Source organism: Schistocerca nitens, chromosome 6 (genome assembly GCF_023898315.1).
Source record: "Schistocerca nitens isolate TAMUIC-IGC-003100 chromosome 6, iqSchNite1.1, whole genome shotgun sequence".
NCBI lineage: Eukaryota > Metazoa > Arthropoda > Insecta > Orthoptera > Acrididae > Schistocerca > Schistocerca nitens.
Window position 1 is genome coordinate 353,736,846 of NC_064619.1, and position 72,089 is coordinate 353,808,934.

General features: G+C 41.8%; 1 protein-coding gene across 2 annotated transcripts; it reads right to left on the minus strand.

The window, feature by feature from the left end:
- Positions 1–9,720: 9,720 nt before the first annotated feature.
- LOC126262955 (zinc finger protein 628-like) lies at positions 9,721–43,677 on the minus strand. Of its 2 annotated transcripts, none has more exons than XM_049959903.1 (6): positions 43,599–43,677; positions 33,192–33,365; positions 24,375–25,115; positions 22,562–23,164; positions 18,149–18,535; positions 9,721–11,682 (listed from the first exon to the last, which is right to left on the minus strand). In XM_049959903.1, the coding sequence occupies exons 2-6, from the start codon at positions 33,363–33,365 to the stop codon at positions 11,266–11,268; spliced, it is 2,322 nt and encodes a 773-aa protein (XP_049815860.1). In that variant the 5' UTR covers positions 43,599–43,677; the 3' UTR covers positions 9,721–11,265. The 2 variants fall into 2 exon arrangements, with proteins under 2 accessions (XP_049815860.1, XP_049815859.1); XM_049959902.1 differs by having other exon boundaries at positions 43,478–43,599.
- Between the last annotated feature and the right edge of the window lie 28,412 nt (positions 43,678–72,089).

A 72,089-nucleotide genomic window follows, 5' to 3' on the forward strand; every position in this document is an offset into this window, starting at 1 on the left:
CATACATCGTTCTGCCACTGCGCCAACGTCCAATGCAGATGGTTACGTGCCCATTCCACTCTTAGTTGCCGGTGTGATGGTGTTAACATTGGGACATGCACTGGTCGTCCGCTGCGGCGGCCGTTCATTAGGAGTGTTTGGTGCACTGCTCTATTTTACCAGTCCGCCCAGCCTACGACGCCCTACATCTTTAATGACGTGTGGCTGTCCAAGCCCCCGGCGTCTGGACGTGGTTTCACCTTGGTTTTGCTACTTGCTGAAGACATTCGCCACAGCACTCCTCGAACACCCGACAAGTCGTACGGTTTCCGAAACGCTCGCGGCGAGCTTCTGGGCCATCACAATCTGTCCTCTGTCAGACTCAGATAGATCGCCCGCATTCCCCATTCTACATATGGACAGCACACACAGTGATATTACGTGCACCGTGCATGGGTCCGGCTACCAGTCATTCTTCGCCATGTGACGCTGATGTCGCCTGGACGGGTTTATATCGATAGTACGCCGGTCGTCATAATGTTCTGGCTGATCATTACGTACCTCAAGATATTTCATACAACTTTAAAAGGGTTTCTCGCTGTCTTGATATATGATAAATATTTTAGAATTCCTTCGTTTGACGGCATCTGCTTACTGGCGGTGGCAGCTAATCCAGTGAAATTATATAAGCACAAAAATCATATTTCGATACATGTAAGACTGAGTAATAATTGAGGAAAGTTACTACATCATATTTAAACAAAAGATTTTGTTTTCAACTGAGAAAGTCTTCGTGGTCTATACCGCTATTTTCCTTAATTTGTAACACAAAATCGATGGATAGCACCATATATGCGTTTTTAACGTTTAACTTATGCAATTCGATCACTAGCATGTTGTTCCAAGGATGAATAATTTGAAGATGTCACTGTGTTGCACGAATGTGTCGTTATACCGGCGGCATGTGTCTGCAGGGCCAGTTCTATAATTAGACAGGGGCCTGAGCCGAGGGTCTGCCGCCTTCCACGTCGCGTCAGCGTTTAGTGGAACAATATCGGCCCAGAATCTTTTCCGTTGAGATAGTAGTCACCGCCTGTACGTCGTCACCATGCTCCATGCTACTCAGTACAACCCAGATTTGGCTGGTTTTGCGTGCCTGCAACACGTGGCCTTTTGTAGTACGTATTCCAGTCTGCATCACTCTACAATCTTCCTCTGTACCAATACAGAACATTAAGATTTCTGGAGGACCTTCCCAACCTCTTCGTTTTATCTGTCATATTCCAAGGATCTTTTTAATTCGCCTGGTATATTACCTCCTTATTTCTGACGCAAGGAGACTACGCAACAATTGACTCGCTTGTTTGATAGAACTCCCCTTGTTCTACTACTGTCACTACTTGCACATTCCAGATATGAAATTATCCTGGTTTCAATTTACCTACAATTCAATTCAAAGCTAATAAATTTTATTTCTCCCTTGTCTCGATTTAGCCTTGCCATATTCGTCAAATTTTCCGCCAACGCTGCTACACTCCTGGAAATGGAAAAAAGAACACATTGACACCGGTGTGTCAGACCCACCATACTTGCTCCGGACACTGCGAGAGGGCTGTACAAGCAATGATCACACGCACGGCACAGCGGACACACCAGGAACCGCGGTGTTGGCCGTCGAATGGTGCTAGCTGCGCAGCATTTGTGCACCGCCGCCGTCAGTGTCAGCCAGTTTGCCGTGGCATACGGAGCTCCATCGCAGTCTTTAACACTGGTAGCATGCCGCGACAGCGTGGACGTGAACCGTACGTGCAGTTGACGGACTTTGAGCGAGGGCATATAGTGGGCATGCGGGAGGCCGGGTGGACGTACCGCCGAATTGCTCAACACGTGGGGCGTGAGGTCTCCACAGTACATCGGTGTTGTCGCCAGTGGTCGGCGGAAGGTGCACGTGCCCGTCGACCTGGGACCGGACCACAGCGACGCACGGATGCACGCCAAGACCGTAGGATCCTACGCAGTGCCGTAGGGGACCGCACCGCCACTTCCCAGCAAATTAGGGACACTGTTGCTCCTGGGGTATCGGCGAGGACCATTCGCAACCGTCTCCATGAAGCTGGGCTACGGTCCCGCACACCATTAGGCCGTCTTCCGCTCACGCCCCAACATCGTGCAGCCCGCCTCCAGTGGTGTCGCGACAGGCGTGAATGGAGGGACGAATGGAGACGTGTCGTCTTCAGCGATGAGAGTCGCTTCTGCCTTGGTGCCAATGATGGTCGTATGCGTGTTTGGCGCCGTGCAGGTGAGCGCCACAATCAGGACTGCATACGACCGAGGCACACACGGCCAACACCCGGCATCATGGTGTGGGGAGCGATCTCCTACACTGGCCGTACACCACTGGTGATCGTCGAGGGGACACTGAATAGTGCACGGTACATCCAAACCGTCATCGAACCCATCGTTCTACCATTCCTAGACCGGCAAGGGAACTTGCTGTTCCAACAGGACAATGCACGTCCGCATGTATCCCGTGCCACCCAACGTGCTCTAGAAGGTGTAAGTCAACTACCCTGGCCAGCAAGATCTCAGGATCTGTCCCCCATTGAGCATGTTTGGGACTGGCTGAAGCGTCGTCTCACGCGGTCTGCACGTCCAGCACGAACGCTGGTCCAACTGAGGCGCCAGGTGGAAATGGCATGGCAAGCCGTTCCACAGGACTACATCCAGCATCTCTACGATCGTCTCCATGGGAGAATAGCAGCCTGCATTGCTGCGAAAGGTGGATATACACTGTACTAGTGCCGACATTGTGCATGCTCTGTTGCCTGTGTCTATGTGCCTGTGGTTCTGTCAGTGTGATCATGTGATGTATCTGACCCCAGGAATGTGTCAATAAAGTTTCCCCTTCCTGGGACAATGAATTCACGGTGTTCTTATTTCAATTTCCAGGAGTGTATTATGTTCTCTGTGTTGATGGTAAAAAAATACCTATGAAATAATAGAAGTCTGAAATTTTCAGTTCATTTACACTTTTTTTCAAAGTTTATCCGATACCTCAGTAGTCATTAGGCATCGTGAGAGAGCAGAATGGGGCGCTCCGCGGAACTCACGCACTTCGAACGTGGTCAGGTGAGTGTGTGTCACTTGTGTCACATGTCTTTACACGAGACATCCACACTCCAAAACATCCCTAGGTCCACTGTTTCCGATGTAATAGTGAAGTGGAAACGTGAAAGGACACGTACAGCACAAATGTGTACAGGCCGACCTCGTCTGTTTACAGTTGAAGAGGGTAGTAATGTGTAATAGGCAGACATATATCCAGACCATCACACAGAAATTCCCAACTGCATCAGGATGCACTGCAAGATGGGAAAACTTGGATTTCATGGTCAAGCGGCTGCTCATAAGCCACACATCACGCCGGTAAATGCCAAAGACGCCTCGCTTGGTGTAAGGAGCGTAAATATTGGACGATTGCGCGGTATAAAATCATTGCGTGGAGGGGCGAATCACGGTACACAAAGTGGCGATCCCATGGCAGGGTGTGGGTATGGCGAATGCCCGGTGAACGTCATCTGCCAGCGTGTGTAGTGCCATCAGTAAAATTCGGAGACGTTGGTGTTATGGTGTGGTCATGTTTTTCAAGGAGGGGGCTTGCACCCCTTGTTGTTTTGCGTGAAACTATGAAATCACAGGCTTACATTCATGTTTTAAGCACCATCTTGCTTCCCACTGTTGAAGAGCAATTTGGGGATGACGGCTGCATCTTTCAACACGATCGAGCTCCTGTTGACAATGCACGGCCCGTGGCGGAGTGGTTACACGACAATAACATCCTTCAATGGCCTGACCTGCATAGAGTCCTGACCTGAATCCTGTAGAACATCTTTTTGACGTTTTGGAATGCGAATTCGTGCCAGGCCTCACCGGTGGACATAGATACCTCTCCTCAGTACAGCATGCCATTCCGCAAGAAACCTTCCAGCACCTGACTGAACATATGCCAGCGAGAGTGTAAACTGTCATCAAGGCTAAGGGTGGCCCAACACCACATTGAATTCCACCATTACCGATGGTGGGCACCACGAACTGGTAAGTCATTTTCAGCCAGTTGTCCGGATACTGAGAAACTTCAAGGGCGAATAGTCCTGGAAGGAAGGAAGTGAATTAGCCACAGGCTGGAGGATGTTTCCAGAATGACATTTTCCCTCTGCAGTGGAGTGTGCCCGACTGTGAATCGAACTTGGGACTTTTGTCTCTGGCTGCTCACAGCATTTATGTTGTTTATAGCTGTTACTTCATGTTGTCACCATAGTTAATACCCTGATGTCGCTCATGCGCGAGAAATAAAGTCAATCTTACTATCTTTACATTTCTCTACTTATTATTAGTTTAGTCCGACGGGCCAGAAGTGTCAGATAGTCACGTAACGGTAGCTTGGACATTTGGTCTTACGCCTGAGCTACAAGAGTTATTGGTGTTGGGTGTCGGTGTTATTTTTAAAGGGGGAGAACTCTATCAGAAATTGGACTTAGCAACGCTTGTGGCATAAACCACTATTAGTTGAATGGAAACCAGTGTTTCACAGAACGTGGGGAATTGTTGATACCATAGCACATATCTATCATTCCCTTGCAAATTGCAACAAGCAGCTGAGCTTTGTAGATCGAAGAATTGGTTGATGCAGCTCTCAACGTTAGGCTATCCAGTCCAAAGATACTCACCCCTGCATAACCACTACTACCTACATCGATTTGTATCCGCTTGTTGCTTTCAAGAAAATTAAGAGCGAAGTGCTCTGCTTAAAAAGGGTGTAAGGGTGGGATGTAGTCTTTCGCCCCTACTATTCAATCTGTATATCGAAGAAGCAATGAGAGAAATAAAAGAATCGTTCAAAAGAGGGATTAAGAAACGTTCAAGAGTGAGATTAAAATTCTGGGTGAAAGGACATCACCGACACGATTCGCTGATGACATTGCTATCCTGAGTGAAAATGATGCAGAATTACGTAATCTGCTGAAATGAACGAACAGTCCAATGAGTACAGAAAAATGAATTGAGAGTAAATCTGAGATAGACGAAAATAATGAGATCAGCGAGAAACTTGACATCAGAGCTGTGGATCAAAATGTAGAACAAGTAAAGGAATTCTGTTAAGAGGCAGCAAAGTAACTCATGACGGGTGCAGCAAGGAGGACATAAAAAACATATCAGCAATGGAAAAAATATCATACCTGGCCAAGAGAAGTGTGATAGTATCAAATGAGGAGCTACTCCGCACCATCGGCGAGGAAAGGAGCATATGGGAAACTCTGCCTAGAAGGAGGGAAAGGATGTGGAGCATCCGTTGCAACATCAGGAAATAACTTGCATGTTACTAGAGGGAACTGTAGAGGGGTAAAACTGTAGAGGAAGACAGAGATTGGAATACATCCAGTTTATAACTGAGGACATACATTAGAAGTGCTGTTCTGAGATGAAAAGACCGGCATAGGAGAGGAACTGGTGGCGGGCCACGTTATTAAAAAAAGTTCGAGCCTTTATTTTAAAAGCAGCGTTATTAGATATCTGAATATTAGCCGTTAATTCCTTGGTGAGTAGGACTTTCATCCTGTAACACGGACTTTCCACAGCTGCGAGCTTCATATTGAACAAATTCGTTGACTGTTTCCTAGTAACATTTTCTTTGCAAGAGGTGAGTAATCACAGGACTCAAGGCGGCGCGCAGGTAAGCTTCTAGGTGAAAAGTTTAACGAACTAAGATGGTGAACAGAACACATTTATTCAGAAAGTAAGCGTACTCCTGAACTTCAACATGAAACATATTTGATAATTTTGGCGTTACGGTTGTGTAAGGAAAAACTGAATTCATCATAATTATTCAATGGAGTTCGGGCTGCGTCAGGAGCGCCACATCGAAGCAGATACTCAGACATTGATAGAATTACCTATAATAATATTTACCATTTCAGAACCAAAGGTAAGACGTGAAAACTGGCTCCTGCCTCGCTGCGAAAAGGAAACACTACGCTAGTCGGGCTCACAATGCACGAAGTTATTCGCACCCTGGCAAAGTTCTGCACCCTTCGAATTTAATGAAATGATGCGAAGGTAACACTCGCGAGAAACGCATAACGCTCTTCACAAATGACTTTAAAGTTCAAAAAGTTCTTAACCTGAAAAACTTGAGCTATTTCCCGTCCAAAATCATCTTTTAAGATTGCGCCAGAGCAGCACCACGCGCTCTCAGCCCGCAGAGCGGCTCTGCTGTGACTATACTCGTCAGAGCCCTGGTAACTTCTGTTTGAAATTAAACCTGCCTTGCCTCCAAGTACTGGAAGCTTCCACTGTCTCAAAATCTGCCATTGGTCCAACGTCTGTTAGGAAAAGCGTCTCTGTCGTACGCAGCCACGAGGGCCTGCGGTACGCTAACGCTTGCAAATAGCGCTCCAACGCCTACCAGCCAAAGCCGTTCCCACGCTTCTGTCGCAACGCATTATAAAGAAAGTCGTTCTGAATTTACACAGCTCTCGTATTTGTAATTACACCAACATTTATGCTGTCCAGCGATCACTCATGGTTAGGACCTGTGGTTACAGATATATGGCGAGCTGAATGTATAATTTAACGAGAATGAAAATGGAAGGTATTCAGTTTTCGTTCCTCAGCGTGGAGGGAAATGGTGCTGAGAAAATAACTCTGCAAAATTTAATACATCCAAAATATCATATCAAAGATGTATTAAACCACATAATTATATGAAGTGTGGCTTCATTGTCACCCTTCAACCTCCGTCTATAATTTTCAGCCCCTACACTTTTCGCTCCAATACCAAGTTTGTCCATTGACGCCTACTAAACTTTACCGTCATTTAGACGTTTTGTACCATAAAGATCTTCCACAGCTTACTCGTTATTCGAAGCAGCTATCTAACCTTGTGTGGCACTACATTATTGTATTGCTTATTGTTAGTTTTTTCATTTCCATATATAGGTGCCCTGAAGATAAATACTTACACAAAAAGGTTTCTTGCTGCTACCAGTCTGTATTTACATCCTTCTGCTGCAGTCAGCATTTTTGGCGCCCAGAATGGCAAAACCGTTCAGCTACATTCACCATCTCATTTCCTGACTCCCTCAGAGTCCCATGATTTAATTCGACTACATTCTGTATCCGTTCTCCTATGTTTATTGATGTCCATCGCGCAAACTTTTTTCGAGACGCTGTCCGCTTCAGTCCACTCGAACTTTTAAGTATTTTGCCGTTAGTGACAGAAATACAAAGTCATAGGTTAACCCATTTTTCTTTTCTGTAAACCCTATCTCATTTCTAACTTTGCATATAGATTCATTTACCCGTGTGCAGATGGAATAAATGGCGGATAGTCTACAACTCAGTCTCACTTGCTTTTCTAAGGGGATCATCTGTAATGAATTTCTCCCCTATAGAAAGGAGCACTTCATACTGAATACAGAATTGTAAAGTTTATGGACATTTCTACTTTGCATTTGATCACAAATTTAGTTTGAACGTAATGTTTCACAGGTGTTATGGCCCCATGTCTTTTTAAAATGCTTCAGAATATGTGATGTATTCTTATTTTCCCTACTTTTTTCAGTAGACATGGGTTGAAAACCACGGATGTATTCTAGAAGATTCTAACTACCGGATCCTAAGTCGAGGTCTATCTAGAAGACCGTTTTTTAGCTCCACAGTAGGTCTCATGATATATTTGTTTACTTCTTCCTTTCGGAATTTGAGGTACATCTGTCTTATAGTTACTTGTATGTAGTTCTATTCCAGTCTATGTATTTTCTGCGTTACAACTGACGGAAATAAAATAATTTACTGCCGAAAGGAGCTTTCGAGGAGACCAGTTTAAAGCAACACCGAATAATATATATCATTTGCTTCAACCCTTACCTGCAGAAATTGGATGTATACTCACGTAATAAAATCACAACCATTCCTTTCTGTAATGGAGCCAATGAAGCCTAAATGTTGGGATCTGCCAAATACAGATCGTCTTAGGAGATATCTCCATGGTTTAACAGCTGCATAGTGTTTGATCTAAATTTTTTAATGTATTTCTTATTGAACGAACTGTATGAATTTATTGCCAATGTAAATGTAAGGGATATACGAAGATATTTGGAGTTAATGTTATTTGCTTTTATTCGATTTTCATGAAATACTCGTAATGTGTGCGCAACGGATGGCCTGAACGTCAATAAAAATTAAGTATTACAGTATATTAGCCGCCTCAAGAATGATGTTGTTTAATGCAAGAGATAGATGTAGGCAGCTGTAGTTTGGTAGTTCCCAGTAGCTTAGTTAACAAAGTTTAATTTAGAATGTCTCTTGGCTGATACTACGTCGTCAGGCTCCCTGGATTTCCGACAGTCTCCCTCGGATTGCCAGCGACTGCAGAGTTGCTAGAGGAATCTTATGACGTTGCTTCCAAAGATGAAAATGGCGTTGCAAGAACAGTAAGTAATATTAAGAAAGCGACTTCGAAGGGGAGGCAATAAGTTTTAAGGAGAAGCCCATTTCCTGTGCTATTGTAGCATGGTTGCTTATATCGTAGAAATGAAAACACGGTACTTTGTAGGAGGATATTAATGTTCTTTACTTAAGTTGTGTGATTAGCTAACTTTCACTTTGCGTAGGTTTTAACCACACGCTTTACATCAGCTATGTACATCACTTTATTCGTGTTTTTGGTATCGGATTCATCTTATACATATGTGGCCACACGACATTATCCATAAATACTTGTGGACAGAATCCACATGACAATGGTACACCATCTCATGTCATATAACAATAACTGTAACAACGAGTACTGCAGCCTGAGAACTCAAATGGTGTCACGCACGTGCCTGAAAATGATCCAACGTCAGAATTAGCAAATCGCACAAATTAAATAAAGAACATTAATGTACAGCCTAAAACGGGCTATATTTTCGTTAGTAAAATATTTAGAGGCTGTGGACCTCCACAGAAACAAAATCTATGTTGTAGAGTTTGTGGGTTCCTTGGAATGTTCTTTTGGTCTCTATACCTTCTATACCAACTTGCAAAAGGCTGCTATTAACTATAGTCTTGTTGATGCGAAGACTCAAGGTACCCGCCTGCTAGATTCTCTCGTTAGATAGGTCCCATTGCAGAACAAGAAATTGTGTATGACTATATAGTGGGTGTTGCACTGCCAGCATCAGCTTGTAAGATGACATTCCATGTGGGAACCAGTTCCCGTAAGAACTTGTGTGTCTGTGTGGGAGTGGAGGAGGTTTGCTGATCTCAAGATACTGTATGTGTGATGCGCCTTTTGATCTAAATTAAAATATCAAACATTTTTTGTCACAAATACTTTTAAACACGGACTCGTCCTTATTTAAATCCTTTCGCTGTGTTTGTTTACATAACAATTTAGCAAACTAGTACCTACCTGTATTGAAATTCAGTACCTTAGGAAGAAAAGTTTCCGAGTTTTCTTTTACCCCGCTGCTACGCAAGAAAATAAATAAAATTTGTAGCAACATGTAAAGACTAAGGCGAGGTGTTGCAGCAAATACCACTGAAGTTTTTTCTTATGTCATTGTTAAATTAAGTCTTAGAAGCTGTTGTTATTTATCTCGTCTTATTCACCAGGAATCACTTTTTAAAAGCAGATGAACTGAAAAACGTAAAGGTACGAAACTCAATACAATTTTATTTAATTTTTTCTTTGAAGCCTATGTACAACGACCATATGTGACATAATATATCGTTTTCTATTCTAATAGTGACGCAACAATAAGTTCAGTTTTTCATTGCAGGTACATTACACGATCCGTATTTCGCGAATTGTATTAAAATAACTTATTTTAATTTTTTCTTACATGATGTGGAGTTTATTGATCCCATCTCAGTCTTCATGTGATCAGAGATGTTGTTTATAACGTAATATAACAATCATCAGAAGAACTTCGCAGAAGTTAATATGTTTTAAGCTCTTTATGTGAAAATGATTTTCCAATTAAATGAGACTTTCAGCATATACACTCGTCCCAAAACATTATGAATTAATTTAAGTAGTTCATGTGATAACAAATGAAACTTATTTACGACAGTATCCTCAAATTCGAGTATCAAGAACGTGTGACAAAGCAATGAGACATATAATTCTGCTTGTTAACCGTACACTTTCAAATAACCAAGGAACTGCGACTGTGTCTATAACACCAACAAAGAATGGTACGATTTTCACTGTGGCCAACTTTAAAGATATTGTTTCACAGACCCAGATGAAGATACTGGGAATTGCGAAAAGTTTACGCTGTTTCATTGACATTACAAATAACGACGAAAAAGAAAATACACGAATACAGTAATATGAAACATACGATAATATAGCAATGTTTTATATATAAAGAAGAATATTACGTAGTGATGAAGTGAGGAATATATCCTGAACTGTTCGGCAACAACACTTGCTGCTGATTCCAGTGCGTTCTTTAGTCGGTGTGTGCTGATTGGTGTCCATCCACCATGTGTTGATAATTATTTTTGTTTTTCTTCCCCCTTCTTTCTAGTTATTTTCTGAGTTTCACTCCTCTGAGGTTTTGTGAATTCATATCTGATTTTCGTCGTTCCTATCGTTTTGTTAAACGACACGTAAGTTTTACCTATTAACTAGTGCATTTCAGTACCAGACGGTAACTAGTCACGTACTGCGACAAGGGGCAGTTGATCAGAGTTTATAATTAGCTTTCTTTTTTCCGTAACATCATAAGACGTTGTTGGTTGTCGTAGACGTTAAAGCTATTTATTGAGGTATGCGAAGAAGAGTCCATGTTATTCTTTTAGAGTTCAACATCTTGCTACCTAATATTTCCATATGTACCTGTAAATCTCCAAATCACTCCGCACTAACACAGTTTACAGTCATTCACAATATGCCTTTGCTGTTGTTCTCAGGAGAAGAAGATGGCAATGGTGAACTTTCTTTTCTAGCAAATTACCATGACACCAGTTGTTGGCTCAGTACGCTGCTGAGTACATGAATATTTTTTATGTTATATCTTAATATTCAAAATTTTTTGGGTCTTCAAGTCGGTTTTGTCGATTTTCACTACTAGCGTAGTCGTAGCATTGCGAGGTGAATGATTGATCCAGCGCCGTATTACGCATTACTGAATGTGTGCCTGAGAGGACAGTGAACAGAGTTCTCGACGAAATTTCTCTCGAGCATAGGTGACATCCGCCGTCAGATACAGAAGTACGGTCGCTCGGGCACGATTATGCGACGGCGAACTGTGATGCGCCGACGGCGACGTTTTGTGGTGGTAGCGAGATCGACAGAGGCGGTGGTGGCGCCAGCGGCGGCGGCGGGGGCGGCGGCTGCAGGGGTGGCGGTGGGAGTGGCGGTAGGGAGGTGACGGTGGTGGCAGGTACGACGGAGGGCGCCGTGCTGATGATAACGCTGGTGATGCGCGGCGGGCCGACGGCGCCGGGCGGCGGCGACGACTCGTCGGACAGGGTGAGCAGGCCTTCGTCGGCGGCGACGGCGCCCACGTGACAGGCGACGTGCGCGCGCAGGTGGTCCTTCTTGGAGAAACTGCAGCCGCAGTGCGCGCAGAGGTAAGGCCGCAGGCCCGAGTGCGACCTCGCGTGCAGCGCCATGTTGCTGCGGTCCGAGAACCGCTTGCCGCACACCTGCAAACACACACAGCATTCAAGGACAGGGCGCATAGGGCGTGTACCGCGTCACGGCATGTCCGACACCAGACCAAACGGCACTGCTATCCCCTCCCCGCCCATACGTTCCGTGCAGGGGCCTTGCCCTCCAGAACCTCCCGTGACCGAGGCATGCTGAATGCATAGTGCTTCTGGCACTCAATTTCTTTTTCTGTAACGTATAACAATAAGGGGGACATACCTACAACCAGCCACACTTTTGTTGAATTATCATAACCAACTTCAGGCCTAAGCCTTAAGACCACAGCACACATTTCTATGTCCAGTAAGTGCTTCCGACGAAATACAAGCTTAACAGCAAGCGACTCCTAACGGGTCAGCGATGTTGTTCAACTTTCGCAGTTTTGCAGAACATATTGAGATGTAATGAAAGCTGTTGTAATACGATGCACCTGTGAAATGGTTTCAAGAAATGACGGTTCTAAGTCTCATTAGCCCGTTAACCCAGTTTGCTACGGCGACAGTCTAGAAATTGGTAAGCACTTCGTAAGAGTCACGTGATCGGATTTTTTTTTCTCTTTCTAATCTTCTATCAAGTACTAGTATAGATTCAAGGATTCATGCTTCTTCGGAAATGAATAATAATATATTAATGGTGAGGCACAATGGACGTATGGAAAGCAATTGTAATGAAATGATCATTTCAGTTGCTACTGATTTCTCTGTCTTAAGGCTCTTGAATTTTCTGCCATCTACGCTGCTTTTTTCCGATATCTTCAAAAGTCTATTTTCGATGTACATTTTTGTCTCGATATCTTGGACTAACAAAATGACTTTTTTTCAAAACGTCACCATTTTCTGGGAACTTAATGTTTTTTAGTTATCTTATATACTCTGATAGAAAATATGTTAAAAATTACTTATACTAAATTATTTTGTCACGGGTGGAATAGGGGAACTTCATGAATCTCCGTAGATCACCAATGTTCCGGCTACTAGGGATCCATACATGTAGTGCAGTGGTTGCAGGGAGCGTCCGACGAGAACGAAAAAGTGGTGTAAACAATAAAAGTATATCAGATAAAACTGTATCATCAGGTTTAACACTACTTTCTACTTTACTAGAAAAAAAAATTAAGAAAATAATCTATTTTTCATGCTTCGAAAGAGGACTACCCCCTTAAACTTAATGCACTTTAAGGGTGTTTTCACCAGACTTTAATTAGAGTAATCCTAAGACGTAAAAACTCCATTGTCTGTCCTATATGGCCTATTTAATGTTGTTGAGTCGGCCATAGCGCCGCTTGTCCATCAGACTTACAATGGGGACGGTACGAAAATGCATACAGTTGTCCGTAACTAGCCACAATCAAAAATTAAAAAAGAAGATACTAATGCCATTTATGACGAGATACAACCATTTTATAACTCAAATAATTCTCGATCGTTGTCCGTGAGTGCGGATTAGCGACATGTTGATTTATAACATGTGTAGACAAAAATCCTGCTTTAAGATCGCACATTTTCTTTATTGATTGCTAGTTCCTGCTTTAAAGGCCTCTCTTGAAGTCGAATGTTTTAGTTCTAACATTATAACAATATGTGATTAGTGATTAACGTTATTTTATATAACCAACTACGATTTTTACTTTAGGTATGGTACTTCATATTACTCACCATATATATATATATATATATATATATATATATATATATATATATATATTATTGTGTCACGTTTAATATTTTGTATGTAAAACCCGGATCTGTGGTTATAACAATATGTAACTTTCAACTAGTCACTGCTTTTGTATGAGGCATAAATTCTAGAAGTAACTAACAGAGTATCGAATTTATGAAACACCTAGACTATAAGCTACATTTGTGTTATATACGTATTTTATGAATTTTAGATTTCTGTTTCCGAATGTGGTCAACCTCACCAACATTTTACACAATAAACTGCAATACTACGCAACAGTCATTGGCTTATCGTCTTTTGACATTTATTGTACATGTCAGAAATTCATATAGTGAAACAAATAGCTAAGCATAAGATCACGTTGATAAAATTCTTGTCTTTTGAGATTATATTCTCTCTTCTGTAACACTTAATAGTTCCATTCTACTATTGTTGGTTAGCCACACATATACTAGTTGGCTGTCATAGCCATTGATCGAGCTTGTTGCATTTATCACCTACACCTCGGGTTACGATGTTATTTCGTTCTAATATTCAATATAAAGTATTTGTGTATCCTGGTTAGTAATATTGTTTATTTTTTTGTATTTTTTTTCTGTCTCCAGTAGTAATTTCCTCGCATTCAGTACTTATTATTTTTTATTAATTAAAGCTCAGATAACACTTAGTGTTTATTCACTATAAATGTACTGATCTGAATATAATTTATCACATTTGTATGACATAAATTTATAAAACAACTTAAATTGTATTTATATTCTTTATCTTATTAGAGCCACGGCTATATTAAATTAATGGATGGTAGCGCTGTCTATCCGGCAAAGTTATCGTGTAGCCATGACGCCACCACACCTCAGCCAGCTGGCTGACGGCTGTCTCACAGACACTCCACTGTTTCTGGTATGAGTGTTAGAAATGATATCTTGTTTGCATCCACACTTGGGCGATACATCTCTAATTGCTGTCGATCGTTTGTATACATGAGTGGCAAAATGAGCCCTATAACATAATTTGATTAGTGATTAACGTTATTTTATATAACCAACTAAGATTTTTACTTTAGGTATGGTACTTCATATTACTCTCCATATATTTTTGCATTTTTATTGTGTCACGTTTTAGTATTTTCCAGTTATGCCTACAAGATTTTAGTTTTACCTTGGCAACATAGCTCTAACAAATACAAAGATGCGAAATGAATGTCACAAAGTGAACAACATTTTAGATTGGTATGTACCGCATAATGGGAATTCAACTATTGGATGTATTTTTAATGTTCACTTTCTACATGAAGTATTCTGAATTTTTATATCTGAAAAATGGCTCGGTAATGAGCCGGAACCGGTAATCCGTAAAGAAAATTAGTGATCTTGACCTAGGAGTTTTCTCGAATCACTTTTAAAATTCTCGATCATTTGAGTGTGGCCCGATCAGTTCTGACATAAATTTTTATTCTTTGCCCCTATACCTGTTATTTATTCAGATTTCACTGTGTCTGCTATCATTTATCGTTATGTGATAAGCTGTTGGTTTATGTTGGGTCATAGGTACAAAGTGATAGTTTTGCTTTTCTGTTCCTGTTTCCTATTACACTTATGCCAATGTTTCCTTTAAACTTTATACATGACGCTTGTGTTTTGGACACCATTGGCCTTCCCCTCTTGCCTGTATAGACTACAATTTGGTAGTCGCCTATCATTATTTGTGGGAATGATTGTGCGAACAGATCTCAAAAGATTTATCACAGATAGAACTCTGCAGGAATCCTTTGGTTAACAGCACGTCATTATGCCACTCTGCTCCCACAGGCGTCTAGAAGAACATGAAACACTGTAGGGAGAACCTAAAGTTTTCTGGTGCGGGTAAATGTTTCCGGTGATACACGTTACAGAAGGCGCAGCAGACGTTGATAGGAACTGCTACTTCTTATTCCCTACCTCATTGGCCTTGTTACTGATAGATTTTATGGTACTGGGTCCAGCTTAAAACGGGTTAGAGCTATGGAGTCGCCGACGAGACTGTCGTTGTGTATCTTATGAGGGTTATATCTACCATAGTGCGATCTGCTGTGATACAGGATATCCAACAGGGAGCGACACTGGCGGGGAGAATATTTCCCCTCCGGTGCGAGGCCTTTGTTTGCGTAGAAATATTGTGCAAATCCTTGTTAGGCGACGCAATTCAGTGTGTTTGAAGTGAAATGGCGAGATACAATTATTCTAAAAATATACTGATTTTCTGATGTTCAAGATAGTAAACAGAGTACGATTCATTGATCGATAGATAAATTTCGTGAAACGAGAAGTGTTCTTGAAAGGAAACTCTGGATAGGGTCGAGCATGCTCTGGGAAGGTCTCCTAGAAAATCAGTTCGACGACTTTCGCAGCAAATATGAATCTTCTACAGGTTTGTTCAAACGACTGGAATGTTACTGAAATAAAAAAAAAATACTGCACTGTAGAATTGGGTGTGTTAAGGAGAAATTGACCCTCATCTAAATTTCTTTTCGGACGAATCATGGTTCCACCTAAGTGGAAACGTTTATTAAGAAAATAACCTTCACTGCTGGTCTGAAAACCTTTACATAATACACGACGTACCTCAGAATGGACAAAAAAGTAGGTGTATGATGAGCTATTAGCTGTGAGAAAATAATGAGCTCCATATTTTACCCGGGGACACTTGACAGTAAGCGATTTGTGTAAAGTATTTGTCGACCTCTTCTTTTTCTTCAACCTTATTTTTTTGTTTTACGAGTTACTTGAGACAGAATGTGCCTTCGCGACTAGGAATATGCGAGAGCACAAACAGCTAACTTCTCATTACAGGAAATTCATGGAGTGTTCAAAATGGTTCAAATGGCTCTGAGCACTATGGGACTTAACTTCTTGGGTCATCAGTCTCCTAGAACTTAGAACTACTTAAACCTAACTAACCTAAGGACATCACACACATCCATGCCCGAGGCAGGATTCGAACCTGCGACCGTAGCGATCGCGCGGTTCCAGACTGTAGCGCCTAGAACCGCATGGCCACTGCGGCCGGCCTCATGGAGTGTTCCAAGATAGAATTACTACTAACAAGATACGGTTTCCTCATTACCCCGATTTAATTCCCCGCAATTTTTATCCCTTGGTGAGGGGAGGAGGCGAGACCCAGAATTAACATTCATCAAGAAATTGCTGCCATTCCACAGAGACAACTGTGGCGGGTAATGAGCAATTTCCTAAATTCGTGCCAGACGTACGTGAACAACGAAGGGAGACAGTTTTAGCAGCGCCTTGCTTAATATACGTAATTTATTTTTACTTTTTAAGTGTCAGAAATATGCGACAAACCGTAATATATTTACTGCCGGCTACCTGCCACCCGCGGCTCGGGCACTGTAGCCGGCCTCGCCAGCCGGCCGCGCTAAGCCAAAGCGGTTGCGTTAACGATTCATCACTCTGCGTAAGCAGCGATCAGAAGACTCCGCTCCAAGACCGCTCAGTCCAGCATCGGTAAGCCAATCAGGCAAAATAGCCGTGAGCAATCATTCCAACGAAAGACCACCTGTAAGACATCCGTTTACTAAACTGCCGCATCCTGGTGCGTGAAGAATCAACAACAATTTGGTGCACATCCTCGCCCGACAGGAAAGGGTACGAAGTCGTGATAATCCTGTGGGGAGAGATCATGGCTACAGGGCGGGGGATCGAGTGTCTCCCACATGAGTTGCCGTAACTTCTGCATTCCGACATTTGCGACATGGTGACGTGCACTGTTACGTATGCTATTAATAAATATCATGGCCCATCATTCCATAATGGTGGTTTGCGACAGAACTGCTGCCCAATACACTTTCTTCGTTCTCCGATGGGTGTCCACCCGTCGACAACCATGGAAATAATGACAGAATGATGGTCGTGTTTGTACGCATTTGGTAATAACGTCGCTGTAGTTCCCGTTTGCACTTACCACAAGCACGTCGGAAAGATGCGAATACAACACTAATCACTTGCCTACGTGTCGGTGCTTATAAACCCGCATTGGAGTCGCACTATGTTGCATATAAGCTGCACCAACGTCCTGAACTGGAAACTTTTTGATCGTCCGTTATATTTTTGAGTGAAAACCAGGACGCAGTCTTTGCCTTCACTGTTTCGAGCTCAGACCCGTCCGCCTCTAGTGCAAGGTGAAATGACAGTGCTGCCAGTATAGTCCCTCTCTGATTCTTGCCGTGTTTCTGTGTGTGTGTGTGTGTGTGTGTCAGGTGATATGCTGGTAAGCACATATAAAGCTGAAGTTGACCAGCAGAATTTTGTCAGTATTGCTGCTTCCTTTGTGTCATAGCACCGTTGACTTGCATTAAGTCACCTAGTTAGTAGGCCAATTCTACTCTCCCAAGCAGTTGGATTGCTTCGTGCCTTATCCTAATGTTTTAGTTTATTCCTATTTCTTGTCTACTGAACGCACTCTTAGTCAATTTGTACAGAGAGTCTCTCATAGAACTATTTTGTGTACTGGACGGTAGGTTTCACTTCACTTTTGGATGGAATGACATCAACCTGACTTTCTTTTTCTATACAGTCTCTTATCTTCTGGTTCCCGTAGTTTACGTTTTATACGTCTTAGACATCTTTTGTATGTTTGTCTGTGTGTGTGTGTGTGTGTGTGAATGAGAGAGAGAGATAGACACACAGAAAGAAACAGATAGATAGATAGATAGATAGAGCGAAAGAGAGAGAGAGAGAGAGAGGAAGTCTATCTTACTGTATTAAAGGACGGTAGGAGAGCAAGTACCTGACAGACGAAGGGCTTCTCTCCCGTGTGGGTGCGCATGTGCTGGCTCAGCAGCACCTTGCGGGAGAAGGCCTTGTCGCAGACGTTGCAGCGGTGCGGTCGCTCGCCAGAGTGTGTGCGCATGTGCATGTTGTAGGCGACGCGCTGGTTGAATCGCCTCCCGCACTCGGTGCAGGCGTACTCGCGCTGGTCGCGGTGGATCTTCATGTGCGAGCTTAGGTAGCCCCGATCGCTGAACACCTTGCCACACTCCGGACACGACGCCTCGAATTCTCTTGAGCCAGAGTGTAGCGACAAGTGGTAGCGGTAATTTCGACGCTGGCTGAAACGCTTCCCGCACTGAGTACACAAATGCGGCTTTTCTCCCGTATGCGTACGTTCGTGTACCTGTTGGCAGACAGGAGTTCCAGTTCAGGATACTAAAAACGTCACGCTGCAACAAGTAAAGAAAGTATATACTTCATTTGAAGAAAGTGGTATTTTAAAATCACCGAGAACTGCTGATGCAGTAAGTCCTTATTCATTATCATCTTTAGAACGGACAGATCATCACCAGCCTGTATGGCATTGTTCGTACTGTGGAGTCAAAAATGATATGAAGAATTAGCGTACTTATTTAGTCTTAGTACAAATTCTGCATATTCACGTTCCATCTTCTTGTCTGGAGTGCACTCTGCGTAATAACAGTTAATTTCAAAGCAGGTTCTTAAATTACTTTCTTCGCATAGTTAAAGGCTGTTGGGCAGCACCGGCACAACACATATGCATACTGTTATAAATCTGCGTATATTACTACATGATACCGCACCTCAGAACATGAAAGTTGGTTGGTTATCAACCTTGCAAAATGAGAATACTGATATCAAAAAATGTTATTCTTCAATGAAGCGTGATATTTACCTGAAGGTACCTTGTCGGATGAATTTTGGGAATTGAAGGACTGCTCTAGTATTTTTAGTCGCTATGCTGAATGACAGGTCTCTTTAAATACGTAAATGGAATATTAAAGCCATGACAAAGAAAATGAATCCCTCAGAATACGATTGCAAAACTAATGGTAAACATCTTCAGTCTCTCATACCGTTTAAATACTTAGGAGTAAAAGGAAGAAAAAATGTAAAAGGGGGTTAACATCGAAAATCAGTAATGTGGAAGCTGAATAGGAGGCAAGTATGGAAAACTCTATGAAAATGTGTTAAATCTGTAAAGGAGACAGCACAAAAAACGCTACAGTAACAAGTACCGTACCTAATTTGCCATAAAGTGTTTGCAGCCATCATCAGGCGGATGTTAGAGTAGACATCCAGTGCGATCGAAACAGGTCCGTCAGTACATATCACACGAAAGTGTAACGGAAGCATTCGGCTAAACGCAAATCATCGAAAAAACGCAATGCTCCCCTTCATTAAACGCAGAGAACCGATGCTGTAGCAAGGCTGTCCAGGAATTCTGCTGCCTCCATCATATATCCAGCACACAAGTTAAACAGGTTAATGTACGATACAAGGGATGAATAGTTATTAATTTCCTCTCTTCACAGGAAAAAAAATATCACAGTTACTCTTTGCCACGCGTAGTTTGAATAAAGATGTAGGTTTTGAGTTCACCTTCAACACGACATTAATCGTAAGAATATGCTCTTATTACTGTTATCCCAACTACAAAGGAAAACACTGCAAATAATTTCATCCTGATTCCACTCAGATTCAATCAAGTGTGAGGAACTTAAATTCTTTGACAAGGATATACGTTTAATCGTGTGCGTCTCATTTTTATCAGAAACAATACAAAAGAAAATTTCGTTACATATACAGACATTTTACTTTCTTTCTCGGTAAAAAATTTCTTCATTAGTTCGCAGATCATGTCCGTTCATTAGATATGTGCTATTCGGGGTGTATCATAATTAATACTGAAAACTGAAAAGCGTCAAACTATAAGATAATGGTGAGAAACTGTTCTTGCTAGCATGAGTTTCCAAACGATCAGTTTACGAGATAACTGCGAATGTGTGATCAGGACGAAATAAACTTACAAGCAGCTCATGGGACTACATCAGCAACGTTTCTCTTTTAATGTGAGCTTAGTACTCTTAGCTCATCGTCTCATTCAGTCACATACTGCTCCAATGAAACTTCATTGTCGAGTGTACGCTCAATTCTTGCGGTGGGATCTTCAATGATTATTTAAGGTTGTTCCACTAGTAAGATGGCATACGTGGTGCCATTACAGAGCAGAAGTATACGTCGAACATGGCACGTACATTGATCCCCAACATCACTTGACCCCAATCCTCCAGATTTTTGTGTTTGGCGTCATCTGATCCTGAAGCGTACTGCACTCGCATTGATGGGATTAACAAACTGGAGCAGCGAACTGTATAGCTCGGTCAAGCTTTACAATATGATCTGGGGGTATTTGTAATAATTGTGCCTTCACATCTCAGACGACTGCAGCAAAGCAACCCAATGGTAAGGCCACACGTAGAATACCCCAATTGACAGATATGATAACAGAGTACATCTCCAAAGATAAAGCGCTAGAGTATCAACGTATTTCTTATAAAGGTAAGCATGCGTGAAGTTCGATGCCAATGAGATGGACACTTCGTGGAAAAGCTAATATTTGAAATATATGTGAAATAAATGGGACAATATTTGATGCTGAAGTCAGTGACGTCTCTTATCCAAGGAATCAGAAATATCTCGCAAAGAACAGGACTGAGGACCCACGCTTATTGGAATGTTTTTCCTCCTCTTATCTTGTACTTTTACCAAGGTCAGTTTCCACTGTTAACTGCGATGCATTCTGTATAACTGTGGAGTATGATATAGATGAACATACCGGGTGTTTCTAATTAAAGTGCTCCTACTCACGGAGGACCATTGCGGACTGTAACTGGAGCATCGCAGCTAAACTTCGTGAATATGCTAAAGCGTTAATGCGGAACAGATTTAAACTTAAAATTCTTCCAATTGTGGCCACCAGTTGCAAATCCGGTGCTGTAACGAGTGAACAGTATGGCTACTGACAAAAGAGACCATGCCTGTTAGTGAAACTCTTTTTACGTGAAAGGTAGAAATTACAGTACCGCAGAGAGAGATTATTGCCGACTGGAAGGTCTGTGTAGAGGCCCAACGTCATTAAATGGTTTAAAGAGATGATAATTAAATTCTACAACACACGTGAGATTGGTGTGGTATCTGGAAGAGAAAAGCGTTGTGTCCCAGTGGACGACACTCACGAGGTTCCTGTGAGTGGTCTGGGTTGTGCTAGTGCTCGTGCAGTGCCACGATACTTGTTTATCACATGGTCAACAGTACTGAAGGTTTTGCGGTTTATTTTACACTGGTACTATTACAGACGGTGCAGCAACTGAGACCTCATTGTCTGCAGAAAACGTCTGAAGTTGCCCTTCTGTTTCTGGCATGGATTAAAGTTGATGAGATTTGGCTGAGCAATGTTTTATGAAGTGACGAGGCACACTGTGTAGTATAGAGTGCACTGAAGACACCAAACTGCCGAAATTCGGGTACTGTTAAACCTCGTGTTGTGCACCAAGAGGAAATGCAGTTGCCCTGTGTGGCTGTTCGATGTGGATGCACAAGCACTTTTATATTCTCGATCCATTCTTCTTTGAAGAGAATACTCCAAGAGGACGTGTCAGGTGTACTCTCACGTGTACACGTTATAGAGACCTCCATGTACAGCATGTAAATCCTTCTTTGGGAGAGCGCAGCTGTATGGAAACCAATGTTTTCGTGCAAGATGAGGCAACACCTTATGTCGCTCGCTCAGTGGAATATCTGCTTAATGCGACCTTCCATGAACGTTTTATTCAAGAGGTTTTTCAGATGCATGGCGGCAAGGTCAGCTGATCTGAATCCATGCGACTTTTGGGCCGGTGGGTATCTAAAAGAACGTTCTGGTGACCAGTATACAGGAATAAGTTGCTAACAGGGACTGTTGCGAGCAGCTATTGACCAGATCGTTTAACGGATGTAGCATCTCGTCCACGTCTCTAGTGCTCACACTGAACAGACTGTGCAAATGAATCCATTACCACATGTTTCACTTATTCTGCGCACGTCCCGTTGCTAATCTATTACACGTGGAGACATTTCTCTACGTTTTGGATGCATTCATAGCGCCAGATTTGCACCTCGTGGCCAAAATTGGAACTAATTATTTTTAAGCTCAAATCTAATCCGCATGAAAACATTACATCTACCAGATTTTGCCTCAATACGATGATGATACAGCCCATTCTGGATCTCTGTGAGTATCTGCGCTTTAATTTTAACCACCCAGTATTAGATCAGACTTGGTTTTGACTGTATTTTCCCTCATCCTATACTGACTGAAAGAGATTAAAAATGGTTTTGTATTTGTAAGATAGAATTTGCGACTTACCTTGAGCGAATAACGTGTCGCGAATTTCTTGCAGCATGTCTCGCAAATATTATCCTTTCCGTCCTTTGATTTCGATTTTGGGGGATCATCTGGAGCGTTTTCCTCAAAGAATTGTCGCTGCTGATCTTGGGGCAGCATCGGCGACTGCGTCTGAAGTGGTGGTTCGTCGCTTGCCCCGCAGGCAGGCTTCGTGCTGCGCTCGTTTTTGAGTTCGGAACGCTGGCTGTCCTGCCGCTCGTCTGTGGAGGACACGGCGAACGCCGCGCCGTCGCTGGGCTGGGAGCCTGTCTCCGGCGGCAGCAGCTCGGTGAAGACGCGCGGCGGGCTGCTGGCCTGGACGGCCGGCCGCTGCGTCAGACACACCTCCTCCAGCTGCTTCACCAGCGCTGCCGACGTGGGACTCCAGGGCAGCTGCGCCCTGCCCGCGGTGGGGGCGTGCCCGGCGGCGGGGACGGGGGGTGGTGCATGCCCAGCGTAGCGGGGGCGGCCGTCCGGGGGGCTGAAGCGGGCGCGTTGCTGCTGCTCGTGGTCAGGAGCATCCAACGATGAGAATCCCCCACTGATGGGGTCTTTGAGTGGAGTGCCCCCATCTTTGGGATTAACCTGCACAACGAAACGTTTTCAGTTTACACCACTATGTACTGAGAATCAATTTACTAAACATTGTATTCAGTCTCTACATACAGAAGTGACTCAGTTGGTCTCTGGTAATAATTGTCATAGCTCTGTCGTAGTTAAGGCATACAGCAGATTTCCTTTAATCGATAGCATACTTGGACAATGCAGTCGGTCTACAAACGATATTGGTTGTAAAACACTTATGCGTTCCCTCACTGAATATTTTTCAAGTGTGTGAATCTCTTATCAAAAACGGTTATTTGTCGATATTGAGCGCAACTAATGTGGGGCACCACAAATATTCACATGTCTGTTTGATCCATGGGGAGCGTTAAAAATATTCTGAGCAACATCAACCAGCAGAAGCCTGATGATAAACAACTAACCCACGAAAACCAACTTACATACTTTCAAGAAGCAGTGTTAATGAGAAATCAAGGAACGTGGTACAACTTCCTGTGCAATTCTGTATGTCCTGTATGTTGAAATATTTGTGTCCTGCTGCACTGTTTAATTTACTCATCCCCAGCGTGCTAAATTAGTCGTTGGTGATCGTTTAAATTTCTGTCATACTAATCTCTTCCTTTTACAAACTTGGATTTACAGAAGCAATTTTTGGGTAGATGTTCGAACCAAAATACATTATTCTGGTTCTTTGCATGAACTTCATTGGAGAATATCATGTAACAATATTTTTTAGATTATGGAGATCATATATTTTTGATATTTTGTCTCGGTTTTTTACTTTTATATAATCGAATTCAGCTACTTCAAAATGAACTTGCTGTTGTCTGAAAGCGAAATACCACAAAACGATGCCAAGGATCAGCAAAGATTGTCCCACTTCGGCCCATAATCGAGCCAACAACCCATCTCCTAACACGCAACTCCTCAATCTTCTAAAGATATGTCTTCCACAGCATGTAAAATAGTACAAGTAATGAGTTTTTGACAAAGATTTCACTCACTACATTATTTCTGCCAGTGACATGTAGGTAAGTAAGAAATAGTTGCAGAAGAGGAGCAGATTGATAACAGATGGTGAGAGAACATGATGAAATATAATAGGCGAAGTTAAGTTTGTTAGTGAGGTAGCGGTTATTTACTATCAAATAAGGTAACTGGTTCACCGTAGGACAGTACACGGGTCGCTAAATTGCACCACAAGCAACTTTAGTTGAATATTAGCTCTAACCTGATGTTGCGAGGGCAACGAATACGGTTGCGTTTCCCAGGGAGGGACTCTTGACTGAGGCGAATGGTGAATGGAGCCATCTTGGTCATCGGACTTGACCCACAATCCAGTAAACTTGTCTGCTTGGGAGGCGGACGTATTAGCGCTGTAGCCGCAATCCGCGCCGTGGGGTTTGCTGCCGGGCGCTCCGTGACCCTGGAGAGAAGTGTCGGCGTGGGCGGTGGCCATCGGAGCCGGCGCGTCGTGTTTGGCGACGCTGGCCGGTGTCGAGTAGCCGGAGTCGCAGCCTGTGTCCGAGTCGCCGCGGCTCTGGGCGGCTGGGCCCAGCTCCGTAGAGGTCGGCTCCGCACGCTCCCGCAGGCGAGGGAAGCTCACTCCTGGGAGATGCGTCTGCGGAGGCGGAGGCACGTGGGACCAGTCCACCGTGGAGGGCTGTTGTGGAAGGGGAGCGGGGAGTACTGGTGGCGAAAGGCGGAGGCCGTCAGCAGTCGGTGGCAGAGAGGATACGGGCAGAGGTGGCGGCGGCGGTGGCAGCGGTCCGGGCGGGAGTGGTGGTGGCGCCGGGGGCGGCATGGCGCTGGCGCCCGGGCCGTCGGCTGCTGCTTCATCAGTCTGGTGACCGTCGATGGACGAGTCTTGCGACTGGCTAACGGGTGAGACCCTCGTGCAAGTCGGTGTGCTTCCCATTGTCAGAAGTTCGGCAGTCTCGTTGATTACTTTCTCTGACGGGTAATTTGTCTCCTGCGATCGTAAAGTACAAAATATCAGTAGAATACTAGTAAATCTAGTTTAGCAACAACAGTAGTAATAAGAATCTTACAGGTTTTTATATTTTGTTTCGCTCTAATTTTACAATTACAATTACCCATTCGAAGTAGTTGAGCGAGCAGATGAAGTACCAGGTGTGCTGGTGCTGGGACAGAGAGGGTTTCCAGCTCTGAATAAATGCCACCGGCTTGCCAGATCCGGTACCTATCTCACAACCGAGGAAAACCTCATGAAAAACTTGGTCGGGTCTAGGGACTGTAACTATCTTAATTTATTTCTGGGACAGTGTCATTCATCCTCCCAGAAAAGAAATTAAAATTTTGTTTATAAGTTTTTGTATGTACTGTATCTCGTCCACATGATCGTGAGTGTGTTACTGCACAGGGTGTGATACCTTGCTTCATAGAGCCCATTAAATTCTAATGTGACCTAAAGAATTAAAACACCTGAAGAGTTACGGTACGTCGTTACAAAACGAGATCGGTGGAAAAGATACAGCGTAACAAGAAAATAAATAACCTCGCTGTACGTTCTGGCACTGAAATATAAAAGTCAGAAATTACTCAAGAACCTGATTCGTATGATGAGGTCAACGAATAGATTACTGAGAGAGGTAACAAAAGTTTACGCTATATTTCAGCTTAGATCTGAGGACATTATCTTTTACCTAGGAAAGCTTTGGAGAAGCTGCTTATGTTGAAAAATAACTGCACATATCGTAAAGAACATGGCCGTACTCTGCCAGGCCGAGAAAATTCCTTTTTACTCTAATGTGTTTTGATGGCAGTTCAGAGTAATTAAAATGTCTGCTTTCGAAGTTGTGGTTATTCCTCTACCCAGTAAGGAAAGCTGAATCTCTTAAGGCTTTGGAAACAGAACACGGTAGAAACTACGCTGCTCAAAAAGGACATACCAAAACCTGAACACTTTGCCAATTTAAAAAAATAAATGTTATTTCAAATATTTTGTTTTCCGTTAAGATAGCTTAGTTAAGTTCACAGAAATGTAACATTACTAATAGATATAATTTAACTTCATAAAGAAACCGGGTAATAAAGTTGCATAATAAAAACATCTTGTCCATTCAGTGACTGTAGCATTAGATTGGTGTATAAGTTCGTAGCGTTTTCCAGAAGTTTAACAATAAACACAACAGAGAGAAGTCTTCCGAAGTAAGAGTGATTTAGGGTGTGCCGCAGGGGAGTGTCGCAGGACCGTTGCTATTCGATTTATATATAAATGACTTTGGGGATAACTTCTGAAGTTCACTGAGGCTTTTTGCGGATAATGCTGTGGTATATCGAGTGGTTGTAAAAATGGAAATTTTGTACTGAAATGCAGGAGGATCTGCAACGAATTGACGCATGGTGCAGGGAATGGCAATTGAACCTCAATGTAGACAAGTGTAATGTTCTGCGACTACATAGAAAGAAAGATCCTTTATCATTTAGCTACAATATAGCAGGTCAGCAACTGGAAGCAGCTAATTCCATAAATTATCTGGCAGTAGGCATTAGGAGTGATTTAAAATGGAATGTTCATATAAAGTTGATCGTCGCTAAAGCAGATGCCAGACTGATATTCATTGGAAGAGTCGTAAGGAAATGCAATCCGCAAACAAAGGAAGTAGGTTACAGTACACTTGTTCGCCCACTGCTTGAATATTGCTCACCAGTGTGGGATCCGTACCAGATAGGGTTGATTGAGGAGATAGAGAAGATCCAACGGAGGGCAGCGCGCTTCGTTACAGGATCATTTAGTAATCGCGAAAGCGTTACGGAGATGATAGATAAACTCCAGTGGAAGACGTTGCAGGAGAGACGCTCAGTAGCTCGGTACGAGCTTTTGTTGATGTTTCGAGAACATGCCTTCACCGAGGAGTAAAGCAGTATATTGCTCCCTCCCATGTATATCTCGCGAAGAGACCATGAGGATAAAACCAGAGAGATTGGAGCCCACACAGAGGCATACCGACAATCTTTCTTTCCACGAACAATACGAGACTGGAATAGAAGGGAGAACCTATAGAGGTACTCAAAGTACCCTCGGCCACACACCGCCAGGTGTCTTGCGGAGTATGGATGTAGATGTAGGTAGATGTAGATACACATAACAGAGACTTTAGTCATCGGTGATATAGTCTCCTCCATTATTAACAACAGTCTGCCGACGCTTGGGATTCCGCAGCAGTCCAGAAAGCAAATTTCAACGTTGATGTTTACATCTTGGGCAAGTAATTCGTAGTACACCAAACCGTAGCTCTCCCACCAGACGCATAACATTATCTGTTGCGAATCCACGCAGGTCGTGTGCGGGTAGTTGCTACTTTGCGTGGACGCAACCATTGCTTTCTTTTCCTCATGTTAGCATAAAGACACCACACGATACAGTAGAGGAACGATGGGTATTGTTCCCGAGCCAACTGATGCCGACGACGCAGAGATGCACTTGCAGGCACCAACTGATTTTTGTGTTTTTGTCTTACTGCACGCGGTACCCATGCACACGATTTTTGAATCTTCACCATTTCATGCAAATATTGCACAACGGTGGGATGATCACAATTCATCACACGTATCAGTTCTTCATACACTGACGTGTGTCATTGTATATTAATGCGTTTAAACGATCTTCATCACAACCTGAAAGTCTATCTGAATGTGGAGAGTCATTAATGCAAAAACGACCCTCCTTAAAACGAGGAACCGTTTTCTTGTCGTGCCCTATCCAGTGCCGTTGTCCATATACAAGGCGGAAATGTTTATGACTGCTTCCGCTGCTGTGATTCCTCTGTTGAGATCAAACATAGGAATATTCCGGAAATTTTCCTATTTTTCCACTAGGCGCTCAGTTTTCCAGCGCAACGTCCTCAGCTCCTCTCAGTGTCTCCAAATGAAGACAAACTGTAGACTTGAATATCAACAGTGAATTACAGACAAATGAACAGACAGCCACCAGAATACCAACATCCAAACAAAAACGCTACGAACTTGGCAGCAATCTAATAATTTGGCACCCCACTGCAGGAGAGGGAGTAAACAATGGCACTTGCAATGACTGGCAGCAGCCAGTAAAGCATACCATGCTCAGGTCGTCGCTGTGAGGCGCGGACTGCGTAGCCTCGCCGATAGGGGGTGTCTGCGGGGCGGCGGGGCTGGCGTCGGCCGGTGGCTTGGGCGTCGCCTCGGCGTCGGCGGCGGCGGCGGCGTCGGCGCCGCCGTCAGCGGCAGCGCAGACGCGCAGCGCGGCCGACTGCAAGAGGCGCACGCCCAGTGCCGCCGCCGTGTCGAGGAAGCGCGGCAGCTCGCCGGCCGGTACGTGCGTGCGGCCGCGGTACATGAGCTCTAGCAGCCGGCGCATGTCCTCGGCCTCGACGCCGTGCAGCACCACCGTCACCGGCTCGCCGCCGCAGCTCGGCTGCTCCAGCAGCACGCGCTGTAACACACGGCCAGCCCTCACCTCACCTCATCTCACCTCACCTCAGTACACCTTACCTCACAGTCTCACAGCTACGCACCGCCCCCGAGCTACCGCTTGTCTGGCCGCGGCAGTCGCTCAGCATCATTCGAAACGGATCGAACCGTTATATCTTTCGGCTGGACCACAAGGTCAAGGAGAGTCCTGAATCACCGCCTCTCCTTTCTGTGGACCGTGTTACGTAATAGTGTACGTGATTTAGAACCTACACTCGCCTTCCGCTCAGCCAACTGATCTGCAGTGAGACGCTGTTCTTGTAAATATGCAGCAAAATCTGATACTTTGATATAATGGAATTATATTTTCATGGGGACATACGACTCTCAACTTTATCTTCGTTCAGGATAGAAGCAGAAATAATGAATTACATTTTATGCCAATATAGAGATTTGAACAATGTCCCCTGCTTACTAGGCAGCTGTGATAACCACTACACCACAGTGGCACTGCAGTTCAGACACACATCGTTGTCCAGTGCTCTCCCTATCAACTCACATCCTGGCCTTGGCACAAATTTTGATTCATTACTTCAGCTTGTATCCTTATCGGGGATAAAGCGAGACTCGTATGTATCCAAAAAAAATTTAATTCCATCATGTCAATAGATCACTTACGCTTGAGCTACGAACAAGATTTCCCCATTACGTACAGAGCTGTTGTACTATTCCAGTAGCGGAGAGCCTCGGCAGGGCTGACAATTTGGAAAAGGGAAAATGGGCTGCAGGTGTGAACTGAAGTTAGTGTTATGGAGGGTACTCGACTAGGCAAGTCCGTGCAGCCATCTGAGTCATAATGCCACGGTGGTGTAGCGCTTAGCCCGCCTCCAAGCAAACGGGAGACCTGCATTCAAGGCCCGGCGTTTGCACGAGTTTTAATACAATACTTCTGCTTCTATCCTTATCGAAAATCTGATACGTTCGTATTTGCGTTCACGGTGGTTACAATTAAACCTTCTGTACTTGAGAGAGCCCTCACGAGAAACAAGTGATCTTAGGACAACGAAAGTTTACGAAACAATCTGTAAGGACATGCGTAAGGGAAATAAAAGGTAAACCATTCGAAGACAAACATTTTAATTTCCGCATAAGAGGGTAACATTGTAAGTAGGCTGTTTAGGTTTTTGTATTGGTAACGCCACCTCTGTATGAAAATCACTGGCTGTGCTGTGTGCAGTCTGTGGCTGGTTGGCATTGTTGTAATACTCGCCATTGTAGCGTTGGGCAGTTGGCTGTTAACAGCGCGTAGCGTTGCGCATTTGGAGGTGAGCCGCCAGCTGTGGTGGATGTAGGGAGAGAAATGGCGGAATTTTGAAATTTGTAAGACTGGATGTCATGAACTGCTACATATATCATGACTTTTGATGACTATTAAGGTAAATACATTGTTTGTTCTCTGTTAAAATCTTTCATTTGCTAACTATGCCTATCAGTAGTTAGGGCCTTCAGTAGTTTGAATCTATTATTTAGCTGGCAGTAGTGGCGCTCGCTGTATTGCAGTAGTTCGAGTAACGAATATTTTTGTGAGGTAAGTGATTTATGAAACGTATAGGTTAATGTTAGTCAGGGCCATTGTTTTGTAGGGATTTTTGAAAGTCAGATTGCGTTGCGCTAAAAATATTGTGTGTCAGTTTAAGCACAGTCATGTATAAATTTTTCTAAGGGGACGTTTCAACATTTATTAATTGCGTACCAAATTTACGTTCCAGGTTACAAACGCCTCTCAATCTGACGACCATGCGCATCCACGACAGCCTGGAACAGCACTGGAGATTAGTATGCTGGTGCGCGAAACAACGCAGACCATGAATTTTCAGATATCATGACACAGCTCTTTCACTGCTTGAAAATCGCGCTTTACGTCCTTCATTGTCAGCCATGACAACAGTAACATATAAATCAATATGTGGTGGAGCTCGCCTACGGCTTATCACAGGAAAAATTTTCAAATCGCCCGTTAACCCGAACTTCCGCATCATGTTCCTCAACCCCTGTGCGGAAAGAGGATCCCTTAGTATTCCTTAACTCGGGAAAGCAGCAGCAATAGTGCTGTTCATGCAACGTGAGCTTTCACGGTCAGTACTAACTTCGCTTGAAACTTCCATCTTAATAAGCCTAGGTCGATGAATATAACTTTCTCCTAACATTTCCTATCCGACTGCAGGAGACATCTTCAGAAGTCAAGCGGCAACTGTAACCAGGACTCGATGAAGCGCCCAGTATATGGCCAGTGTAGAGAGCACAACGAACCATCACATGTCGTCGGCTATGGGATTATTTCTGTTAATGCCATCATCGAGTACTGAATGTAATCAATCGTCATTCTTACTTTCAATCGACAATGTTGGCGTTACCAGAGGTAATATCATAGCCGACGCATGTAATTTCCTTTGGTGCCCTCTACACTGCCAATAAATTCGGCGTTCCTTTGAGTCCTAGTTGCAGTCTCTGCTCTAGCTCTGAAGATGTCTCCTTCACTCGGAGACGAAACGTTAGGAGAAATTCTATACATCAACCACGATCTTTTTGGACCGAAGTATCAAGTGAAATATTGCTGTTGTTTTGATAAAACAGCTTTTCGAGTAAAGCCCTGCTGACCTTGTCCAGACCCAATTTCACTGTCTGCAACTGTAATGCACACTGATCCTTTCATTTCAGCCCTAAGTCGCCGTACCAGTATTGGCATCCAACGGCAGGTACTGCAACGCACAGACCTATCCTGTTGATTTCCAAAACGGCAAATAGTTTTCTGTCTATATTGGGTCAAACAGTGAAAGTTTAATTACGACTACCCTATAGCTTGGCTAACCTGGCGACGAATCTTTGACTTGAGTCCATGGGCACGTCACGAGAGAGCAGTGTTTCTAGATGGGCGTTCTCGAGACACCACGCAAGTGCAAAAGACAGCGAAGAGAAGGGACATTTGGATCAGGTGGCCTGCAGCCAGGAGTACATGAGGGTTGTCCAGGACAGAGACGACTGCTACCGTATAAGAGCGACAAGCTTTCTTGTCTGGAAGTGTCTATGTGATGTGTAACTCACATCAACACGTCGGTTCCTCACTGTCATTTATTTGTTCCTCTAGAGCATTTCCGTTAAGAAAGCTGCTTCTAGTACCACTACGAAGTACTTCACCCAGACGGACCATTGTGGCGATTATCATCATTCAAAGGAAGTTAATGGTGAGCTCGTGTCAGCCTTGATATTAATGGGGGACGGGGGTAACTTGGGGGGGGGGGGGGGGGAGTCAGTAGAAAGAGGAGTAATTTTGGTGCGATTCAATGTTGAATCTAGTGGAAGTTAAAATTTGCAAAATGGGTGCTAGTGGTAACTCGTGAGTGCATTGAGTATTACTAGTAACTAGTAACTGTAACTACTCCACTCACGTTTGGAGGGTGTATTAGTCCTCAATGTGCACTTCCCCTACCAAAATGATGCGTACTGTGATTTAGTAAAGTTATTGTGGCGAAGCAGCAGAAAGGCAAGTCCACGAATTTGAAATTCTGCGTTCATGGCTGGCCGAAGTGGCCGTGCGGTTAAAGGCGCTGCAGTCTGGAACCGCAAGACCGCTACGGTCGCAGGTTCGAATCCTGCCTCGGGCATGGATGTTTGTGATGTCATTTGGTTAGTTAGGTTTAATTAGTTCTAAGTTCTAGGCGACTGATGACCTCAGAAGTTAAGTCGCATAGTGCTCAGAGCCATTTGCGTTCATGGTAGCTGGAGATTCCACGACATATGTTACAGATGGGGACGGGGATCTTGATATTTCTATCTCAAGAACAGCAACAGAGTAAATGATGCTATCGATCCGTTCTCTGACGAGCTGCTGTGTATCTCAGAGCACCATAATTACGTAATTACGGTTTTACTAATTTTCTCTGTCTGGCAAGCAGTCGTATGGGACTTGAGAACGATTGATTGCAACCTGTCTGTATGGCACAACTGTATGAGTGTGACGTCCTAACAGACAATTTTATAAAACAAAATTATATGCAGCTAATAAGGCAAAATGAAACAAATGTGGACATAACCAGACAAAGTTATTTGAAGAAATATTATGTGCCCCACAGCCAGTAATCATTTAATTCGGTCTTGAAGAAATTGGAATACCTGTTGATGATTTGTGTTATCGAAATATGCTACCAATTTTAAAAAACATACCTTCGTGATAACGACGTTCATTAAGGAGTTATTTCAGCGGTAGATTACGTGTATCAAACAATTTGTCATTGATGAGCGGGGTGTAAAAGCTATTAAAGTTCAAAAACATGGGAACAATTTCCTATTCAACAAAAGCCGAATTTTGTTACTTCCCTGAGTAATTTGACGCTCCGCTTCCTGTTAAATTCTCGATTTTACCGAATAAAACATTGTGGCGACGCCATCAACTGTACAGTACGGAATATGGCCTTCATGTTCTCTGGAAACAAGTATGAGCTGACAAGTATAAATACGAAATGACGTTTTACAGTCCTCAGGTGTCACCCCAATACGGAGACGAATGTTTTAAGGGCTGTCTGTGGCTGTACGCACGTCCACGTAATGGAGCCTCTTCGAGTTTGTTACGGTGGCTCACCTCTAGGTAGGCACTGCAGGCAGACAGTATGACTCGATGTGCCTTGAAGCGGCGTCCGGGACACCACACCGTCACGTCCACGAAGGCCTCTCCAGAGAAGTAGCGGAACAGGTGCGACAGCACCACGGTCTCGTGTTTATCCCAGCTTACCAACAGCATCTTGCCATAGGACATCTGAAACAAGTATATTTGCTCTCCATGAGACAATATATGGACAGTTATACGGTGATAGGTAGATTCAAGCTCTTTACACTTCTTACAAAGAACTGCAAGAGACACGCATGGGTTTGGGTCATCACAGTAGTCCCTGCAAGACAACACTGTACGAAGATCTGTCCGTATCCAGAGCAGCAATTAATTTTTCACAAACTTGTAACAGTATAATCACCACTCTAGGCAATATTAATGGTTTCACCTTAACCATACACACAGCGATAATATCTAATAGGCTGGCTGTTCCAACGCACTTATAGCACAGCTGAATTTCATTTGCTGAAAAGTTCCTGTTTAGTACACAGGCAGTCCGAAATCATGACTACTTTCACGTTAATTGGCCAACAACTCATAGTAATAGATTGGTTTCATCCGGATGTCATTGGCAGTTTCTACGTAGGAAACTGACAAGGCAACGTTTTCCTGGTAATTTATATGCCGTTGTCGCCAAATGACAATTTCTGAGCGTTCAAACAAGAGAAAATATTTGACAAAGAAATCACAAATGATGCTAACAATGTTTTAATATTGAAGTTGAAATATAAAACAATGTCTAAATATATAATGATGTTCCAATGAGACGAAAAATTTCTGCAACAAACTAACCACGCATATTCATATTAGAACACACGTAAACAATCTTCAGAGCAAAATAAGCTATTCAGAAACTTGGTACCCAACATAATAAAAATCAGCCTTAAAAACTGTTCTACTATCGATATTATAATGATCAATACAAATTTCCGACATAAAAGTGTTATTCATTAGCATATAGAGCTGCTGAGAACCCATGTACATATTTTATTGATACTCGTTTCGTTAAGATTATGTGAAAAAGAATTACAAAAAGTTTTGAATGTACGAAACAGAATTCAGTTGTTATGGGTTAGTCTCCAAGTGATTTTCATTTATGGTCTTTAATGTTAGAAGGCAGAGTCGAACCTGGTGTTCACCAGAAGAAAAAATATATTACTGAAAACGAGCATTCTTTAATGTCTTCGAAAGACTTTCCTTGTTTACTGCATCATTTCGAAGACTTCATATTATGAAGGATATTTGTAATGCTTGTTCTGTAATACAAGCCGCATGATATGATGTATTAATGTCAATTTTACCTACGATTTTACGCGTGTACTATCAATGTACAAATAAGCCTTTGGCTTTGACTGCGGCCTTCGAACCATAGATTGTGTTTGTGCCCGGTGGTGGTCAATGTAATGTTGTATATTGTTTATTCCTTGCATAACTGGAATTGGTTACCGAAGATAACATATATAATGTAAATAGAAAAGACAAAACTTTTAATGTCATTCACCTTATTTTATTTTATTTATTGGCACAGTATGTGAATAATGTACAAGAAAAAAAGAAATTTTATAGTTTAGCATTGACTTACTGCGTGTCATGTCATAACCTTTGATATTGTATTATTATCCCAAGGGATAGGTTGACAATGTTTTACCTTGCAATGACAGCACAGGGTTTATTACGAGACGGCGCAGCAATCGTCCACTCCTGGATTTGCGTGTTTAATTTAGATGTTAGGTAACGTTTTCATAAAAATGCTAACATTTCTTGTAATGTAAAACTGGAATTTCCTATGACATATATACATTATCAATAAATGGCAGTCGGTGCAGCAGCGCCATAGCAAACTAACAGGCATCCATATGCGTATTCAGATATGTAAGTGAGAGACAGCTACCAAGGTGTCTGGTGACTTTTAAACATCATATTTGTCATTTAGCTTGTGCCGTTGAAGTGAAACAGTAGATACAGGCTGTCATATCAATGAGCGTATTTGTTGCTCACAGTCTGAATTCCTTGTGTGATAATCAGTTCGTACGTATTGGTATCATATTGTGCAACTAGTTGCGGTTAATAACAAGGTATGACTGTAATCATGAAGCATCTGCAAAACAGTCATGCATACTGTCTGTAAATATTTTCTGTGAGATATTTAATTTGTAATTTTAGGTTTGTGGTTTGAGAATGGGCGAATCAGCTCGAAACCGTTAACCAGTGCAGCAATAAAATATATGTTCATGCAAATGAGACGAACAAAATAGAAATTTATCTAATTTTTCTCAGTGCCAAGGAAGGACTTTCCCAGCTGTTTCACATGGTTCTATTAACGTACTGCGTTTTCTACTCGAGTGAGGGAGAGACTATATAGAACTAAAAAACCATTAAAACAACCATCGTAACTTTTCTCTATTTATATTAACCCAATCTCGAAACTTTTTGTACTAACGGGCAGTTTTAGCTAGCTAACTTCAGAAACATGAAGCAGTATTACACTACAATTACCAGCAAGGATATGTAATGATGATTAGCTAAAGAATCAAAACAAACATTTTCAAGACTCTTAAGAGAATGTGGGAGGTAGTTCAAAGCTTATGGTATGATAGGAACTAAACAAATAATGAAAGCAGCGGATTGGCACCTAACATAAAGTAACGTACTGATAAAACTGCTAAATAAAACAGAGATATGTGAACAATTAAAGCTGAGTTCGGATTAATTTTGTAACTGAGGGTCGGTTACACTGGCAAATTTTTTAACAGATTAGTTGTTAGCCTTTGCGAGCCAGATTTAATGTCTGCTAGTATGTACAACGCCAAGCTATTGCGCTATTTCATAGTGGCTTAAAACAAGCAAAACGACTTCAACAAATTGACGTAGGCACGATTTCAGAACTTTCTCTTTCCAAAAGATATAATGATTTTACGTTGTTGACGATAAAACAGAAATAAAAGAGTAATTCAATGGTTATCGTATTATAATCTCCACTAATTTCCGTTATGAAGAAGAGTGGTCTCTCAGATTTTTTCGGTGTGACTGATTAATGGTATGTTTCTGGCATACGAAGGAACTGTTTATTATAAAAGTAATGGTGAAGCAAATATACCTCCAGTGTTCACGACTGTAACAATAGTGAGGGAATGATAACAAAAACACCCTCTAATGTTGAAGGGTGTGACTGAAAGTATAATAACAGAGCGCCTCGCTATACATAACCCAGTTATCGTCTGTAAGAGTTTGAATTCAGAACAGATCAGCGTATTTATTCGGAAGTAGGACTGGAGATATACTTGAGGGCTGTAACTCGTCCTATTGGTGTGCAGAAGGGTAGGGAGTGGAGGCAGTGAGGAATTCGGTGGTAGTGAAGAGAGCGATTCCACAACATGAAGTTCCGTCTGCGGTACACCGTAAAGTAGCTTGCGTGGTATAGGTATTGGTTCAGATGCACGAGTGTGCGGGACACTGTGGATGCTGGACAACAGTAATACTGTTTTGATACTAGCTCTGCTAGTTTTTGTTTTTGTCAGGTATTACTGCTCTTCTTGCGTCGCGAAATAGTTTGCCCATTACCTTCGGAAAGCTTTCGCATCAAAACAACGCTATGTGGAGTATACGTTTATACAAAGATACAACTGTATCTCATATAGTAACAACTCAAAAAAACAATATCTCATAAACGATGCATTAAATAATTAAATTAACACTCAGCTTTATATAATGCATGTTTCGCTTTTGTGTAACATGAAGCGTGAAGTGTAGCTGTTTTATGTGGGATGTCCCGTATATTGCCAATATCAAAATATATCAAGATGCTTATTAATGCTGAATTGAGTATCGCATAAAAATATGAAGTAAATGAGCTCAAGAGCTTTTCGAGTTCTTTTGGTAAACTGTTACCTGTTTAAATATCACATATATATTCCGCTTACTTATGTCCGAACGTTCACTGCAGTTTAAAAGTCTGAAGCAAATCGATCAAGTATTTTTCGAGATTTTAGTTAACAACATTAAACGACGACTTATGTTTAAGGGGTAGTATATATATGGCCATATATAACGGTGCGAATCGCATTACTGGTTTTTCTTTTCCAGAACGAAACACAGGAGTATGCTATTAACTGAAACTGCAGTCCCTGGAGGATGGAATATGGGATAAGGAACTTCTTGCAAATTGAGTACTTAGAACTGGTGTAGAAACAAGTGAAGAACATAAAATAAATAACTCGGAGCATATTAAGTAGATCATATTGGCACTGATGTTGGCATAGAACTGGAATACATTCAGACTCAGTTGTGAAATGAATTACTTGATGTAGTAGCTATTATCGACACCAACAGTTTTCATTACATTGTGCATGATAATAGACATTCGTGTGCACAAGGCTTGAAAAGCGCACAGGCATCCACTGAGACGATAGCATGTCAAAACCATGGATATGATAACTCACTGCTTTGAAGCCTCACTCAGCTGTGAGGTGCAAGGAACGTGAAACAAATAAACTGGTTGGCTTTTGGAAAAAATATACTGTAAAACCAAAGTTTCATGTTTCCGAGATCAGTACCTACCACCACACGTTCATCTCAGCCAACGTTTGACAATATCGATTATGACCCTGGTTTGTATTTGCACCCGTGTGAGTCTACAGAGCGACCTGATTCCTAGATTTCAGACAAAACTACATGGAATTCATTAATTCTTTGGGTGTTGCAAATACAGGTTTGAAGAGTAAGTCTTCCTGGGCTATATCAATATACGCCCACCATGAAGGTGATGGGATACCAGTTTTCATTTAGGTAGTTACACTTCCGATCGTCTCTCCAGATATATACTCAGCTCAGTTAGCCCCTTTTATCACAAACTTATTTAACAGTGTTTTCGACAGCTCGAGCTGCAAAGAGGATTTTGTTGGCCAACCGAGGATACTTCTGCAATCACATCCAGTGGATAAATTTCCATTGACAGATGATCTTGGTTCAAAGACAGTCTTATTATGAGTATTACACTTTCCAGTTATGTGAATGTTGCCAGGGAATGTTAAATTTCACTAAGAGACTCACATATTGGATTTATTGTTAAATGCAACAACACTTATTACTTGAGAAAAAAGACTATCGTCAGTACACTGTAAATGAGATGTACAAAATAATGGCTGTGGAAACCATTAGTTTAACAGAGGGAAGAATACATTATTTTAATCACTAATACAAAAATGTTTGTAGGTACTAAATCTAAATTATTTGGTGAGAATCAAAGAATAACTGAATAGTTGTCTTGTCTTGTCTTTACTTAAAGCATATGTATCTGAAGCATATGTTTGATTCCCTGTTTTGTATTTGTTCTGTCCTCAAGTGTTTAAGGTAAATACTTTTACTACCGGCATAATATTCACTGATGTTATGTCCTTTCTTGGTTATTCTTGGAAAGGTTTCCTTACCATTACATTTTTCCCTTTACACATATACTTAGTTAAAACAACTACTCAGAAAATTGTGAAGGCATTGTTATATATATATATATATAATGCTGTCTCTTCTGATACACACATATTGATCATAATCAGTTTCCCTGTATCTGTTATAAAGTTGGTGCTGATAGAATTGATATCACTTGTCCCTATGCAAAAATCTCCATATATATATATATATATATATATATATATATATATATATATATATATATATATATATGGCGATTTTTGCACACACACACACACATATATATATATACAAAGGCAAAAATCACCATATATATATATATATATATATATATATATATATATATATATATATATATATTGGTGCTGATAGAATTGATATCACTTGTCCCAATGCAAAAATCACCATGACAGACAAAACTACATGGAATTCATTGATTATTTGGGTGTTGCTTTACTTAAAGCATATGTATCTGAAGCATATGTTGCATTGGGACAAGTGATATCAATTCTATCAGCACCAACTTTATAACAGATTATGGGAAACTGATTATGATCAATATGTGTGTATCAGAAGAGACAGCATTATATATATATATATATATATATATATATATATATATATATATATATATATAACAATGGCTTCACAATTTTCTGAGTAGTTGTTTTAACTAAGTATATGTGTAAAGGAAAAAAAATGTTATGATGAGGAAACCTTTCCAAGAATAACCAAGAAAGGACATAACATCAGTGTATATTATGCCAGTAGTAAAAGTATTTACCTTAAATACTTGAGAACAGAACAAATACAAAACAGGGAATGAAACATATGCTTCAGATATATATGCTTTAAGTGAAGACAAATATACACGAAAGTACAGAAATATGAGGAGACAGAAAAGAATTTGCTGGCAAGACAACAGGAAGATAAACGTTAATAAAGGGAAGAAAACTTTGTATTCAACAGGAATAAACGAACTAACTGGTAATATATATGAGAAACCAAAATCTGAGGAATTTTGTGGATGTTTTACAGAAGTAATAAATTACATTAGTGGCAAATAGAATTATAGATTTTTATAGCTTTCATAGTAAATGTAAAGTCAAGCAAAAATGGAGACTCGACCAGTTGCACTTATATTTAATGTAATAAAATGAAAAGAATACATCTAACAGAACATGGAAAAAAGTCACATTTTGGAGCATAATGTAAGACATTTCTAAAATAATAATCACAAGATGTTGCATAATGGCATAGACTATCATGTTAGGAGAATACTTTTGCTCTAGAATAACAACACTCTATATAATTAACATACTTCTCTTTAGCACTGTGAATACTAGAGAGTATTATGTATGTTTGTCAGTTCCACTAATGTGAATATCAAAGTTTGATGAAGGGAAAAGGTAAATATATTCTGGAAACCAAGAGATTGAAACTTGTTTATAAACCTCAAAAGTTAATAAATAAATTTGATTTATAAACTATAGAGCGCAGCAATCAGTCGTCTAATATTTGCAGGTTTTATTTGGCAAATCCAGATTTCGGATAGTGCCTAGCCGTTATCAATGCACTATTTCCTACTCTCAATACATGTCAGTTCCCTGTTGTTCGGGCATCAGTCACAGAGAGAGCATTGGAATATATATGTATATATATTTCAAATTGGCTTCGCAATTTTCTGAGTAGTTGTTTTCACTGAGTGTATTTGTAAATGGAAAAAAAATGTAACGATAAGGAAACCTTTCCAAGAATAAACAAGAAAGGACATAACATCAGTCAATATTATGACGTTAGTAAAAGTATTTGCCATAAATACTTGAGAATACAACAAATACAAAACAGGAATCCAAACATATGCTCTAGAATAAGAACACTTCACAGTTACTGACGCCAGAACGACAGAGAACTTACATGCATTGAGACTAGAAAATAGTGCACTGATAGTGGCTAGGCACTAGCCGAAATCTGGATTTGCCAAATAAAACCTGCAAAAAAAAAGTAGGTCGACTGATTGCTGAGCTCTATAATTTATAAATCACATCACAGTCGCTGATTGCACCCACGTTCCTAATGGAAGGTAACCTCATCAAATAAATTTGAGTTTAGAATGTAAATTATGTTCATCACTTTAAGTCTTGATTTGAAAGTTGCTGTAAAAGTTAAATAAAAGCTACAATTGGACACTCTATCAGGGCCAATTGGACAAGATTTCTGACAACATGGGACTCATCATTGGCGTCTGTCCTCTCACCTTTCCCCCATGCACTTTCAACCGTGTCTGTCTTCGCTACTAACTGTGATATGCACTGTACACAAATCTTACACTAATTGCGGATTTTCCTGTAGAGAAATCTTACAGTTGTTGCGCTTCTGGTGCTCCTTGAGAAGTGCGCTAGAAGCGCCACACCTGTTAGAGCGGCGGTTTGTGTCTTTAAACCGGTCTTGCACAGTACTTAAGTACTGCTGATCTGATCCTGATTCCCATCATAACAGTGCAGTTTGTTAGTATTCGTGTAATAATTTCTAACATTGTAATGCACATAAAGAGTTTTTTAATAACTGTTTCAAGGTTGAAGTCCATTCACATAAGTAATATCATTTTGCCAAAAACGGAGAATGGAATAAACCTACAATATTAATTCAGCATAAACAACTAAATATCCTTCTAGTATGGAACACTATTCAAGAAATAAGCGGATACTGTAAATATACTTGCCTGATCCATGTACATTAACGGGCAATGCATATCAGTTTTAAAAGATTATGTAGAAAAAAATATTCTACCATGAAATTGGCAAAACTAAAACCTCTTCGACGTGTGGATCAGGCGGTAACTGCAATACATGAGAGAATATCTTGCGAATAAAACCATACAGGTATTGAGAAAATAGTGGAAAAATAATGTAGACACAAATAAATAACAGGAAATGATTAAGGTAAATGAATACCTAAAGTAAAGGTAGTAGAGAAGAAATAGGTAAATCGCATGAAACGGATTCCACATTTACATTACATTTAACACACAAGAATGTTAATTTCTTTCTCACACTAGACTTACTAACTCACCGATAAATGAAGTAGATAAACAATATTTTTCAAACAAGGCACACTGATAAGTTATTAGCGTGTAGATCAATGTAATGTGCTATGTAACATACCAACACTGCTACCGCCGTAAAACAGTAGAGATACTTCTTCTAACTATTCCTTACAGATCTTGAAAGTATAATTCAGAGGAGGACTTGATCTAAGTGTAATGAAACTTTTCCATAAACTGGCTTAAAGCAAGTTAAGATAAATTAGAATCATGGCTAAATGATTAAAATTTAATGCAAAACTCGTAAGTTTCATATCAACAGAAAATCTTGGAGGAAACATCATCTGTTTTTCTTAATGGTCAATCTTTCACCAGTGCTGCTGGAAGAGATGCAAGTTAACTGTACAACTAATAGCGGATAGCGGGCACGTGATTTCCATATTGATGTTAGATACTTATACAGTACCTGTGACCAAGACGTATTTGTAACTAGCTAACTAGCTAACACCATACATTGTTGTAAGGAGGAAAGCTAGGGTAGGAAGGATGAAAAATTGCTGCACATTTAGCTAGGAGCAACGGTAAGTTACCAGAGTAGTAGAGTGAAAGCATGTTAGATATGGTGACAGACTGAATGTTAAGGGAAAGGATAACTAGGATCTTAAATGTACAGGATTGTTCTGTGATGATGTTGCAAACTTTCATCGATGGTAAATGTACAAATGTGAGGTAAGGAACTGCGATCCGGAAACGACCAAATCGAAAGTTATAAGCGAAAATCTTTCTGATACCTGTGATAGTGGACCTCCTCCACTGCAAGTTGTTTGGTATCCGTATTTTGAGGTGGTAGTATAGATCAAAACAACAAAAATGTTTCCAACAATTTTGAGCTCTAAAGTGCATATCTTAAGAACTATGAGCACTTGATCACTATTGTTAACTGTGAAACATCCAGTGTGCAAGTGCTCAGAGTTCTTAACGTGTGCATTTAAAAGGCCATGTTCGCTAGTCAATTTTTTTCTTGTGTGGATCCGTATTACACCCTTCAAAAATATTGAAGAAAAGCGATAGCGGTAGAAGAAGTCCTTTGTCAGAGGTATCAGAATAATTCCCGCTTATAATTTCCGAATCGGTCGCCTCAGGGCCTTGACCCTTCCGTCAAATAGGTGTATCTAGCCTTAGCATCCAATAAACCTTGTAACATCATCACGGAATCATCCTCTGTAGTAAATTACGTGTAGAAGGGGTACCAAGGACAAATGTCACAAGGCTGCACCGCTACAAGATAGGCGTTGTGTATCTCGGAGAGGTTTACTGGTGACATGATGAGAGACAATGTTTCAGGAAGACTCAGGAAACATATAACTCCGTTCCTGATACGTCTCTCTAAATGATCACTAGAAATTATGACTCATGGGAATTTTTGCCGACAATCATGTTTCCCATGCACCTTGTGCTAATGAAACAGGAAATAGAGGAAGAGGTCGTGGTGGTAGACATCCAATTTGCTAAATGTGCGGAGTATGGATGTGGATACAAAAGTTCATTAGAAGGAACTGATTTTGTTTTCGAGTTAACAAAGAGCTAATTTCCCACGAGCTGTTCAGAATGCAACAAATCAGTTAAAAAGTAAAATCTTGTTTGTAGTTGCGTTCGTGGATCGCGAAATCCTTCTGCAAACAGTGTTCTCAAACAATAGTTCTTGCACCTGTGACGTTACGAAATTGTAGGACGTTAACGTATAGCACTTCATTGTTTCATAGCTCCATTTCCATAGCCGCAAACGCACCTTTGAAAGAAGGCGGCAGCTGAACAGCAGGTGTTGGAGCCTCATCCACGAGGTTACCCGCTATCATGCCAGAGAGCACTGGTACGAGCGAAGAAGGCCCGGTGGCAGTAGTTTGTCTTACCGGCTAGAGGTGCTGCGGGCCGCCACGGCATCTGCGGGCGCTGTGTGTCGAGGTCGGCGCGGCGGTCGCGGCGGCTACTAGCCGGCAGAACGCCGCTGCCTCCGGAAGCGTGCGCGCCTTCCCCCACCCCGCGCCGCTCGAGCGGAGGCGACCGAGTGCAACACGAGCGGCTTTCGGCTGCGACGCCCAATCCTGGCGGCACCGACAGCGGGGTCGTCCGGTGGCGCACAGAAGCGCAGCAGTGACATTCTACGAGGAAAAAGCTCGACACATAGGGTGAGACCTAGTAGTTATGCAATCACGTCAAACATGCCACCTCTGGAATAACTTAACAAAACCCTGACAAGGGAACATATTCAACTACGACTCGTGTTTTAAGAATAAAAAAGGGCACTTGTAAAACATCAGCCCCCTCAACCGATCCCATATGAAAATTAGGGACAAATTTCTGATAGTAGGTAGCCATGGCCTTCTGAAAGAGCAGCTTTTGAACGTTAGAGTGTTTGTCGTTCGCTCTGGACCCCCTGCAGTCACCCAGTGCCCGAGCCCGGAGTACAGAACAGCGTACTCACTAAGAGGTTGCTAGAATACGTTATTGTTTTCACAATGTTAACAAGCTTTGTCCAGGGTGCCAAATTGCGCGGTTTCTAACGTGCAACTGGAGCCAGAAATGCCATTACTTCGAACGTTTTTATGTGATGATTGACAAATGCCATTTGAATGAATGAAACAAATTATTATGACTTTAAAGAAATAGCTTAGTGCTGTTTGATTATTAACAACGCTGTTCTAGGTTATTTTCTTTGAATTTTTTAAAACTGACTCTTTTAACTGGGAACACACATGCACGAGTAGCACTCTTCTTCTACGTCACTGCCACGATTAAACCGTTAATCGAAAATCATAACCTGATATCTTAACAATTATTCAGATACTTAGATGTCTTCATTTTCATTTTATAGTTTACGTAGAGCTACCGAATACCAGTACGAGAGTATTGTTGAATAAATATTTAACGTATATGCACGTGCGGTTAACATAATATGTACTCATACACTAACGTTCGCATCACGTGTCACAACCAAGTAACACAGCTCGATGAAACTAGAACCATACATAGAAAGAACTTCTATTGTGCATTACAGAAGATAACCGAAAGAAATACGCAATGAGATGAATAAAAATGACACTCATTCAAAGACACCACGATTCATGATGGTCCACTGGACGTTACAGAAGGCAGAACAGGGTTCTCAATATTATGTGTGATCATCAAGGTTGGCGTGCATGCTTTGTACGTGCTGCCATGCTGGACACGAGATTGGTAAGGCTTTCTTGTGGTAGGGCGTTCCACTCCTCCAATAGCACGGTTGAGAACTGCTGGACGAACGGTGGTGCATGAGGACGTGCTACAGCATCACACACATGCTAGATGGGACTTAAGTTGGGGCAACGGACAGGCCGCTCATTCACGAAAAGTCTTCTGGTACTGTTCGATGAGGACGCGCATTTTCATCCATAGAAACGCAGTCAGGGTCCAATGGGACCTTGAAAAGACGTAAAAATGAAGTGAAGGGCAAATGGACTCCTGAGAAGACGTACTTGGGAAGGAGTACAGAGTCACAATAATGTTGACTTGTGAGTGTGTCGTATTCAGAGATCTGAATGTCAGTACGACCACCTACGTAACATTATGCCTCTCCACTACTTAACATCTGGATCACCAAAACAATCATGTCTTACAATGTTCCACGGGACGTTCCGTGTTCCAACTTCTCACTGTATGAGAATACTTCTTCCACTATCGAGCATGACCGTCTTGGTTGTCCAGGTGTTATGGTGTGAGGACTCGTGATGTTACATGGGCGTACTGACTTCCAAGTCTTTGAACACGGGACACCCTCTGGTCATCGTTATTGTATCAATGTACTCCTTCTCAAACTGCGTCTTTTCTGAGGTGCATTCAGTCCTGACTTCATTTGTATGGATAACAATCGCATCTAATGGTACAGGTTAATCTCCCGGAAATGAGAGGAGATTTGGCGAATGCACTGACCTGCCCGTACCGTAGACTAAAATCCTATCGAAGAGGTGTGAGATGGGTTGGGGAGAAGTACTGCTACATGTCCGGATGCACCAACGACCATCCAGCATTAGCCAACCACACTCATGGTCCTACCACAAGAACTTGGTGTCCTTGTTAGTAGATTCTCCGAAAATAAACTGAGCAGTTAGAAAAAGTCATACATGTAAAAACATAAACGCTTTTAGCAAAAAAAGAATTTCGGGCGTGGCACTCATAGTCCAATCCAACCTTGGATCTGCACCCAGACCAATACTGACAAGGAAAACTCTATCAAATAAAATAATACTGTCACATTATACGTAGGTCCCAAATTATAATTATATGGATTATGTCAAAAAAATTATCTAAGAATGAATATTGATTGTTAATTGAAAGCCATACAAATACAAATTCTCTACCTCTTAGTACTCATCCCATACTTATAGCATTGCCTTTCAGGGAACAAGTGCACAAAATATTACCACATCGATACAGTTACAGGAAAAGGCCATAATAAAAATAACAGTAATAATAATAGTAATAACAAAAATTGGGGATAGCCTTCGTGGTCCATAATACCATACTCGAATCCATCAGAGAAGTCACACCAGTAAACAACCGACTGATGATCATGCGCGTTCAATGCGCCAACAAAAAATACACACTAATCAATGCACACTTCCCTAATAACCAGAACAACAAGAGAGACACAGTCCGCAGATAAGTTCTGGTCAACCCTTGGGAAAATATTATCCAAAGTCCCCAAGGACGACATAGGCGATTTCCATGCACAGATCGGCAGAGAAAAAATGCACAGGAAAACAATTGGAAATTATCCCGCACATAAATTCACCAACAAAAATGGCACAGGGCTCATAGAACTTTGCCAGCAGCACAACCTCAAGCTCATGTTGACATCCCTCAGAAAATACCCCAGAAAACAGAAAACGTGGCGTTCACCACTCCAGCAGTTAGGCGAGTTCCAATTTGACCATGTGGCAATCTCGTAGCCAGTACAGATAGAGATCTATGACATACCCCCCGGTACGCAGAGGAGCCAACATTGATACTGACTATTACATAACACGCATCTAACTCAAGTTCATCCCCAAAAGAATTTTTGTAAGAAAACTCCCCTACTGTAATATGACACGATAAATATCACTGACTCTGGAGTGAAAGAGACTTGGGAAAACGAACTTACCGGGTGATCAAAAAGTCAGTATAAATTTGAAAACTGAATAAATGACGGAATGGTTCAAATGGTTCAAATGGCTCTGAGCACTATGGGACTTAACATCTGTGGTCATCAGTCCCCTAGAGCTTAGAACTACTTAAACCTAACTAACCTAAGGACATCACACCCATCCATGCCCGAGGCAGGATTCGAACCTGCGACCGTAGCAGTCGCGCGGTTCCGGACTGGGCGCCTAGAACCGCGAGACCACCGCGTCCGGCAAATCACGGAATAACGTAGATAGTGAGGTACGAATAGACACACATGCTTGCAATGTCGTGGGGTTTTATTAGAACCAAAACAATATAAAAGTTCAAAACATGTCCGACAGGTTGCGCTTCTTCTGATCAGAGTAGTAATAATTAGCATAACAAAGTAAGACAAAGCAAAGATGATGTTCTTTACAGAAATGCTCAACATGTCCACCATCATTCCTCAACAATAGCTATAGTCGAGGAATAATGTTGTGAACAGCACTGTAAAGCATGTCCGGAGTATTTGTGACGCATTGGCGTCGTATATTGTCTTTCAGCATCCCTAGAGGCCGGCCAAAGTGGCGGAGCGGTTCTAGGTGCTACAGTCCGGAACCGCGCGACCGCTACAGTCGCAGTTTGGAATCCTGCCTCGGGCATGGATCTGTGTGATGTCGTTAGATTAGTTAGGTTTAAGTAGTTCTAAGTTATAGGGGACTGATGACCTCAGAAGTTAAGTCCCATAGTGCTCAGAGCCATTTGAACCAATTTTGAACCATTCCTAGAGATGTCGGTCGATCACGATACACTTGCGACTTCAGGTAACCCCAAAGCCAATAATTGCACGGACTGAGGTCTGGGGACCTTGGAGGCCAAGCATGACGAAAGTGGCGGATGAGCACACGTTCATCACCAAACGACGCGCGCAAAAGCTCTTTCACGCGTCTAGCGATATGGGGTGGAGCGCCATGCTGCATAAACATCGTACATTCCAGCAGGTGTTTATCAGCCAGGCTGGGGATGATGAGATTCTGTAACATATCGGTGTACCTCTCACCCGTCACGGTAGCAGTACTGACATTTTGATGTTCAGCGCCATCTGTCGAACATTTTGTGAACTCTGTTTTTTTTGTTTTTTTTTGTTCTAATAAAACCCCATGTCATTCCAAGCATGTGTGTCAATTTTTACCTCTTTATTTACATTGATCCGCGGTTTATTAAGTTTTCAAATTTATACTGACTTTTTGATCACCCAGTAGAAATGACTGGCAAAACCTGCGAAAAAAATCACAGATAAAGAACAAGCCCTGAAGAAGAATACCAAGCACCCTTGGTGGGGCACTGATTGTGAAAATGCACTCGTCACCAGGAAATTGAGATACCAGAAATACAACACTAACAAGCCCCCAGAAAATTTATAGGTGTTCAACGATACACGAAAGACAACAGCAAAAATTATTAGACAATCCAAGAGGAAATACCTGAAGGACCAGGTAGACTCTATAGAGGACAACTTCCGCAACTACAACTCAAGGGACTTCTACAGAACGTTTGCAGCGCACTTCCGAGGATACACATCGCCGAACCTCTGCTTTAGAAATAGTGACGGAAAATTGGCACTGACGGATAAGAACTGCAAAGTGCTGGCACAGTACTTCTCAGAACTTCTCAATTGCCCAAAACCCACAGAGAGATTCTCAGACGAACAACCTACAGACACACACGCAGACTCACTACCCCCGATGCAAGAGGAAGTCGACAGGCACATCCTGAGCCTCAAAAAAACAGGACATCTGGTGAAGACACCATAGTGGCCCAACTACTGAAAAACCTCGGACCAAACTCAGTAAGAGAACTCACATAGTTCATCACAGACATATGGACTTCAGAAAAGTTGCCAGACGACTGTAAATGCGCACTGATCCACCCCCGCACAAAAACGGTGACCCCACAGATGAGAACAATTACAGGGGCATCTCACTAAGGGTACTCTCAGCGTGCCTACTCCAAAGAACACGGAGTCAACTGGAACATAAGATCGGCGACTACCAGGCGGGCTTCCGCCCTGGTCACTCCTGTGCGGAACAAATCTTCAATCTGAAGACTACCCTGAAAAACAAAGCCCTCAGGAACAGTCCAGTTTTGTGCACCTTCGTTGACTTCAAGAAGGCATATGACGCCATCGAACGCCAATCATTGTTCAGCATTCTATATGAGCAAGGATTGGACGGCAAGACACTGATCAGACACTGACAGACACGTCATCTAAGGTGAAGTTCAAGGGGAAAATCTCCGAACCCTTTGAGATCAAGACGGGCGTTCGCCAAGGTGACGGACTCTCACCATTCCTCTTCAGACTAGTGCTACATAACGTCATCAAGGAACGGGAGAGAGAGCTGCAAATACAAAGCCATTGTAAAGTAGTGCAACTTGGACGACCCAAAGACAAGCTGGAGGTCAGCTGTATAGCCTTCGAAGACGATCTGGCACTACTCACAGATAACGAAACTACAGCAATCAGACAGATAGTACTCAAAGAGTGCGCAGAAAAAGTAGGGCTACAGATTTCCTTTCAGAAAGCTGAGTTCTCTGCACGAAATTAAACATTCCAAATTTGAACACAAAGTATGGTTCAAATGGCTCTGAGCACTATGGGACTCAACTGCTGAGGTCATTAGTCCCCTAGAACTTAGAACTAGTTAAACCTAACTAACCTAAGGACATCACAAACATCCATGCCCGAGGCAGGATTCGAACCTGCGACCGTAGCGGTCTTGCGGTTCCAGACTGCAGCGCCTTTAACCGCACGGCCACTTCGGCCAGCAACACAAAGTATGACAAGATCAACAGGGTCACACACCTTAAGTACCTAGGTGAAGTGCTTGAACCGACAGGAAAATAGGAAATTGCCCAGAACACTAGGTTACTGAAAATGAAGAGAACCTTACACAAAACACAGGGTATTTATAACAAGAAATGTCTGTGCAAAGGCACCAACATTCGTCACTACAACACTGTAATTAAACCTGAGGTAAAATACGCTAGTGAGACACTGACGTTACACACAAAGGCCGACTTTAAGAACATTCTCACACAGGAAAAAAATCATTAGGAAAGTTATTGCGCCAAAATTCAATGACGGTGGATAGAGGCTTCATTCCAGGGACACCACAGAGTTCTCCGGCATCACAGCGGACATTAGAAACAGGCGACAATAGTTTTATGGACACATAAGCAGACTCCCACACACCAGACTCACCAAGAGAATCCTCAGGTACATCCAGAGTCTCAAGACCACTACACCCTGGATGACACAAGTCAAAATTGATCTGGAAAAAGCTCAGATAGATTCAGCGGACGTCATGGACTAAGGCGTCTATATACACAATGTGTACAAGTGGGAAGTGATATCAGAGAAAACAGTACCTAAAGCCCAAACGCCAAAGTGAACCGAAGAAAGAAAGGGAGTCTTTAGTGAACGAATGAAGAAGTACTAGAAGAACAGGCCTGCAACGTGTAATAATAATAATAATAATAATAATAATAATAATAATAACCAGAAATAAGAATCGGACTTACTGTAGAAATCTGTTTAAAAATATGTGCATATGTCAAGAAAGAAATTAGAGAGTAGTACAATAACAGCACTGCTAGCGATTTTAGCAAATGACCCTGACTTAATCTACCTAGGAAACTTCAAAAGAAATTATCATAACATTATTTTGTACCGGATATACCAACAGTGCAATAATGATAGTGTGTCGAACGCGAAAATCACTTATCGCTCTGCGGCTGAATGCTAAAAGTGATCCAAATGTGTAGCTGATTCTTTTCCTACCATAATTACTACGTCGTTTACTGCATTACAGATACTAATTCATGCTGCTTTTTTTTTCTTCGACAACAGCTGACACGAACGCAGCTGTCACTTCGTCTTTCAGAAACGTCTAAGTACAATGCTGACAATTAAAACTGCAACATCGTGAAGTCGCACGCAACAAACGTCAAATTGGCATGCTTGGATAACCAAATGAATACTATTTCAGCGCAACCGCACATAGTACATAGTGGATACGCCATCTACATTCTGTATATGACTTAAGTTTATGCAGCGGGTTGAGCATTCACAAATCGCATTAGATTGTTGGTTATTTGTGAGAAGACAATGTTACGTCTTCTATAAGGGTGAGAAACGTCTACCAGCACAAATGGGAAATCATACAGCTAAAAAATCATGACCTACAGACACTGCTGCCTGTCATCCAAGATGTTGGTGCTCCCGCTGGTAGGAGCCTCAACAAAGTTATGAGAATACGGAATCGATGTATGTAGGTCCATGGTTCCGTCCTCTCTTCCCTCTCCTTTATCTGCTCTAACCTGCTGATATGCCGAAACATATCCACCAGTCCACCCCTTTCAGTATGCTTATGACAACGATTTCCTCGCCCTCTACCCTAGACACCAAAAATCCTAACGATCCTTCCAGATCCACCCCAGTTTAGCTCTTGGTGTAACCAATGGCCCCTCCAGATCAAACCATTAAAAACTTGGTCAACAAGTATAGGCCGAAGCACAAGCACCTGGCGGCTCCGTGACTTCTACCTTACCTTTTGCAACCATCCTGTCCAATAATCATCGACCAGCAACTAACGAGGAAACCTCACCCGTTAATCATCCAACAGATAGCCCACAACAAAGAAACTAAAACTAGTAACAGGCCTGAGTTGGGGATTACACCCCTCCATTATTCCTCACACTTTTAAAACCCTGATCAACCCATTCTCTACTATGCAAATTTCTCATGGATCTCCACCCCACCAAAGTTCTACAAGCCCCTCCAAATCATAGAACGCCATGCACCCTGTCTTGCTTTCCGCATCCGCTTACCTTTGTCCACATAGATCCTCTACCATCTTACTCTCTCCCACATCGAATACCTCCATACCTCCACAGCTCCTACACTCTCTGTGAACTAGATTCCGATAGCCCCACGGTTTCCCCTCACAAAGTATGTTATCTTACCGCGCATTCAAGAAACAGGCCCCTCCTTCCCTACACCTATACACGCTCCATATCCTGCCTCAAAACAACTTCAGCTAACTACCTCTCGTAGAAAATGAGATCCGCCCTGATATTTACCACTTCTACCAACTTCCACTCTTCCCCACATATCCTACTCCACACCAGCCGCCCCTCCCCCCCATCTTCTTTTCCCTCTCCATTCTTCCCTATCCCTTTCCTCTTGTAAAAACTACACTCCCCAACACACCACACTGCTCCTCACTCCCTGTCTTTCCCACTCCCTATATTCCCACTATTCACTTCAGCTCCCACCTATTGCCTTAATTGTTTCCCAACCAATCTCATTCCCATACTGAGCATGTACTCCCTTCTGACACTGCTTCTCACCCATTGCAGGTCATTCAGATTTTAAGTGGAAGTACAGTGCATCAGTGTTTATCAGAATAATTTCACATTTCGCAATGTGCTTTTAAAATGTATATATTTTCGTTTCTATAGTTCTCTGTCCTTCTATTAAATTTAAAATAACATAACGGCCCCAAATATTGTTCTGTATTTTTAATTCGCTTGGCAGGAGAGATGAATACTAGGCCGCTGACAGCCTCCCCAACCCCGACCCCCCCAAACCCCATTTAGGGCGAGTTGGATGAAATAATGAAGTGAAAAAGGTACCTAGACTGGTTATACTCTAAGTGCCACAGGATATGAACTGTCCCATACGAGTATCGCTCGAAACGACTCATTGTTCACACTCCCATGTAATAACGTACAGCAGTGTGTAATGCCTAGGGTGACGCAATGGGCTTGTTTGCAGCAAGACACTTACTCGAAGGATGTGACGGCGTCTGGAGCAGTATGAATTGTCAGCAGGGCGACCTCTGTTACGGCTTTCTTTCAGGAGCGATGAACGTTTTTCCACGCAAGCAACTTTTCATTTGGCGTACTCCTGCCAAAGGCTTGACACCCCAAATGACTGCATGCGTCGCTTGGACCTTAAACCGGCATTGCCTCCATCGACGCAACAATAGATATAGAAGCATGCCGACAGTACTTCGCTCAATATCACTGGATACAGCGGAAGCACCACATCCTGTTTGGGACGAGTCCAGATTCTACATACATCATCAAGGCGGAGGTACACGTGTGCGGAGGCACCGAGGAGAGTGAACGTTTCCAGAGAGCCTTCATCAATCGCTTACTGTCACAACACCTTCCATAACGGTGTGGGGTGAAATGGGACGGTACATGAGTACCCCCCCCCCCCCATGAACCATGGACCTTGCCGTTGGTGGGGAGGCTTGCGTGCATCAGCGATACAGATAGCCGTACAGTAGGTGAACCACAACGGAGGGGTATCTGTAGAGAGGCCAGACAAACGTGTGGTTCCTGAAGGGGGGCAGCAGCCTTTTCAGTAGTTGCAGGGGCAACAGTCTGGACGATTGACTAATCTGGCCTTGTAACACTAACCAAAACGGCCTTACTGTGCTGGTACTGCGAACGGCTGAAAGCAAGGGGAAACTACGGCCGTAATTTTTCCCGAGGGCATGCAGCTTTACTGTATTGTTAAATGATGATGGCGTCCTCTTGGGTAAAACATTCAGGAGGTAAAATAGTCCCCCATTCGGATCTCCGGGCGGGGACTACTCGAGAGGATGTCGTCATCAGGAGAAGGAAAATTGGCGTTCTACAGATCGGAGTGTGGAATGTTAGATCCCTCAATCGGGCAGGTAGGTTAGAAAATTTAAAAAGGGAAATGGATAGGTTAAAGTTAGATATAGTGGGAATTAGGGAAGTTCGATGGAAGGAGGAACAAGACTTCTGGTCGGGTGACTACAGGTTTATAAACACAAAATCAAATAGGGGTAATGCAGGAGTAGGTTTAATAATGAATAGGAAAATATGAATGTGGGTAAGCTACTACAAACAGCTTAGTGAACGCTTTATTGTGGCCAAGATAGATACGAAGCCCACGCCTACCACAGTAGTACAAGTTTATATGCCTACTAGTTTTGCAGATGACGAAGAAATTAAAGAAATGTATGATGAAATAAAAGAAGTTATTCAGATAGTGAAGGGAGACGAAAATTTAATAGTCATGGGTGACTGGAATTCGTCAGTAGGAAAAGGGAGAGAAGGAAACGTAGTAGGTGAATATGGATTGGGAGTAAGAAACGAAAGAAGAAGCTGCCTGGTAGAATTTTGCACAGAGCACAACTTAATCATAGCTAACACTTGGTTCAAGAATCATAAAAGAAGATTGTATACATGGAAGAAGCACGGAGATACTGACAGGTTTCAGATAGATTATATAACGGTAAGACAGAGATTTAGGAACCAGGTTTTAAATTGTAAGACATTTCCAGGGGCAGATGTGGACTCTGACCACATTCTATTAGTTATGAACTGCAGAGTAAAACTGAAGAAACTGCGAAAAGGTGGGAATTTAAGGAGATGGGACCTGGATAAACTGAAGGAACCAGAGGTTGTAGAGAGTTTCAGGGAGAGCATAAGGGAACAATTGACAAGAACGGGGGAAAGAAATACAGTATAAGAAGAATGGGTAGCTTTGAGGGATGAAGTAGTGAAGGCAGCAGAGGATCAAGTAGGTAAAAAGACGAGGGCTAGTAGAAATCCATGGGTAACAGAAGAAATATTGAATTTAATTGATGAAAGGAGAAAATGTAAAGATGCAGTAAACGAAGCAGGCAAAAAGGAATGCAAATGTCTCAAAAATGAGATTGACAGGAAGTACAAAATGGCTAAGCAGGGAAGGCTAGAGGACAAATGTAAGGATATAGAGGCTTATCTCACTAGGGGTAAGATAGATACTGCCTACAGGAAAATTAAAGAGACCTTTGGAGAAAAGAGAGCCACTTGTATGAATATCAAGAGCTCAGATGGAAACCCAGTTCTAAGCAAAGAAGTGAAAGCAGAAAGGTAGAAGGAGTATATAGAGGGTCTATACAAGGGCGATGTACTTGAGGACAATATTATGGAAATGGAAGAGGATGTAGATGAAGATAAAATGGGAGCTATGATACTGCGTGAAGCGTCTGACAGAGAACTGAAAGACCTGAGTCGAAACAAAGCCCCGGGAGTAGACAACATTCCATTAGAACTACTGACAGCCTTGGGAGAGCCATTCCTGACAAAACTCTACCATCTGGTGAGCAAGATGTATGAGACAGGCGAAATACCCTCAGACTTCAAGAAGAATATAATAATTCCAATCCCAAAGAAAGCAGGTGTTGACAGATGTGAAAATTACCGAACTATCAGTTTAACAAGTCACGGCTGCAAAATACTAACACGAATTCTTTACAGACGAATGGAAAAACTAGTAGAAGCCGACCTCGGGGAAGATCAGTTTGGATTCCGTAGAAATACTGGAACACGTGAGGCAATACCGACCTTACGACTTATCTTAGAAAGATTAAGGAAAGGCAAACCTACGTTTCTAGCATTTGTAGACTTAGAGAAAGCTTTTGACAATGTTGACTGGAATACTCTCTTTCAAATTCTAAAGGTGTCAGAGGTAAAATACAGGGAGCGAAAGGCTATTTACAATTTGTACAGAAAGCAGATGGCAGTTATAAGAGTCGAGGGACATGAAAGGGAAGCAGTGGTTGGTAAGGGAGTAAGACAGGGTTGTAGCCTCTCCCCTATGTTATTCAATCTGTATATTGAGCAAGCAGTAAAGGAAACAAAAGAAAAATTCGGAGTAGGTATTAAAGTCCATGGAGAAGAAATAAAAACCTTGAGGTTCGCCGATGACGTTGTAATTCTGTCAGAGACGGCAAAGGACTTGAAAGAGCAGTTGAACGGAATGGACAGTGTCTTGAAGGTTGGATATAAGATGAACATCAACAAAAGCAAAGCAAGAGTAATGGAATGTAGTCGAATTAAGTCGGGTGATGCGGAGGGCATTAGATTAGGAAATGAGACACTTAAAGTTGTAAGGGAGTTTTGCTATTTGGGGAGCAAAATAACTGATGATGGTAGAAGTTGAGAGGATATAAAATGTAGACTGGAAATGGCAAGGACAGCATTTTTGAAGAAGAGAAATTTGCTAACATCGAGTATAGGTATAAGTGTCAGGAAGTCGTTTCTGAAAGTATTTGTATGGAGTATAGCCATGTATGGAAGTGAAACATGGACCATAAATAGTTTGGACAAGAAGAGAATCGAAGATTCGAAATGTGGTGCTACAGAAGAATGCTGAAGATTAGATGGGTAGATCACATAACTAATGAGGAAGTATTGAATAGGATTGGGGAAAAGTTCTTGGCACAATTTGACTAGAAGGAGGGATCGGTTGGTAGGACATGTTCTGAGGCATCAAGGGATCACCAGTTAAGTATTGGAGGGCAGCGTGGAGGGTAAAAATCGTAGAGGGAGACCAAGAGATGAATACACTAAGCATATTCAGAAGGATGTAGGTTGCAGTAGGTACTGGGAGATGAAGTAGCTTGCACAGGAAACAGTAGCGTGGAGAGCTGCATCAAACCAGTCTCAGGACTGAAGACCACAACAACAACAACATGAGTACCTCTGGTTAGAACGGCTGCGTTATACCTCTGTCGTGTTAACCTTGTGGCACACAGCGTCCACTATAGTAAACAGACGTTAATGACCACTTGTCTGGCGTTTTCAGTCACTTCTGAGGCTGAAAAAGCGCACAGTCCATTGCAGTGGCACGCCATCTTGGTGTTGTGCCCTGCATGAATTTGCAACCTCATGACTGAAAACGCCAGCGAACAGGCTACTAAAAATGAAACCTTCGCTCACGGCAAATGAAGGTAACTCCTTTCCAACCGAAATGACCACCTACTTCTACGAAATACAGGTATCTACAAAATGTCGTGCCTGCATAATAACATCAGATTGCAAAATCTACAAGCACTGTGTTACCGATTTCCTTGTCGAGATCAACAGATTTATGACGGTCTATTTCCAATAGTAATTCCATGAGTGACAACACGGCATAATTGTCACATTATCATTCTTTCATGATTCTGTAAAGAAAACGATGGCAATATTGTAATTGTCATTCAGGTTAACCAAGCAGGACGAGATAGTCCATTTACAACAACAATTAATGAAATCCCTTCACGTAATATCCTCTGAAACAAAAAGTTTTGTACTGTATCTTGCCAACGATCCGAATTACACAAGATCTGAAGTTGTCACTGCGAATTCGTAATTAGAAGCTGGTGGGAATGTATCTGTTTGTAACAGGTGCCGGCAACGTTTTATCTTTAAGAGGCATATTTCGTATTGTTTGTGCTACTGCCATGTGTCCGTGCACCTTGAACTTCATAGCATTCCTTTGTGTCACAAAATTTAATGGTCGTTTCACCTAAACAATAGCTGGATGATATTCAAGCCATATAAGGGGGAGATGTAGCGCTGCACACCCATAAAATTATTATATTGTTCGTAAGCAAACATAATTGAGAATGGAGAAATTACTAGAAAAATAAGCAGAGATAGTTTTAAAAATCGGTCGGTGCACGACAGTGCACGGTACTCATGCGTTACAAAAAATCGGCGCTCGGAAATGTGGTCTTTCAGGGGTCATATCTAGGTATGACAGAGGTGGGCGTCAAATGTTTATGGTAGCCCTCGGCCTAGTGGCATTTAGTATACCTATCAGATGAACGGGCAAACTGCAGCTATCCTGCAGTACAGGGCCAATTTTAAATATTGCACACGTCCTCCAGCCCCGGAAAATAGAACATATCGGTTGGTTCTTCGCTTTAGGTGTGCCTTAGTGTGGTTCTTAGGTAGCTTATAAAAGCCCCATTGGTTCATGAGAGGTTCCTGAGAAAAACCCGTAAATCCCGATTTTAGAGGGCGAAAAGTACTAATTGGGGCGATGAACTTTTCTACAATTTCTATTCGTGGAGATCGTTTAAATTTTCTTCAGATTTTCTTAAGATTTTGTTCTCTTGGAACATCGAAACTTTTATCGTTATCATTACCCGGTACCGAAATCCAGAGGCTCAAATTTACCTTACTTGTGCAGGTAAAATATGCATTAAATCCCATCTGAGTTGGAAATGTCTTTTTAACTGATAAGGCGAGGATATGGCAATAGTTCTACGGCCATCGCAAAGGCTCTGAGATCACCAAGCTATGTTTTAATCAGCATTTCAACTCGCTGTCTCTGTATATTGGTCACTTAATGCCAATCGAAATATGCCCAAAGTAGTACCACAGTGACATAAAAAGGGGTTAAAATCGTCTTAGCGTTCCTAACAAAATCACAGTCAAAAAACACGTGAAACTGGAAAGACTGCAATTCAGTAAAATATTTCTGATAACATTTTTACTTTTTTAGATACAAATCATAAGCCGAGCGTTTTCGTGAATTGCGATCGATGAGCAAAGGATCCAGAGTAAATCTGAAGGAAACATTTCATGCTAACCTTATACATTACTGGAAACTGAAAAAAGAACACCATGAATTTGTCTACCCAGAAAAGGGAAATTTTATTGACAGACTCTTGGGGACGTATACAACACACGATCACAAAGACAGAGCCATACCCACGTGAATGAAGTCAACAGATCGTGTGCAGTGTCGGCGCTAGTACTGTGTATACCCTCCTTTTGCAGCAATGCAGGCTGCAATTCTCCCATGAATACGATCGTAGAGGTGCCGAATGTAGTCTTGAGGAATGGCCTGCCATGCAGTGTCCACCTGCTGCCTCAGCTGGACAAGATTCCCTGCCGGTCATGCAGACCACGCAAGATGACGTTTCATCCGGTCCCAAACATGCTCAATGTGGGACAGATCTGGGCATCGAGCTGGCCAAGGTAGTTGGCGTACACCTTGAAGAGCACGTTGGGTGGCACAGGAGACATGTACCCGAGCACTGTTCTGTTTGAAAAGCATGTCGCCGTTTGGTGCATGAACGGTAGCAAGACCAGTTGAATAATGGTTTCAGTGTACCGTTCACTGTTCAACGTTCCCTCTACTACCACCAGTGGAGAACGGCCATTATAGCATATGGCTCCCCACACCATGATTCCGTGTGTTGGTCCTGTGTGCCTCTGTCGCACACACTCCAGACTTTGGCGTTCACTAGCACGACGCCACACTCGCGTTCGACCGTCATTGGTACCAAGGCAGAAGCGACTCTCATCACTGAGGACGACACTTCTCCATTCGTCCTTCGATAAACGCGTATCGTGACACCACTGAAGGGGGCCTGAGCGATGTTGGGGCGTGAGCGGAAGACGCCCCAACGGCACGCGGGATCGTAGCCCTGCTTCACGGAGGCGGTTACGAATGGTTCTCGGTGATACCCCGGAGCAACAGTGTCCCTAATTTGTTGTGAAATGCCCGCATCTCGTGGTCGTGCGGTAGCGTTCTCGCTTCCCACGCCCGGGTTCCCGGGTTCGATTCCCGGCGGGGTCAGGGATTTTCTCTGCCTCGTGATGGCTGGGTGTTGTGTGCTGTCCTTAGGTTAGTTAGGTTTAAGTAGTTCTAAGTTCTAGGGGACTTATGACCACAGCAGTTGAGTCCCATAGTGCTCAGAGCCATTTTTTTGTTGTGAAATCCCGGTGCGATTCTGTACGGCACTTCGTAACATGCGACGGTGTTGGCGTGCATCTGTGCGTCGCCGCTGCCCGGACCCAAGTCGACGGGCATGTGCACCTTCTGCTGACTGGCGACAACGCCAATGCACTGTGGAGACCTGTCGCCCTACGTGTTGCGCAGTTTTGCGGTATGTTCATGCGGCCTCCCGCAGGCCCTTATACGAACTCGCTCAAACTCCGTCAGTTGCACAAACGCTTTACGTACACGCTGTAGCGGCATGCTGACAATGTCGAAGACACACAAGGAGCTCCGTGTACCATGGCAAACTGGCTGCCACTGGCTCTGGCGGTGAACAACCGCTGAGCAGCTTGCAACATTTCACAGCTGATAACCCAATCCCTCGTATGTCCGCAGTGTGGCGCGTTTGATCATCACATGCACTGCCCTCTCATAGTGTCCCGTGCAAGTACAATAGGTTTTATTCACTTGCGTCAATGTGTAATTTTTTTCATTTTCCGGGAGTGTATAAGCGTACTTGTTTTTTTTTTTATATTTGTCAAATTGTGTAAATGTGTCGAAGTATGTAAATACACTGTCAAAACTTTACTGACCTCTAGAATTTGTTTCTTATAAGTAGTGAAGCAGTGGAAAAGTGGGTAACCAGGCTTCATTGCACCTTCCTATCCAAAAAGTTTGGAAATCCTACATATTGTCGCTTCTTTGTGCTAAGAGAGAGGAGGAGAGAGACAGGGACGGTGGAAGGGAGAGGAGACAGTGCTAGTGGAAAAGATGTAGGAGGCAGTGATGGTGTCGTAGAGAAAGTGGCAATGATGGAGAAAGGGAGACACATGAGAACGACAGTACTGGAAGGCAAAGAAAGATGAGATACTTATAGTCAGTGAGAGACAGTGGCAGTAAGAGAGAACGAGTTCTGGATGGAGATAGGAGCAGTGGGATTAAAACAGAGAGGAGACTCTGGAAATGGAAAATACAGATGAAAGAAGACTGTACAAAATCTGACGGAGCGTTCAGGGGACAGGGGTGACAAGCTTCTGGGTCCTCTCAATCCGGCGAACTGTTAACACGTAGATGTAGGTGAGGGCGCATTTTGGATGGAAATTTTAAACACTTTGGTATATGGAAAGAAAAATTGAACTGGAAGCGCCAGAATTTTTGAGCTGCCCAGATACGGGGACACAACTGCACTGGGAAATAAAAAAGGAGACTGTGGCAAGGGGGTATATTATAAATTAGTGGGAGAAAAAGGAGGCAGTAGGATAGACTGTGGCAGTGAGAGGGACATGTCGAGTATCAAGGCCTAGCTTCAGAGAGAGACTGGCTAAAAGGATTTATAATATTCTGTGTCAAAATAGCGCGAATAAGTTCGCATGCCAAAATTTTTGATAAGGAAGTCGGAATGAGGATTGAGGCAGTTCCCCAGGTATCTGTCAGTTTATTTAAAAGTAGAACACATTCGCGATTTTTGTACCCCGACAGGAGTATTTTTCCTCTGGCAACGTGCTGACGAGAAACCACGCCAATATTTCAGTCCAACGATGCGTAATAGACAGGATTGGAGCAGCTTCATACGCCAGGCCAATATTGTTTTGGACGTTAGAGTGAGGGACTTAAATTGTGATTTATCTTTTGTGTGAGAGATAAATGTTTGAAAAGAAGTGACGAGTGTAACTAGTGGATGTGATTAACTTTTGTGTCTGAGATGAATGTCTGAAAAGGACTGAGTATTGTAACTAGTAGATGTGCATTTTTACGTGAACGAGTAGATAACATGGTCTGAAAAGGACTGAGTATTGCAACTAGTAGATGTGCATTTTTACGTGAACGAGTAGATAACATGAAGCAATTAGGGCAAGTGAGTGCAAAGATTTTAGTAGTCAGTGGCAGTTTAAGTGTAATAACAGACGTTATGAACACGTGGTACTTATTATGTGTAAAACGTAGTAAATCAGTTCCAAGCAGCTAAATAACGGCCAGTCAACAAAAAAAAAAAAAATAAATATAGAAATAGTTCAAATGGCTCTGAGCACTATGGGACTTAACATCTATGGTCATCAGTCCCCTAGAACTTAGAACTAATTAAACCTAACTAACCTAAGGACATCACACACATCCATGCCCGAGGCAAGATTCGAACCTGCGACCGTAGCGGTCGCGCGGTTCCAGACTGAAGCGCCTAGAACCGCACGGCCACAAAGCCGGCCGGCCTGTCACATCTCCAGTTATATGCTTATGAGAGGCAACAAAAACGCAAGAAGTCGTTTTGTTTTCAGACGATGAGACGTAGACAGCACAAAAATGTCAGATACCATCACGGGGATTTCAGTAATGGCGGTGTTTTCCCACTTGCAAGGCACACTTTATTTTTGTTCCTTATTGGTCATTAAACAGGTTTCCGAGATTTCATTCTCTTGTGATAGGTTTTGGAAAGTACCAGTATATCGGTTGCATGGAGATGTGATTCAAACAGTGAAGTGACGAAAAAGTGTTTTCAAACGTGGAACAAAAATTGATAATTTTAAAAAGAAATTTTAAAATCAAAGTTATAAGGGATTATAAGTCTTGTACCTGATTTTAAACGTATAAGTAAATTTGGGACCTATCTCACACATTTATACAAAAAAGTTATAATTTATTGGTCTTCGTGTTGAATAGGGACATGTCAAAATCTGTTTTGGATCCAGGTGGATAAGAAACAAGTTTTATATAGTTACAGAAAAAGTATTTTAGAATACAAAAACTAAATCTGTTTCATGGGTTGCAGTTTTTTATTCTGTTTTATAAGTAAAAATAATTATATCTGTAATAATTTATTGTGAGATGATAAACTTGCTTTGTTTCTTAACACATTAATTCAGTGACGTTTGGTTTAAAAATGATGTCTTTGAATCTACACGTCGTTCCCCAGAAGCAGCCAGTATGTTTCGAACAACATGGCCTTGACTAAAAAAGGACTCTTCGTCTCTTAAAATAAACTTTTTGGATCGCCTTGTTTTTTCAAAGTAAAATAACCCTAACTACTATCTTCCAAATAAACAAATTTTAGGTGCATACAGTCTAAATTACTACTTACTTCTCCCACATATTTTAATCACTGTATAATCTTCTGGGTTGAGAATAGTGAAGTGGTTCTTCATTTCCATCAAGTTCTTGGCCTTCTTCTAAGGAGACGCTGATGGCTACTGTCTCTCTTCAGCCTACGAGTTTCGAAAATACGACCCTGCATTTTAAATTAGACGAAACTCGTCAGAATAAGGCGTACTTTAAAATTGAACTAATGGTTAATGAAACGCGATAGAAAATTTTCTTTCCATGAGGTTGAATTAAGACAACAGAATTTAGATTAATAGTTACAAACGAAGATCGAAGCGAGGAAATGTAGCATAAAATTCGACGCCTGTCAGAGAAAGAGCGAAACAGCAACTGACAGTCTCACTAACTTTGAAATTCCTAATTTCCTTGTTATATTGATTCGCTACCAACTTAGAGAAACAAATCGTTGAATTATATTCACATTTGTTTTCAGACATGATGGCGTAGAACGTTTCTGAAGATTTCGTTCCTGTTAATCTTACTGTTTCTGTTTACTGTATTTTACGGCATCCAAGGAACTGTCGATTCTCTTTGATAAATGTAATTAATATTAATCACTTTGCCTTTATATAGCGTAATAATATTGTTCTTCTTATCTAAAACCAGCAGAATGTGTGGACTGCACATTTCAGTAACTTAAAGTAGTGCTTTGCCGGACTCCAGCTATTCGTCTTTCAGCACTGCACTTGTGTGTCGTTGCACAGGCAGCCGACGCGGCAACGGAAAATTTTCAGCCAAGGTTGTCCGTCCACCTCCCGCTGTCCAATGCATAATGTTCTTGATGCGTGCAGCTGTGTTTTATATTATGGTTTTCTTTCGATAGCTCTGACATAATTATGTTTGAGAGAAAACAGACATCAGTTGTTTCATATTTTCTCAGTTTCTTAGAAATTTCTTACTGAACAAAGTTCATCGATAGAGCAACAGCTTAATGTCGTACACACAAAATATAATCCTGTTTACACACTTCAAGACGTTATCAAAACGTACATTCTACTATCCTTATCACTTTTCAAACGAACGCGAAAATTTTTAGTAGCTTGAAATCCTTGCGTATTACTTCTCAACAGTTTTGTGCTTCATATCTTAATTTGGACGGTACCGGTCCGTAGTGCATCATGTAGACTGTTTCACCTACTAAAACCTACCCCAGATGAAACAGAATCCGTTTGTAGCCAGCACCTATGAACAAATTTTTATAAAACTTTTGAAAAACTCTTGCTTCGGCTGCTTTGTTGATGTAATGATGTACAGAACACGTTTAAGTGATCCTTAGATTTTATCTTAACGTTGTGTTTCTTATTTTACCGGACTCATCTCGGGCTTGGCTCATTACTGTACGGAAATCATAACAGCAGTTTTCGTTATCCCCTATGAGCATGAGTACACTTCCTTTCAACGATGGGACCCAGTCTGAATGCAATATGAGATGTGAGGAACAAGTAACGGTAACTTTTTTTTTAATTTTGCTGGCTTTATAAATCTTATTTTCCAAAATTTTTGTCTTGTTGGCACACTTGTTCCTGACGTATATCTGCACTTTCAGCTGCTCTGATTATTTAGTCTATTGTTGAGATTCGAAAAGGTTTTATGTGTTTTCGAATGCTTGGCTAATTTTTACTTTCGAAACGGATGGAGCAAAGAATTTGCGTTAAGTTTTGCTTGAAAAATAGAATAAAGTGCACCATCGCATTCGAAGTGTTGACTGTAACTTCTGGCCAAGCAACTATGAGTAAGACAAGAGTCTACGAATTTTATAAACGTTTCTAAGTAGGTAAAGAAGACGTTGTAGCCGACGACAGCCCCGATTGCAATAGACATCAATTCCTGACGACAACGTGAAACAACTCAAGAAAATGGCTATGAAAAATAGCCGACTCACCCACCGTCAGAGAGGTTTCTGTTGATGTCGGCGTATCCTTTGTGTCATGGCAAGCAATTTTTTCGGAAATATTTGGCATGCAACGTGTAGCAGCAAATTTTGTTCCGAAATTGTTGAACTTCCACCGAAAACGACGTCGCGTATACATAACTCAGAAATTGCTGAATGAAGTCGACAACTATCCTAAACTTCTACAGAAGGTTATAACAGGTAACGAAACATGGGTATACTGGTATGACGTCGAAACCAAGACCCAATCGTTCCAATGGAAACTACCTGAAGAGCTAAGACCGAAAAAAATTGACAAATTCGATCACATGTGCAGGTTCCTTCCTTCTTTCCTTCGATTGCAGCGGGCTAGTGCATCATGAATTCCAGTCATATAATCGTACAGTTGATACGGAGTTCTACCTGAAAGTTATGAACCCTTTGAGTGAAGCAATCCGAAGAAACCGACCAGAATTTTAACAAAACCACTCGTGGAAATTTCATCACGATAATGCTCCCGCTGACACTTGATTTTTGGCAGAAAACAAAACCGTTATGCTGCCTCAGCCACCAAATTCCCTGGAAATGGTTCCCTCGGGCTACTTTCTATTCCTGTGGCTGAAGAGAACCATGAAAGTATGTCGTTTTGCCACTACTGATGTGATAAAAACAGAACTGCTGAAGGAGCTGAGCATCATAATGAAATGTACGGTCCAGAAGCCTTCCAAGATTCGACAAAGCGCTGGCTCCAGTGTATTATATCAGAAGGGGACAACTTTGAAGAGGAAACAGTTGATTTTGATAAATAAATGAAGATTCTTTAACCCAAAAATAGAAATTCTCGTTACTCTTTGATTACACCTCGTGCGTATATCAACGAAAATGTGAAGTATAACACCCTGAATAGCTTGGCTACATGCTGCCAAACTGATACTATAGCATCTCCATGACTGAATCATAGGGTAATTACAAATTTCATATTTAGTCGAGCTTACTTTCAATAGTTTCAGTGAAGATAAAGATCATTTCTTCAGATGTAACACGGTGTGTGTTTACATTAGCAATTGTGTGTGTCTAATGTTTCTGGAACATTCTACGATATCGCAGCACACCACGATAGGGGCATGTGCATTTGCAGTTTATCGTCAGCTTTGAGAATGATGTGATCCATTATAAATGGTTCTGAAGGCCTGCGACTGTCAAAACAATAGGTTTCTTTATAAATAATTCTTCTGCTAACATTCACAGTTTTCTTTATTTTATTTTTCACACGACGCGTTTCGGAAAATGATTCCCATTTTCAAGTGTGTTTTTTTGTGTTTGTTATGTCATTTCTATGTGATGATGTTGATGTGTGAGACTGCTTCATTTCGTGGACTTTACAGCAATATATAAGAAACACGTGATTTTTAGTTGGTTGTCGATCTTTTTGTAAATTTAGTGGTGAAATTTAGAAGAATTTCTACTTACAGTTTCCTTATGGTCCATTTGTGGAAAGTCTCGCACACAGTAAACATCACACACAGCTCGTTGTACGCTTTTAAACATAGAAAATATTTTACATAAACAAAGCAAATACAAGGATGTTCCTACAAGTAGTTAACAGAGATGACATTATAGGTCTTCCACAGAGTATGATATGCTTTTGTAGAGAGGTTATTTACCTTAACAATATGGATCGTAATTTACTTATATCGATTTTACAGTTATGCTTATTTCTGTGTGTTCCTATTTTTATTTAAGTATAAATTCAGAACATCTCAAGAAATTCACTGATTCTTTTCAAATTTTTCGTTTAATATTTTATCTTCATATTTTCTGTAATGTGAATATATCTCCAGTTTTTCTAGCAAATCCATTTTATGGCCTCTATTTAGTTGGTGGAGTGCTTCGACACTTTGCTCTATTTTTCCAAACAGGTGTCCTGTATTATGTGTATGTGTTGGTTTAGCTGATGTAGTGTGTCTGTTGTATGTGTTGGCTTTTATGTGCTCTGTGTACCTAATATTCAAATTTAGGCCTGTTTGTACTAGGAAGAAAATGGATTATTCCTGGCATGTTACCATGTATATTCCAGAGTCTGAATATGGATTACATTTACACTTTATATTATGTATTAGTTTTTGTTGTACTTAGTAGATGTAGAAAAACCAATTTTGACTATGTGATTTTTGAAAATATTTGGATCTTCTGTGATACATTGCCAAAAAAAAAATGGCTCAGGGCACTATGGGACTTAACTTCTAAGGTCATCATTCCCTAGAACTTAGAACTACTTAAACCTAACTAACCTAAGGACATCACACACATCCATGCCCGAGGCAGGATTCGAACCTGCGACTGTAGCGGTCTCGCGGTTCCAGACTGTAGCGCCTAGAACCGCTCGGCCACCCAGGCCGGCCATTGCCGACAAACGGGATACGAGATATACATTTCTTCTGTGGTGCAGTTTGTACCTGGGTATTTCTTCATTTCGTCTATGACTGTGTCAACCATAGAAACACTAAAACTTGGCAACTGTAATATTTTTCACTGTGTTCCTTTCTTGTTGCATGTTTTCATGGTTAAGTGATATTTTAGTGGTCCTTTGTAGCATTGACCTGTATGCTGCCTTGTGTTGTTGTGTCATATAATATTTATGTCCAGAAAGTTGATGCTTTTATTTTGCTCACGTTCTACCGTTAATTAGATTGTCTCGTGTAGATTATTGAAGTAATTTACAATGTCTGTGATGTCTTTGGTACACCCTTTCTCTAACAGTAGTGTGTCATCTGCATATCTCCCATAAAATTCAATTTTCTTTATGCGAGGTTGTTAAATAATTTTTGTTCTAAATTATTTACGTATATGTCAGCTATGGTAACAGATATACATGATTCCATTGGTAGGCCATCTCGTTGTTTATAAACGTTGCCATTAAAAGTGAAGTAGTTGTAACTTAATGTTAGCTGAAGGAGTTCCATAAATTCTAAAATTTCTGTGTCTCATAAGATTCTTTTGTATTACTGTTACAGCTGCTTGTAGCAGTATGTTTTAGTAAAGGTTGCTAAAGTAAAGTGATACAAACTGAGCATCTTGGGAGAGCTTTCTGGTTCTTAGTGCTTTAGCTGTTTTTTAGGGAACATGTTACTTCACATGTATAATTTCTCATCAGTATGTTATTCAGTTTTTGTGATAGGTTGTATGCTGGGCTATCTACTGAGTTGACCACGGAACGTATCGGATTTCCATCTTTGTGTATTTTTGGCTGTGCTCTTTGGCTTGGTGCTTTTGGTTCATCCATGTAAGGTATTTCTGTTCAGTTTCTGTCAATAGGAGATGTGTGTTCTGCAGTTGTTCCTCAATTTTATTTTGAAATTGTTTGGTTGGGTCTTTTTCGTTGTACTGAATATTGTTATCATCCAAAAATTCGTGTGGTATGTCTACGTAGCATCAAAAAATTCATGTGTTATGTGTATGTATTTCTTTTCTTTCACCACAACTAATGTATTTCTTTTGAGTGACCTTACTATTGTGGATTGGTTGTTTTCCAATGTATTATTTATGGATTTTAGAGTATTTACATCATTTATTGTATATTTGAACCTAAATTTCTCTTTATTCACCAAACTAAAAATCACGTGTTTCTGATATATTGCAGTAAAGTCGACGAAATGAAGCAGACCCTCACACATCGACAACATCGCATAAAAAGGCATAACAAAAACAAAAACAAAACAAAAAACGCACTTGGAAATGGGATTCATTTCGTGAAACGCGTCGTGTGAAAAAGAAAAAAAGATATTGGAGATTGGAAACAGAAGAAATACTTATAAACAAACCTATTGTCAGCTTTTAGCTTTATGGAATTTGAGTCATTGGCATGATAGACATGGTAGCATTGTATCGACAACGAACGAAGTCTGCTGTGGCGCACTGTTTGTAAAACGAGAGGTTACTAGATGTGGCCAGATGCATTCAAGACAACAGTGTGGTGTGAAGAGTAGGTACGTGTTCATCGTCAATGACTACACAGCGAGATGACAGTGCCGTCTCTCACAAACAGAAGGGTACCAACAGCTGAAACGCTGGCAGAGCTTGCAGGGAGAATGTCACAACGAACAGTGGGGAACTGATTACTGGAGGATGAGCTGAGCCTTGCGTCCTTTACCGAACACAATGGAGTTTTGCATGGTCCAGAACTATAATAAACCGAGGCGTCAAGTGGAGCTTTGTTGTGATCCAGGATGAGTTTTGCTTATGTCTATGGCGATCGGACGGTTGGATTGACGTCTACATGTGAGAGAGCATGGCAAGTATACATATCCAACTCTTGTTATCATGGAGAGCTATTGGAAGTGACAATACAATGATTTAGTAATTATTGAGGGAAGACTGAACGCTCGTCAGCGTATGGGAAGAATACTAAACCCAGTTGTCGTATCCCTTGATGACCAAGGAACGAAATGGCATATTCCAGAAGGATAGTGCCGAGATACACATCGCAGTTCCCGCCACAAACGCTGTGAGCAACGTACGGGCGCTTGGGATGCGATGGGGGGATATATGCTTCCATACCAGCCTCTAGCCTGCAGAATCCATTAACTGAGGCAGCATGAGTTGAGGCCCGCAAAAAATACCTCTAGTTGACATACGGAGGCTCTTTGCTCCTATTCCACAGTATTCGGGTTTGTGAGGGTCCCAACTCGTAATGGTGTTGATGATGAACATCAGCTGCAAATGAAATGAGTGTTTAGACTTTTAATACCCATGGTGTGACGAACACATACACATAGTGTGATGAACATGAATTTGGTGCTTGCTGGTGTAACAGTTTGTATTTCCGTCTCTGTAGATACCGAATCGCATTCAGATTTTGGAAATTTATGGTAAGATCCTATGGGGCCAAGCTGCTGAGGTCATCGGTCCCTGGGCCTACACACTACTGAATCTAACTTAAACTAGCTTACGCTAAGGACAGCACACACACCCATGCCCGAGGGAGGACTAGAACATACGACGGGAGAGAGTACCACATTTAACGACGTATTGGCTATAACAGCGTAATCTGACGGGGCTATCTAAATCCTATGCAAACGCTATGTCTAAAATATCGCTTATTAACATATCGCTTATTGAGATTTTCGTATAAAACAACGTATTTTTATTAGATTGCAAACACATAGGCTACGAAGTCCAATATAAATTTTTTTCCCTACATGTTTGGGGATTACCAACAACAATGTAACGCTTATTTTAAAACTCTTGTTATCTGCAGATGCTGGTTTCAAAACATTCTTTCAAACTAATGCATCGTCAAATGAAAAAGCGTATGCTCATCTTAAATGCAAAAAGTAAACAGAGGTAACTAATTCACTTAAGTAGACAAGTGTATCGTGGTAGGCATTACTGCATTCCATTTCAAAGTTAAGGTAACTTGTTAAGAAACTAAACAACTCTCTCTTTGCTGTGATTGTAGAGAACTAGAAAATTACATTCCATGTGCGTTATTTTTAAAAAGTATTAAAATGGAATAATTGCGCATTCGTTATTGAGGTTTTGTGGTTATGTGTGTTAGATATTTTCAATGTGTTAGTACAGCACGTCACATTTGTACAACATTTTAAAGAGAAACATGGGGGATATTGTAGGTCCCCATATATCTTCAATTTGCAACTGCTGATGAATTTTTCTAATGCAGTAATCCGAACATAGTTGTGTTACTCATGAGTATAATACTATACAGCAAGTTTTAACAGACTCAACGTTTTATCTCATTCGTTGTGAAAGACCGTGTTCGACATTATTGAATGTTTAAATGTTTTTTTTTTCATTTTCGTGGCATTTTATTGCTGAAAGTACTGCTTAAACACAAGGAAATTTCTACTTCAATCCGTATCCACAAATACTGTATTGTAAATACTGTAGATGTACCGTATCTCTGCTACTTTTGAACCTGTTCACTCTATGGAAGCCTAAAAATCAAAGCAAAAACCCGATTTGGCCGACTATCGGCTATAACGACCGTGAACCGTCCGTCCCTTCGTCATCGTTATAAACATTTTTGAGTGTATTTAAAATACTGGTGTATGTTTTATTCTGAAAGGTAAGGGATTCGAACTTGAAGTAACAATGGAAAATAGCTGTTACATTGACAGCTTGCTTGGTCTCAGCGTAGTCAGTGGCAAGTAGAGAAGATTTTTTTGACGTTGATTCAATCACAGAGTATGAAGCACTGGAGTGCAACGTTTGCATAAACACGCTTGTCCAATTTGATCTCAACCACAATCGGGCTGTTTCTGTGAAACACAAAGCGCAGCCTGAGACCTGCACACGAGCTTCCCTGATTTCACTGTCCCCATCGTCATCTCCTTCCTGGGACGGATGCAAGTGTTACAGCCACATATTCCGGTCTCTGTCATCAGTCCACCTCTTACGAAGTCTGCCTAATACTCCTTTTGCATTCTGCCAATACTGGGTGTTTTTCTTGTTGATTTTGTTCCTTTTTTTTCTTTGGCATTACATTTGCTACCATTCTACCAACACCATCGTTTCACTTCATTCTGTTATCTTCTATTATGTCCTGAACTGAAAATATTTTTCGGTCTGATCTGATTGAGTCATTCCTTACTTTATCCATTTTATTGCATATCTCAAGAACTTCATCTCTACTGCCTGCACACGTCATTTTCCTTTTTTTCTAATGTTACTGCCCATGAATCGGAACCATATACAGCAATAGTGACAGCCACCCACGGGGACAGCTGTGCGTGTTAAAACGCTGCTTCTTGTCATCAGCATATAATAGAAATGCTACATCCCATTTTAAATTCTGTGTATTGTCTTTCACTTCATAATTAGGCTGTTAATATATAAAAGTATGCGAGTGACTGCATCCTTGTCAGATATCTTGCTTGACAAGGACTGTTTCAGGCCTGTCTTCACATACGCTATGTGATCAAAAGTATCCGGACACTCCAAAAACATACGTTTTTCATATTAGGTACACTGTTCTGCCATCTACTGCCATATACTCCATATCAGCGACCTCAGTAGTCATTAGACGTCGTGAGAGAGTAGAATGGGGCGCTCCGTGGAACTCACGGAATTGGAACGTGGTCAGATGATTGGGTGTCGCTTGTGTCATATGTCTGTTCACGATATTTCGACACTCCTAAACATCCCTAAGTTCGTTGTTTCCTATGTGATACTGAAGTGGAAACGTGAAGGGACGCGTACAGCTCAAAAGCGTACAGGCCGAATTCGTCTGTGGACTGACAGAGACTGCCGGCAGTTGAAGAGGGTCGTAATGTGTAATAGGCAGACGTCTATCCAAACCATCACACAGGAATTCCTAACTGCATCAGCATCCGGTGTGCTGGCATTTGCCACGCCGGGCATTTGCCACGCCGGAAATTTGCCACGCCGGATATTTGCCACAAATTTACCTGCTCCGAAGGGTTGGGTCTCTTGTCTCCCCCTCCTCATCCTCCACATCGTTTACTGAGCCTTTCCGCTGATTTACTTAACATAGAACCAGAATCTCTTTGGAATTTCCGCCACATTTCTAGAGGGAGTTTCGTTGGGGAAACTATTAAATGCGTCTCGCATTGAAATCCGCCCCAAATTTCGAGCCCCAGAAATACTTCGCCAATCTTGGAGATTTGGCGTTCGTCTAAATTATAC

Excerpts from the sequence above, each read along its gene's own strand:
- LOC126262955 (XM_049959902.1), bottom strand. The coding sequence starts at position 43,522 with ATGAGGCTCCAACACCTGCTGTTCAGCTGCCGCCTTCTTTCAAAG. Across the intron at positions 33,366-43,477 it reads GCTGCCGCCTTCTTTCAAAG|ATGTCCTATGGCAAGATGCT; the intron begins GTGCGTTTGCGG and ends TACTTGTTTCAG. Across the intron at positions 23,165-24,374 it reads CGTTGCCCTCGCAACATCAG|GTTAATCCCAAAGATGGGGG; the intron begins GTTAGAGCTAAT and ends TTCGTTGTGCAG.